This window comes from Nicotiana attenuata, unplaced genomic scaffold (assembly GCF_001879085.1).
Source record: "Nicotiana attenuata strain UT unplaced genomic scaffold, NIATTr2, whole genome shotgun sequence".
Taxonomy (NCBI): domain Eukaryota; kingdom Viridiplantae; phylum Streptophyta; class Magnoliopsida; order Solanales; family Solanaceae; genus Nicotiana; species Nicotiana attenuata.
In genome coordinates, this window is record NW_017670560.1 from 95,104 (window position 1) to 167,192 (window position 72,089).

General features: G+C 37.8%; 7 protein-coding genes and 1 long non-coding RNA gene across 9 annotated transcripts; 5 read left to right on the forward strand and 3 right to left on the reverse strand.

The window, feature by feature from the left end:
* The first annotated feature begins 10,910 nt into the window (after positions 1–10,910).
* LOC109240955 lies at positions 10,911–11,813 on the forward strand. The gene has a single exon (XM_019407647.1). The coding sequence runs from the start codon at positions 10,911–10,913 to the stop codon at positions 11,811–11,813; it is 903 nt and encodes a 300-aa protein (XP_019263192.1).
* Positions 11,814–13,808: 1,995 nt separating this feature from the next.
* LOC109240963 lies at positions 13,809–14,858 on the forward strand. The gene is made up of 2 exons (XR_002070170.1): positions 13,809–13,885; positions 14,392–14,858. It is a non-coding gene; the product is annotated as an uncharacterized LOC109240963 (long non-coding RNA).
* A 15,483-nt stretch (positions 14,859–30,341) lies between these two features.
* LOC109240956 lies at positions 30,342–31,623 on the reverse strand. Its single transcript, XM_019407648.1, has 3 exons — positions 31,076–31,623; positions 30,943–31,019; positions 30,342–30,427 (listed from the first exon to the last, which is right to left on the reverse strand). Exons 1-3 carry the CDS (start codon positions 31,621–31,623, stop codon positions 30,342–30,344), a joined length of 711 nt encoding a protein of 236 aa, XP_019263193.1.
* Positions 31,624–35,540: 3,917 nt separating this feature from the next.
* On the reverse strand, positions 35,541–36,734 carry LOC109240957 (uncharacterized mitochondrial protein AtMg00810-like). The gene has a single exon (XM_019407649.1). It carries the CDS (start codon positions 36,732–36,734, stop codon positions 35,541–35,543), a length of 1,194 nt encoding a protein of 397 aa, XP_019263194.1.
* A 5,754-nt stretch (positions 36,735–42,488) lies between these two features.
* On the forward strand, positions 42,489–45,209 carry LOC109240958. Its single transcript, XM_019407650.1, has 3 exons — positions 42,489–42,531; positions 42,821–42,959; positions 44,012–45,209. The coding sequence occupies exons 1-3, from the start codon at positions 42,489–42,491 to the stop codon at positions 45,207–45,209; spliced, it is 1,380 nt and encodes a 459-aa protein (XP_019263195.1).
* A 58-nt stretch (positions 45,210–45,267) lies between these two features.
* On the forward strand, positions 45,268–45,639 carry LOC109240959 (uncharacterized mitochondrial protein AtMg00240-like). The gene has a single exon (XM_019407651.1). It carries the CDS (start codon positions 45,268–45,270, stop codon positions 45,637–45,639), a length of 372 nt encoding a protein of 123 aa, XP_019263196.1.
* A 1,445-nt stretch (positions 45,640–47,084) lies between these two features.
* On the forward strand, positions 47,085–48,110 carry LOC109240960. Its single transcript, XM_019407652.1, has one exon. It carries the CDS (start codon positions 47,085–47,087, stop codon positions 48,108–48,110), a length of 1,026 nt encoding a protein of 341 aa, XP_019263197.1.
* Positions 48,111–54,462: 6,352 nt separating this feature from the next.
* LOC109240964 (telomere repeat-binding protein 4-like) lies at positions 54,463–60,302 on the reverse strand. Of its 2 annotated transcripts, XM_019407656.1 has the most exons (11): positions 60,236–60,298; positions 60,078–60,124; positions 58,397–58,545; positions 57,424–58,267; positions 57,121–57,315; positions 56,987–57,037; positions 56,825–56,904; positions 56,129–56,370; positions 55,657–55,980; positions 55,469–55,532; positions 54,463–55,007 (listed from the first exon to the last, which is right to left on the reverse strand). In XM_019407656.1, the coding sequence occupies exons 3-11, from the start codon at positions 58,475–58,477 to the stop codon at positions 54,822–54,824; spliced, it is 2,067 nt and encodes a 688-aa protein (XP_019263201.1). In that variant the 5' UTR covers positions 58,478–58,545; positions 60,078–60,124; positions 60,236–60,298; the 3' UTR covers positions 54,463–54,821. The 2 variants fall into 2 exon arrangements, with proteins under 2 accessions (XP_019263201.1, XP_019263200.1); XM_019407655.1 differs by having other exon boundaries at positions 60,079–60,302.
* Positions 60,303–72,089: the final 11,787 nt, after the last annotated feature.

Below are 72,089 nucleotides of genomic sequence, written 5' to 3' on the forward strand. Positions count from 1 at the left end.
CAAATCACATGAAAAAACATCAAAACATGAATCATGCCCCAATTCAAGCCTATTGAAACTATTGAATTTCCAACTTTCACAATCAATGCTGAAACCTATCAAATCAACTCCAATTGACCTCAAATTTTGCACACAGGTCATAAATGACACAACGGACCATTCCAACTTCTGAAACCAAAATCTGAGCTTGGTAACCACAAAGTCAACTCTCGGTCAAACCTCTTAACTCTCCAAACTTCAATTCTTCCAACTTTCGCCAATTCAAGCCAAAATCATCTATGGACCTTCAGATCAATATTCGGACACACTCCTAAGTCCAAAATCACCCTACGGAGCTATCGGAACCATCAAAACTCCATTCCGGAGTCAATTACACACAAGTCAACATTCGGTAAACTCTTTAACTTAGGATTCCAACCTTGGGACTAAGTGTCTCAAATTCATTCTGAAACATCCCCAGAACCAAATCAATCACCCCGGCAAGTCACATAGCAACAAATGAGCATGGAATATGCAATAAATGGGGGAATGAGGCTATAATACTCAAAATAACCAGTCGGGTCGTTACATCCTCCCCCTTTAAACAAACGTTCGTCCTCGAACGGGTCTAGAGTTATATATGAAGTCTCAAATAGGTGTGGATATCTTCTCCGCATCTCCCGCTCAGTCTCTCAAGTAGCCTCCTCGACTCGATGCCCTCTCCACTGCACCTTCACTGAAGCTATATTCTTTGACCTCAACTTCCAAATCTGCCGAACCAAAATGGCCACCGGCTCCACCTCATAAGTCAAATCTCCAGCTAACTGAACCATGCTGAAGTCCAAAACATGAGACGGATCGCTGAAATACTTTGGAGCATAGAAACATAAAACACTAGTTGAACACTCGATAGACTAGGTGGCAATGCAAGCTTCTAAGCCACCTCTCCAATCCTCTCAAGCACCTTAGAAGGCCCAATGTACCGAGGGCTCAACTTGCCCTTCTTCCCGAACCTCATAACACCCTTCATGGACGAAACTCTGAGCAGTACCTTCTCCTCCACCATGTAGGTAACATCACAAACCTTTCAATCAGCATAGCTCTTCTTTCTAGACTGCATCATGCGAAGACGATCCTGAATAAACTTTACCTTGTCCAAAGCATCCTGAACCAAGTCAGTACCCAATAGCCTAGCCTCACCCGGCTCAAACCAACCAACTGGAGACCGACACCCTATCCCATACAAAGCCTCATACGGAGCCATATGAATATTCAATTGATAGCTGCTATTGTAAGCAAACTCTACAAGCGGCAGATATTGATCCCAAGAACACCCGAAATCCATAACACAAGCGCGTAGCATATCCTCCTATATTTGAATAGTGCGCTCGAACTGTCCGTCCGTCTGAGAGTGGAATGTTGTGCTTAACTTAACCCGTATGCCTAACTCTCGCTGTACTGCTCTCCAAAATTGCGATGTGAACTGCGTGCCCCGATCTGAAATGATGGACACCGGCACATCGTGAAGGCGAACAACCTCGCGGATATAGATCTAGCCAACCGCTGCGAAGAATATGTAGTCCCAACTGGAATGAAATGTGCGGACTTGGTCAATCGGTCCAAAATCACCCAAATAGCATCAAACCTCCTCGAAGTTCGTGGGGGACCAACTACGAAGTCCATGGTGATACGATCCCATTTCCACTCTGGAATCTCAAGCCTCTAAAGCAATTCGCCTGGCCTCTGATGCTCGTACTTCACCTGGTGACAATTTAAGCACTGAGTTACAAACCCCACTGTATAGTTCTTCATCCTCCTCCTCCAATAGTGTTGCCTCAAGTCCTGATATATCTTTGCGGCATCTGGATGGATGGAATATCGCAAATTGTGGGCCTCCTTAAGAATCAACTCAAGTAGCCCATCTATATTAGGCACACAAATCTGAACCTACATCCGCAATACTCCATCATCCCCAATAGAATCCTCATTTTCATCACCTTGCTGAACCGTGTCCTTAAGGACAAGCAAATGGGGGTCACCATACTGACTCTCTGATGCGATCATATAAGGAAGAACGAGAAACTACACAAGCTAGAACCTGAATAGGATCCAAAACATCCAACCTCACAAACTAATTGGCCAAGGCCTGAACATCGGATGCAAGCGGTCTCTCCCCAACAGGAATAAATGCAAGGCTACCCATACTCACTACCTTCCTACTCAGGGCATCGGCCACCATATTGGCCTTTTCGAGATGATACAAAATGGAAGTATCACAGTCCTTTAGCAGCTCCATCCATCTTCGCTACCTCAAATTTAGAACCTTTTGCTTGAACAAGTGTTGGAGACTCCAGTGATCCGTAAATACCTCACAAGATACACCGTAGAGATAATACCTCCAAATCTTCTATGCATGGACGATGGTTGCCAACTCTAAATCATGAATAGGGTAGTTCTTCTCATGAGGCTTAGAATGGCGTGAAGAATAAGCAATCACTCTACCCTCCTGCATCAAGATACACCCAATACCAATACAAAAAGTGTCATAGTACACTGTATAAGAACCCGATGCTTAAGGCAAAACTAGAACTGGAGTTATGGTCAAGGCAGTCTTGAGCTTATGAAAGCTCTCCTCACACTCATCCGACCACCTGAATGGATCACCCTTCTTGGCCAACCTGGTCAAAGGTGCTGCAATTGACGAGAAATCCTCCACGGAGCGATGATAATATCCGGCCAAACTCAGAAAACTCTGACTCTCAGTAGATGACGACGGTCTGGTCCAACTATGAACTGCTTCTATCTTCTTTGGATCCACCTTAATACCCTCGCTGGACACCACGTTCCATAATAACGCCACCGAACTAAGCCAAAACTCACACCTGGAGAACATGGCATAAAGCTTCTTCTTCCTTAACCTCTATAGTACAATCCTAGATGTTGTGCATGCTCCTCCTGGCTACGAGAGTACACCAGGATATCATCAATAAATACTATGACAAATGAATCAAGATATGGCCAGAATACATTGTTCATTAGATGCATGAATGTTGTTGGGGTGTTGGTCAGCCCAAAAGACATCACAAGGAACTTATAGTGACTATAACGGGTCCTGAATGCCGTCTTCAAAATATTTGAGTCCCAAATCTTCAACTGGTGATACCCAGACCTTAATCAATCTTAGAGAACACTCTAGCTCCCTGAAGTTGGTCAGATAGATCATCACTGCGTGGCAAAGGATTCTTGTTCTTAATTGTAACTATAGTCGATGCGCATATGTATTGTACCATCCTTCTTCTTCACAAACAAAATCGGTGCACCCCAAGGCAATACACTGCGCCTAATGAACCCCTTTATCAAGAAACTCTTGAAGCTGCTCTTTCAATTCCTTCAACTTTGATGGTGCCACTCGATACGGAGGAATAGAAATGGGTTGAGTGTACGGCACCAAGTCAATACAAAAATCAATATCCCTGTCGGGTGGCATGCGCGATAGGTCTACAGGAAACATATCCACAAAGTCTCTCACCACCGGAATGAATCAATAGTAGGAGTATTAGCACAAACATCCCTCACAAAGGCGAAGTATGACAAATACCCCTTCCCATCCATCTATTGGGCCTCCATATATGAAATCACCCCACTAGGAACATAGTCTAGAGAACCTCTCCACTCGATCCTTGGTAACCCCAACATCGCCAACATCAGGGTCTTAGCGTGACAATCCAGAATATCATGACATGGGGACAACTAATCCATACCCAGAATCACGTCGAAATCAACCATACTAAGAAATAAGAGATCAACTCTAGTTTCCAACCCTTCAATGGTCACCATACATGACCGATACACACGGTCCACAATAATAGTATCGCCTATCCACGTAGATACATGAACAGGTGAAACTAAGGAATCACGGGGCATATCCAAATAACGAGTAAAATAAGATGATACATATGAGTAAGTAGACCAGAGTCAAATAATGTGGAGAAATCCCTGTGGCACACTGAAACAATGCATGTGACCATTGCGTCTGAAGCAATGGCCTCTGGTCTGGCAGGGATAGTATAAAATCGAGCCTAACCGCCACCTGATCGGCCTCCCCCTCTAGTAACTGAACCTCCAAAGCCTGACCCTTTGCTGAAGTCATAGTCTGACCCTTTGCTGAACTGAACCTCCAAAGCGACGGGGACACTGTCTCCATATGTGTCCAAACTCTCGGCACTCGAAGTAGCTCCCTGATGGTGGTGGGGACTAAATTGGACCCCGAGAACCAGAATAACTACTAGAAGAACTTGGCACAGACGAACCCTGGACAGATGAAGCGCGGGATGAACTCTGAGCTGGAAGGGCACTGAGAGATGACTGACCAAGACGAGCACTGTAAAAACCATAGCTAGCTAATGTACCACAATGAACCGGACGAGCCATCTGAGCGGGCCTATAAGGACGACCCCTGCTGTGGTATGACTGCCCTCCAGAAGAAGCACCGGTGAAACCACCCAAACCACAAGACCTCTTGGCCTCCCTCTCCCCACGCTCCTGACTCGAACCTGCTCTAGCCGCCGATCAATATTAACCACCTCGTCAAACCTAGCACCTTAAGCAATCTCCCGAGTCATAACAAAACATAGTCCATAGTTGAGGCCATCAATGAACCTCCTAATCATCTCTCTCTTCGTGAGAACCAACTAGATCGCATGACGAGCCAACTCTGAAAATCTCATCTCGTACTGGGTCACAAACATACCCTCTTGGCATAGCTGCTCGAATTGCCTATGTAACTCCTCCATGTGGGTCGGTGGCACAAACTTCTCCAAGAAGAGAACGGATAACTCATGCCATGTAAGTGGTACAGCACTGGCTAACCTGCTCCGCTCATAGGCCTCCCACCATCTGAAGGCTGCCCCCTACAGTTGGGAAGTAGTGAATAAGGTACTCGTCCTGCGTAGAATCCGCTGACACCTATCCAAGAAGTTCTGATCATCCTCTGACTCAGCCCCACTGAATGATGGAGGCCTAAGCCTCCTAAAACTCTCTAGCCTCTTCAGCTCCTTGTTACTCATAGGGGGACCCACCTGGGCCATAGCAACTACAACCAGCTGGGCTGGTAGTACCCCCGGTGTCTGAAGTCCATGCACCACCTGCTCTGGTGTGTGAGCGGCGAGAGTCTGTATACCTCCCCCGGCTTGAGAAGTGGTTGGTGCAACCAGAACTAATACCGCAGGAGCAAGGCTAGTGCATACAGTCAATATTTGGGCCAAAGCCTCCTAAAGGCCTGGAATCACAATGGGCACAGCTGGTGCCTGAGCTGGTCCCACCGGCTCAACCCCATCTGGAATCTACTCTTGAGCTGGAGCAACTGGTGGATCTACAGGAGCTGCTCTAGCTACGGTACGAGCTACACCTCGGCCTCTGCCACGGCCCCGCCCTCTCGTGGACCTAGCTGGTGGTACTAGTGGTTGTCTACCCGGTCCGATAGAAAGTGTCCTCACCATCTGTGAGAGAATAGAATAACAGAAGCTTAGTTTTCGGAATCAATAAATTTTCGCACGACAAGATTACAAGAAAGTGAAGTTTTCCTAATGGTTCGGCAGCCTCTCGAAGATAAGTACAGACGTCTTTGTACTGATCTGCAAGACTCTACTAAACCTATACATGGCTCGTGTGGCCTATGTAACCTAGGCTCCAATACCAACTTGTCACGGCCTAAAATCTCATATGTCGTATTTGGCCTATTGCAAATCTAGGCAAGCCGACAATTCACAAATAACCACGTATATTTAATTTAAACATACTAAAATAAGCTTAAATAATGAAAATCTCATAATTAACTAATAAGAAAATACCGCGACTTAATACAAAATCCCCCAAAATTCGGGTATCATTGAGTACATGAGCATATAAACGACAATATAGTCTGCCTACTAAAACACTATCTAGAAGGATAGAACAGTACAAATGACTGAAAAGAAAGAGAGTCAAGGTCTGTGGATGCCAAGGCAGCTACCTCGATAGTCTCCAACAGATAAAGCTCCCAAACTAGCAGTCGCCATACCCGGAAGTACATGGATCTGCACACGAAGTGCAAAGTGTAGTACGAGTACAAACGACTCAATGTACTCAATAAGTGACAAGATTAACCTTGGGATGAAGGCCCTGACGAGCTCAATAGGTACAGTCCAATTAAAGATTTCCAACAGTACAAAAAAAATATAGATGCTTTCAAGTTTAACATTTAAGTTCAACATGGATAAAATATGCCAAGTGTGAATGATATGAGAAATGATACATCATTATATCCACATGTCAATTATGCATGCCAATTGTAATGCAACATAGTGATAAAGTCATGTGCATACTCTCGGAGTATTAATTTCACTCAGCATGCTCAATCGATCAGTCCCCCCAGTCACTCAGTCCTCCCAATTACTCGACACTCGCACTCAGTACATACCTGCGCTCACTGTTGGTACGGCAGACTCCAGAGGGGAAGATCCTGCCCAAGCGCTAATATAAGCCAATCACGGCATGAATCAATAAAGCTTGCTGCGACATACAACCCGATCCCATAATATCATTCACAATCAGGCCCTCGGCCTCACTCAGTCATCAATCTCTCCAGTCTCTCGGGCTCACAAATCTTATGAAAATAAGCCCAAACAATGATAATATGATGTGAAAGTAAATAGCAACATAGACTGAAATATGATACGCAATGATAGCTGTGACTGAGTACATGATTGCAAATTAACAAGTATTTTAACAACAAAGCGACCTCTATGGGTCCCAATGGTACCAGCATATAGCCTAAACATGATTTCTCACATGAATCACAGCTCAATTCCTCTAACACATGGATAATACGTGAATAACAATAAGATTAGATGACTACATAGTTCCAAGGAATTGACCGAGTCATAATTTCTATGGTTCACACCCACATGCCCGTCACCTAGCATGTGCGTCACCTCAACACCAACCACATAACACGTAATTCAGGAATTCATACTCTCAGAACCAAGTTTAGAAGTATTACTTACCTCAACCGTACAAATCTCTACTGCAACAAGCCCTTGCCTCGCAAATCAGCCTCCAAACAACTCAAATCTAGCAACAAACAACTAAATACTATCAACACGAGCTATAGGAATCAATTCCACGTGAATAAGCTAAGTTATTTAACAAAGATCAAAAAAGTCAACTCAAAAAATCAACCCCGAGCCCACATCTCGAAATCCAACAAAATTAAAAACATTCAAACACCCATTCAACCACGAGTCCAACCATACCAAAATTACTCAAATCCGATACCAAATCGCCACTCATATCCCCAAATCTTACTCTCTAATCCCCAGCCCAAAATTCCCTGAATTCCACCTTAAAAACACTTAAACTAGGTGGAAAATTCAATAGGTATTCAATATTAATGGATAAAAACAACCAAAAGTGGCTTACCTCAAACATTGCCTCCAACTGAGCTTGCAAAGTCCAAAAAACAGAAAATCTCGAAAGCCCTTCGAAATATATTGTGCTAGTGCTTTCGCACCTGCCGTCCCGCAGGCGCGACAAATCCTCAGCTTCTGCAGTTCCCTGACGACCTCCTGCCCTCGCACCTGCGAACAAGATTCCGAACCTGCGGAGCTGTACCAGCGACCTCCTCTCCGCTTCTGCGGAGACGGCTACGACATGCCTCTTCGCACATGCGCAACCTCCACGCATCTGTAAAAGTGCAGGTGCGGACAATACCCTCGCACCTGCGACCACTAACCAACTCCTTCCAGACTGCACATGCAACCACTGGCTCGCTTATGTGGTCATGCACTTGTGACCAATCCTCCGCAGGTGCGATAGCACCAGACATCAGCAGCCCGAAAATTCTCCCAAGTCAAATTCCAATCTGATATCCATCTGAATCATCCCCGAGGCCCTCGAGACCCCATCCAAACATACCAACCCATCCTAAAACATTCGATCCGGTAACCACAAAGTCAACTCTCAGCCATACCTCTTACTCTCCAAACTTCAATTCTTCCAACTTTTGCCAATTCAAGCGAAAATCATCTACGGACCTCCAAATCAATATCTAGACACACTCCTAAGTCCAAAATCAGCCTACGGAGCTATTGGAACCATCAAAACTCCATTTCAGAGTCAATTACACATAAGTTAACATTCGGTCAACTCTTCAACTTAGGCTTCTAACCTTGGACTAAGTGTCCCAAATTCATTCCGAAACATCCCAGGAACCACACCAACCACCCCGGCAAGTCACATAACAACAAATGAGCATGAAATAAGCAATAAATGGAGAAAAAGGCTATAATACTCTAAACGGCCGGTCGGGTCATTACACCTAAACCTTTCCTAGCCTAGTTTGTAATCAGTGACCCAAGTGGGATTTTTTTTTTTTTTTGCTTTTTGCTCATGGTTCAGTGCTTACATTTCTTTTAATGCTTTGTGGAAGAATCTTTTCAATAAAATTCATTGTTTCTGCTTTAACTGTTTGTTGATATTTCTTAGATGGCTGATATTCTTAGATTAATAAGAGAAAATTGAATCCATGAGTGCATTTGAAGTAGCCTCAATATCCACGAGTAAGATCTGCTAAAATCTAGTTACCTAACTTAATTATGTAACTTCTGCTAAAATCTAGTTACCTAACTTAATTATGTAACTTTTCGATGATGCCAAATGAGAGAAAATAAGTTATGCTTTTGCTTTGGGTTGTGATATTTATAGCCTAACGAACATGGTCCTTGATGGTAACTTTGAATGGTAAGTGTTCTAATAGTGTTTTTCACTATGCCAAAGGAGGCTTTTAGTGGCAATAGTTTCGGTGGCAATATTTATTGCTGCAAAAACATTTACCAACAACTGATTAAATACCATTAGATCCAGGGTCACTATAGCCTCTGGTGGCATTTATGTTGAATGCTGGTAAAGACCCATATTATTGCTGTCAAAACTAATTACTTTTAGCAGCATTTATTTAGCGGCAATTACTATAGCCGTTAAAGCTAACTTAGAAATATAATATTTAACATATTTTTCGGCTTTTATTATTGCCGCTAAAATTCAACAATTGCCATTACAAGGAAATTATTTTCGTGGCAATTATTATGATGGCTAAACTGACCATAAATTCACCTTAATACATTCATTTAATGAAAGACTATTTTATAGAATCAAAAACAAAGATCACAAGAGCAATAACTTCTAACTAGATGAATTATCAAATTCAAAACAATGTCATTTACTTGAAACAAGAACTAACAAAGCCGACACACCAGCATATTTATCGACTTGTAAGAAATGTAGTATCCTTATGTACAAGTCAACTAAACTTCAAACTGGAAACCGAGTCTCTCATCAACAATGTGATATTCTTGATCTTCTCTTCCTTTTATTAACAGTGTGATACTCTTGTCAGCTATCATTGTGTGACCTTATAGCCAAATTTTCTAGTTTAAGTTCCTGCATTACACCATCATACAATAAAAAACTTTTTGCATATAAAATACATATTATAACATATATGAGAGAAAATCCAAGAAGATAGCGAGAATTAAAGTAATATTCGTGTAACCATTTGAGACACAATTGTACCATGAATCAAATTCTTGTAATATAATGTCTTAGAACAGTTTGTTAAATTACAACCTTAGTCAGATACTATTCCTTTTAAGTAAGATATCAAGGCATTAAACCAATAAAGACAACTAAAAATTAGACAACAGAGTCATATTTGATATTATGTCTCTCAAATTGTAAGCCAACATATGCAGAAAACAACAGAGTCATATTTGATATTATGTCTCTCAAATTGTAAGCCAACATATGCAGAAAACAAAGAGAGTCCAGTACAACAACAACAATGATCTAGTGAAATCCCACTAGTGGGGTCCGGGAGGGTGGTGCATACGCAAATATTACCCCTATCCTGAGGGGGTAGAAAGGATATTTTCAATAGACACTCGGCTCAATAAGACGAAAAGGGAGTCCAGTAGAACATGAAAAATACTTAATTAATTGGAAAAGGTCCAATAATATCCCTAAACTATGGTATATAGCTCACTTTTGTCCTCCGTTAGTAAACTGGGCCACAAAAATCCTCCCCGTTAGCACAATGGGCCACTAATGCCCTTCAACCTAACGGCCCTCCGCACAAGCCATTTTAATCTTACATGGCATCCACATAGCTGTGACATGGCAGCCACATAAGCGGGGCAGCCTAATAAACCCGCTCCGAATCCCATTTCCAAACAAAGATCAAACAAAGGCCGTAACCCCATTTCCAAACCCCATTTCCAAACAATTTCTGCTACTCTTTATAGACCGTTCTTCCATGGCGATTTGAGAGTTGAGGTGATGATAAGATCTAGCAAGGTTTAACAACACAAATTGAAGATCATCTGAAGATATTCAGGTAATTTTCCCTTCTATTTATTGGGTCTTTGTCTCGAACTTTATTTTTTTTTTTTGTAATTTTCTAGGGTTTTGTCATGTTCTGGTATTTCTGACCTGTCTTCTAGTGTATAGTATTTGCATGTGAGTCTGGTACTCTTTTTGTTTGTTATCTTTGTTGTTTCCTTATGTGGTGTCAATTTGTGCCCTAGGTATACATTGTCTTTGGCTGCAAGTGTCCTTTTCACATATTTTATCATAGTGTGGCAGGGTTGGGTTATTGAAATCGACAGTTACATGTGCATTTCTTCTTAAAGACTATTTTTTTCTTGCTTTCCACTGTTGAAATCGACAAAACATGTTATAGACCGTGTGCTTTATCTCTTAAAGTGTGTGCTTCATTCTTTCCACTATATTATATGCAGTAATTTATTGTATGTTCAATATTTTATTGTCAAAGTTGTTAAATTATTCATGTGGTCCCTCTATATTTTCTTCTGTGTCTATATTTTAGATATTTCAATATGGGGGACCACGAAGAGCCAATTTCAGGTCAATATCAGTGTGAATTAGGTACTGATTATGAATCGGATAGTGATAAAAGTTCAGAATATGGTTTAGATGCTAGTGAATATGGTTTTGAAGAATTAGAGTCACTTAGGATGCAAAAGGGTAAAGAACTTAATGATAAGCTTAGTCACTACAAAGAGCTTGATAAGTCTATGACATTTAAGGACTTGGAAGAGGCCAAAAAAGTCATGAACTTCTATGCTATTGCAAATTCCAAACCTTTGAAGCTTAGAAAAAGTGATAAAATAAGAGTAAGGTGTAGATGTGTAGTAGGCTGCCCTTTTGTATGCCTCATCTCTGAAGATAAGAAGGGTCCTGGCTTTAAGATTAAAACATTGAAGACAGAGCACAACTGTGAAGATGCATTTGAGAATCCTAGAGCCAAAATAAAAACTTTAGCTGAATATTTCAGGAGTAAGGTGCAGAATAACCCCAAGTACAAGATAAAGGATATGAAACTAGATTTGAAAAATCAATTTTCATTGAATGTACATAACTCTAAGAGGATGGCACTTCAGCAATTGCAAGGAAGCTTTTTAGATGACTATAACAGATTAGAAGCATATGCAAATGAGATTAGGGAGAGCAATACTGGTAGTGATATGGTTATCAATGTATCAAAAGATGCCATGGCTGAAGGTAAAAGAAGATTTCTTAGAATGTACATATGCTCCAATGCAATGAAGTTGGGGGGGTTTAAAGAAGGGTTGAGACCATTCATTGGACTAGATGGGACTTTCTTAAAGGGTCATTGCAAGGGGCAATTATTGGTGGCTGTTGCACAAGATTCTCAGAATCATTTCTATCCCTTGGCTTGGGCTGTAGTTGACAAGGAAAACACCTTGACATGGACATGATTTCTGGAGCTGCTGAAACACTCATTGAATCTGAAAGATGGAACCAGTATTACCTTTATGTCTGATATGCAAAAGGTACAACTTATGATTTTGCTTAACTGACTATTCCCAGTTATTTTTAAGTTATTATATAGTTAATTCTGTTTAAATTTACATGTGCAGGGTCTGTTGGAAGCAGTAAGAATTGTCCTCCCTCTCTCAAATCGTAGGTTTTGTGTGAGGCATATTGAAGCCAACTGGAGCAGAATTTCAGGAGAGATGAAGAAATACCTATGGTGGTCTGCTTGGAGCACTTATGAGGAGGATTTTAAAGATCAACTAAAGAGTCTTGGTAAATTGTCTGTTGATGCTGCCAAGGAGTTGCTTAGGTATCCACCACAGAATTGGTGTAGGTCTTACTTTGATACATTGTGCAAAAATCAAATGGTGGACAATAATTTTACAGAGTCCTTCAACTCTTGGATCTTAGAAGCAAGAGGCAAGCCTATCCTGAAGATGCTTGAGGATATTAGAATCAAGGTCATGAACAGGTTGAGAGAGAAGGAAGAAGAAACTAGAACATGGGGAGGTGAATTTAGTCCTAACTGCATGAAGTTGTATGCTGCTTATTTGAAGGTAGCCAACTTATGTACTGTTCATTTCAATGGTGAAAATGGCTATGAGGTTTCTGAGGGTGGTGATAGACATACAGTGAATCTAGTGGAGAAAAAATGCACTTGTAGATCCTGGCAGTTGACTTGCATCCCATGCCCTCATACCATCAGGGCACTAAAATACGAGAAAGATGATCCAATGACTGAAATTAGTTGGTGGCACAGCAAGGAAGCTTACCTGATGACATATAGGGCCAAGTTGATGTCTGTTAGAGGTGAAAAGTTCTGGAAAGTATTACCAGAACATGTTATGGACCCTCCTCCACTTGCCAAAACTGTTGGAAGGCCAAAAGTCAAAAGAAATAGGGAGAAAGATGAGGCTAACAAGAGACAAGGAGACTGGGCTGCATCAAGGAAGGGAACTAGAATGACATGCAGCATTTGTGGTGAACTGGACCACAATTCAAGGACACGCAAGGTACTTGCTTCTTAACTTATCTTTCTTCTTATATAATTGCAGTTATTTAATAGAAAGTTTTTCCTTTTAATAGGTTGGTGCTGAAGAAAATGTTGAGGATGTTAGTTGTTCAGCCCCTCAACGAACTCAACCAACACAAGAAGGTGAACATGAAAGTGAATTTGTGTTCATGCCTACACCAAGAGTACCAAGACACCAAACAGAACCCTTTGGTGATGGAACCAGTGAGCATGAAAGTGACCCTGCTTTAATGCCTAAGATTATTTCTGAAGATCAATCACAACTACTGATGAGGCAGCAACAATTGACCTTAGAAGGAACAAGAGTCATCTCTTTCAGAGGAGATCATATTGGTGTCAGTTATCCCACTGATCTTCCTTACTCACCTACTAAGCTCACTTGGAAAGGCAAAGAAGCTGTGACTGGAAATAGAAGGAAAAATTACCTGAATATCTTCAGATGATCTTCAATTTGTGTTGTTAAACTTTGCTCGATCTTATCATCACCTCAACTCTCAAATCTCCATGGAAGAACGGTCTACAAAGAGTACCAGAAATTGTTTGGAAATGGGGTTACAGCCTTTGTTTGATCTTTGTTTGGAAATGGGATTCGGAGCGGGTTTATTAGGTTGCCCCGCTTATGTGGCTGCCATGTCACAGCTATGTGGATGCCATGTAAGATTAAAATGGCTTGTGTGGAGGGCAGTTAGGTTGAAGGGCATTAGTGGCCCATTGTGCTAACGGGGAGGATTTTTTTGGCCCAGTTTACTAACGGAGGAAAAAAATGAGCTATATACCATAGTTTATGGATATTATTGGACCTTTTCCGCTTAATTAATACATTCTACATCTTAAAAGCCAACTATTTTGCAGAAAATAATGCCTTATATAGAGGCTATTGTTGGATCTAACCTCACATTTAATTGGATAAGTTGGTATGGAAACATGGAAAGGTGTAAAAGAAAAAATGCTCTCTCAGTTCAAATTGGAATGAAGCGATAGGTTAAAGCGCCATCACTCTGCCAATAGCATTGCTAATATATAAGGCATATGTCTGGGAATCTGTTGCTCCAGTTTGTTTCCTTGCAAAGAGAAATAGCTGAAGTTGGATTGAATTTTATAATTTCATTTTGTTCACACGTCTTTTTTCTATTTCATTAATCGACACTAAATGTCGAGTCTGTTTGCTATGGATCCCCTCCCCTCCCCTCTCTTGCCCTTTATGCAAAACAATGGCAACTTAAACATATACTATATGGTTTAATACCTAAAACAATCAGAAAGTAGAATTACCGATTTAATTTGTGTGGCTAGAGCTGCCTAAGAAAGGAAATAGGATATAAGAATACATATTTCATTATGAAGCTTAGTGTTGACCCTTAATTTTTCAGTTTCTGAGTTACTGAGCTTTGTCATACTAACAACTCATGTATTTCCTCGACATATCAAAGTAGCAGTTCTTGAACTGGTAGTGTGGCTGTTGCTTTATTAAAATAGAAATTTTGCAGGCTATGCGAGTTTTGTCAGAAATATGGTCACATTGCGGAGGAGTGTAAGAAGAGAAAAATACATCAACCTACACTTAAAGTAACAGAGAACAATGGGCAAATAGAGAAGACAACAATGAAATTAGCAGAGATGAAAATGGGAAGACTTCTCTGGAAGCACCACAGAGGGACAAAGCTAAACAGGTATGGACAACACCAAAAAACACAAGTAGACTGTAGCTAAGGAAGAATCATCAGGAAGAGGCACTTCATCATGACGTAGTCCAGTAACCAATCTGCCGCCAACTCTAGTCATATTTTACTCTCCAAACTTGAGTACCAATTTATTTTCAAGAACCTATAGAAGTCATAATGAAAATGTCTTAGAGAAATTTCTTTCGGCCAAGAGTCAAAATCAATAATTGTAAGCTACTATCTGAAGTTGTCTGAATGGCCAAATAAATACACCTTCTACTCTGATTTAAGCACCCCCTGTTGTTTGCAACATTAATTATTTTAAGATAATGTCATTTGAATAAGCGATCACATAAAGTAAAGATGATATGAATCAGCAGAAGATTTATTTGCTTCTGAACTTGTCACGACTGCCTATGGTGTTACAAGGCAAGCCTATTCCCAAAATAACTACTAATTTGATTATAAGAATTTAATAAAGCATTTCCAATAATTTAATTCCTGATAAACTAAACAAACTCTAAATATAAATAATATAAAATACGGAAACGAGTCCCAAACATCGGGGTGTCACTAAGTCGTGAGTGTCTAAAACTATGAACTAAGATATAAACTATCTAACTGTCAGAAAGAAGAAATGACAAAAGGAGTAACAAGGTCCTGCGGACGCTGGAAGCTACCTTGCAGTCTCCAATTAAAGCCGGCCTGAACTCAACGATCGCCGCGCCCTAACTCACTTGGATCTGCACATAAAGTGCAGGGTGTAGTATGAGTACAACCACCTCAGTAGTAACAGAAATAACTAAGGAACTGAGCAGTAGTGACGAGCTCAGCAAAACAATCCAATTATTTATTTTTCACAATTTTAAAAATAACAGGAATAAACAGGCAAATTCCATAACTCAGTAAATGCCACAAAGAAATTTAACAGATAAATGCAGCAACAGCAAAAGTAAATGCAACCTCACAACAATGTCACTCCATCACTCAGCACTCGCACTCAGCACTCAACACTCAACACTCAATACACTTAACACTCTGCGCTCACTGGGGTGTGTACAGACTCCGGAGGGGCTCCCAAAGCCCAAGCGCTAAGCACGGACAACTCACGTGCTACCATATCAATACCTGGATCCGCACGGTCAACTCACGTGCTACGCGGACAACTCACGCGCTATGGTATCAATACCTGGACCCGCACGGTCAACTCACGTGCTACGCGGACAACTCACGCGCTATGGTATTAATATCCTCACAACCAGGCCCTCGGCCTCACTCAGTCATGTACCTCACTAGCCTCACCATCATCAACAAATAACGGAACACAACCCACATCAAGTACCACAGCATATTAGCAAATAATAGAGACTGAGGTAAACATGTACAATAATTTCTATGACTGAGTACAAATTATGTGAGCATGAATAAAACCTAAACAGGATCTCTAACATGAAGGCAAACAAGTTCAACAACAAGTAAACACATAACCACAGATAATAGCTTTTAGGTCTGGCCTCACGGGACGGACCAAGTCTCAATCTCTCGCGGTGCACACCCACACGCCCGTCACCTAGCGTGGGTATCACCACCAAACAATCACATGATATTAATTTCTCCGGGTTTATACCCTCAAAGCCAGAGTTAAAACTGTTACTTACCTCAACAGCGTAAAATCCTACTCCGGGATGTCCTCGTCCCTCGACTCGGTCTCCAAAAGCTTCGAATCTAACCATAATCAGAATACTACTATCAACATAGTCTAAAGAATCAAATTACACAATAAAAACTACATAAACATGCCAAAAATCCGAAATCGGCCAAAACTCGGCCCCCGGGCCCACATCTCGGAATCAGTCAAAAATGGCAGAATAATAATCCTCGTTCCTCTCCCGATTCTAACCATATAAAATTTGTCAAAATCGGACTCCGTTTGGTCCCTCAAATCCTCACTTAAAACTCTCCAAAACTCAAACCCTAACTCCCTCAATTTCACTTTGAAATCATCAATCAAATCCCAAAAACGAAGATGGATTCATAAATTATAATAAAAATCGAGTAGAGAACACTTACCCCAATTCATATGGTGAAAATCGCCTCCAAAATAGGCCAAATCTGAGCTCCCCAACTCAAAATATGACCGAATGAACAAATCCTTATTTTGTACATTTTTCTACCAGTTATTCTGCCTCGTTTCTCATGCCAAACAATCCCAAAACTCGTATTTTATGCCTCCAATGGATTTCTTGTAAAATTCTAGTCAAGTTAGGCTTTTGAATCACTCAATTTGACCTTATAACGAAGGAGATATGTAGGTATTAATATTTGCAAATGGTGCAGATTTTTAAATACGCTGTCAGTGGCAATTTCGTAATTAATCTGAAAAATCTGGCAACCTAATTTTTAGTAAAATGACCATAAAATCCTCATACGATGTCCAAATTCGATGATTCTTTTTGCTACGGGTCCGTAATTACGATACGGATCTAATGCTTCAATCAAAAAAGAAATCAGAGCTTATTTGTTCAATATGATATCATTTATGCTTGAAGAAACGGCGTCGAAACATAAGAAAAACGAGCGCAACACAACTCAAACCTATTCCAAACTCATCCGAGGCCCTCGGGACCTCAACCAACAATTCCAACAAGTCATATATCACTACCTGAACTTAGTCAAACCTCCGAAATACCCAAAACCACACCAAAATACCAAATCAACCTCGAATTCAAGCCTAAGACTTTTAAACTTCCAACTTTTGCCAATTCAAGCCTAATTCTACCACTGACCTCCAAATTATATTTCGGACATTCTCCTAAGTCTAAAATCAACCAACGAAGCTAATCGAATCATAAAAATCCAAATCCAAATTCTTTTACTCATAAGTCAACTTCCGGTTGACTTTTCTAACTTAGCTTTCTAATTAAGAGACTAAATGATCATTTCACTCCAAAACCACTTCGAACCCAAACCTACCAACTCGATACAACTCAACACAGCTGAACAACACATAAAGAAATAGAAATGAGAGAACAGGGCTACAACTGTTAGAACGACTAACCGGGTCGTTACATCCTCCCCCTCTTAAACAAACGTTCGTCCTCGAACGAGTCTAAAAACATACCTGGAGTCTCAAATAGGTGAAACCTTCAGCAATACCTTCTCGTCACATTCAAATCAATCCGAACACAATCTCGCAGTCAAATCATACTCGCCACATAGCCATCAAATCACAAATCCCGCTAATAGGGACACCAACGGACATATAAGCACGTGCTCACACAATCAACACTTCAGTGGTCAATCTACAATCAAAACCCAGCCTCAAGGCCTCCAAACTGGCCCAACATCAACACACAGAAATCACATCTCGCACCTCATCTAGGGAATCACAATCCGTCGATGCACAACTGATACCGAGCGCTCATGTGCGCATACGAATGCGTGAAGGAATTGAAAGAGTTAGACTTCAAGCTGAATCAATACCGCACGATAAGAATTCAAGAAGGTGAAGTTTTCCTAAAGGTTCTGCAGCCTCTCGAAGATAAGTACAGACGTCTCCGTACCGATCCGCAAGACTCTACTAAACCCGCTCATGACTCGTGAGACCTATGTAANAGTGATTCTTTTAAGTAATCGAAAGAGCTTGTTGAATTGATGGTTAAATCAAGTTAGGAGAATATTCGAGAGACGTTTTCCTGAAAGACTAATCCATTAACACATGCTTGCATATGTTCACGGTGCTTATATTAGTTCAAGTCATAGAGTTAAGATTTGATCGAGAGAGGAGTCTTAACTACACGTTGAACTAATCATCAAGTAAATTCGCGAGAATTATTAGATCTTTAGAGTGAATTGAACTATAGTTAGATCCCAAATAGCTATCTTGCACCTATCCTGTCATCATCCTTATTTCTCCCATTGATATTTCGGTGTGCTCAACTATTGTCTTTCTTTGATCAACTGTTAATTGTTTTAGTTTCATAGTTAATTTTACTTATTAATCATCCAAACCAAAGTGTTAATCATCCTGAATAGCGTTAAGCTAGAAATTACTTGAGCATTGTTAATCCAATCCATGTGGAGATGATGATTAAACTATACTATCTTTGGCTAGTGAGCATCATTTTCGTGTTGTATTTTGTGCTCGTCATGAGACCTAAGAAATCTAGTACTCTGATACCAACTTGTCACAACCCGAAATCCCAACCTTAGGGTCGTGATGATGCCTAACATCCACTTGCTAGGCAAGGTGACTGTCACGACCCAAAATCTAACATTGGTCGTGATGTCGCCTATCGTGTTACAAGGCAAGCCTATTCCCACAATTACTACTAATCTGATTATAAGAATTTAATAAAATATTTCCAATAATTTAATTCCTGATAAACTAAACCAACTCTAAATATAAATAATATAAAATACGGAAACGAGTCCCAAATATCGGGGTGTCACTAAGTCATGAGCGTCTAAAACTATAAACTAAGATATATAAACTGTCTAACTGTCCAAAACAAGAAATGACAAGAGGAGTAACAAGGTCATGCGGACACTGGCAGCTACCTTGCAGTCTCCAATTAAGGCCGGCCTGAACTTAACGATCGCCGCGCTCTAACTCACCTGGAACTGCACATAAAGTGCAGGGTGTAGAATGAGTACAACCACCTCAGTAGTAACAGAAATAACTAAGGAACTGAGCAGTAGTGACGAGCTATGTAAAAGAGTCCAATTATTTATTTTCCACAATTTTAAAAAAAAAATAGCAGGAATAAACAAGTAAATTTCATAACTCAATAAATGCCACAAAGAAATAACAGATAAATGTAGCAACAGCAAAAGTAAATGCAACCTCACAACAATGTCACTCCTTACCTCAGCACCCGCACTCAGCACTCAACACTCAACACTCAATACACTCAATACACTTAACACTCTGCGCTCACTGGGGTGTGTACAGACTCCGGAGGGGCTCCCAAAGCCCAAGCGCTAAGCACGGACAACTCACGTGCTACCATATCAATACCTGGATCCGCACGGTCAACTCACGTGCTACGCGGACAACTCACGCGCTATGGTATCAATACCTGGACCCGCACGGTCAACTCACGTGCTACGCGGACAACTCACGCGCTATGGTATTAATATCCTCACAACCAGGCCCTCGGCCTCACTCAGTCATGTACCTCACTAGCCTCACCATCATCAACAAATAAGGGAACACAGCCCACATCAAGTACCACAGCATATTAGCAAATAATAGAGACTGAGGTAAACATGTACAATAATTTCTATGACTGAGTACAAATAATGTGAGCATGAATAAAACCTAAACAGGATCTCTAACATGAAGGCAAACAAGTTCAACAACAAGTAAACACATAACTACAGATAATAGCTTTTAGGTCTGGCCTCACGGGACGGACCAAGTCTCAATCTCTCGCGGTGCACACCCACACGCCCGTCACCTAGCGTGGGTATCACCACCAAACAATCACATGATATTAATTTCTCCGGGTTTATACCCTCAAAGCCAGAGTTAAAACTGTTACTTACCTCAACAACGTAAAATCCTACTCTGGGATGTCCTCGTCCCTCGACTCGGTCTCCAAAAGCTTCGAATCTAACCATAATCAGAATACTACTATCAACATAGTCTAAAGAATCAAATTACACAATAAAAACTACATAAACATGCCAAAAATCCGAAATCGGCCAAAACTCGGCTTCGGGGCCCACGTCTCAGAACCAGTCAAAAATGGCAGAATAATAATCCTCGTCCTCTCCCGATTATAACCATATAAAATTTGTCAAAATCGGACTCCGTTTGGTCCCTCAAATCCTCACTTAAAACTCTCCAAAACTCAAACCCTAACTCCCTCAATTTCACTTTTATATCATCAATCAAATCCCAAAAACGAAGATGTATTCATAAAATATAACCAAAACCAAGTAGAGAACACTTATCCCAATCCATATGATGAAAATTGCCTCCAAAATCGCTCAAATCCGAGCTCCCCAACTCAAAATATGACCGAATGAACAAACCCTTATTTTGTATATTTTTCTACCAGCTATTCTGCCTTGTTTCTCGTGTCAAATGATCCCGAAACTCGTATTATATGCCTCCAATGTATTCGTTGTAAAATTCTAGTCAAGTTAGGCTTTTGAATCACTCAATTTGACCTTATAACGAAAGAGATATGTAGGTATTAATATTTGCAAATGGTGCAGATTTTTAAATACGCCGTCAGTGGCAATTTCGTAATTAATCTGAAAAATCTGGCAACCTAATTCTTAGTAAAATGACCATAAAATCCTCATACGATGTACAAATTCAACGATTCTTTTATCTACGGGTCCGTAATTACGATACGGATCTAATACTTCAATCAAAAAAGAAATCGGAGCTCATTTGTTAAATATGATATCACTTTTACTTGAAGAAACGGCGTCGAAACATAAGAAAAACGAGTGCAACACAACCCAAACCTATTCAATACTCACCCGAGGCCCTCGGGACCTCAACCAATAATTCCAACAAGTCATATATCACTACTCGAACTTAGACGAACCTTCGGAACACCCAAAACAACACCAAATCAACCTCTAAACCTCCAACTTTCGCCAATTCAAGCCTAATTCTACCACGGACCTCCAAATTACATTCCGGACACACTCCTAATTCTAAAATCACCCAGCGAAGCTAATCGAATCATAAAAATCCAAACCCGAATTCATTTACTCATAAGTCAACTTCCGGTTGACTTTTCTAACTTAGCTTTCTAACTAAGAGACTAAGTGATCATTTCACTCCAAAACTACCCCGAACCCAAACCTACCAACTCGATACAACTCAACACAGTTGAACAATACATAAATAAGCATAGATGGAGGGAAATGGTGCTATAACTCTCAGAACGAAGGACCGGGTCGTTACAGAACAAGAAAGTAAAGAAGAGACAATTCCACAAGAATGTATACTCTAGAGGATAAATTCACACAAAGAAATGAAGTCATTTAAATTAGGAAAGCAACTGTCCTCTAAATGGAGTATTGGGGGTGGACCTCGAATCGGATGCTTGAGAGTAGAGGTGGCAAAATGGTTAAAAAAAAACAGTTATCCACCCATATTATCCATCAAAAAATAGGTTGGACAATGAACCATTTAAAAACGGGTCGAATATGGATAAAGAACCATATTATCCACTTAGAAAATAGTTAACCAAATGGATAACTAATGTGTTTAACTTTTGCATTTGTAAAGCCTCAAATTGGAGTTCCTCAAGTTGGAAGACTAGGAATTCTCTCACAAGTGATCATATTTAAGAAGCCATGGATAATATGGATATCCATATTATCTACCGGATAAACCTGTTTTTATCCGTCTCAAATACGGGTCGAGTCGGGTCGGGTCGGATAATTTATCTGCTTTATAAAATTACCCGTTTTGACCCGCCCGTTTGTCACGCCTCCTTGAGAGATTACCCTTCACAATTACAATCACATGTATTAGAAGAAGTGAACTTGTCCCCTAGAAGTGCTTGTCGCCTTAATTTTTATTCGAGGCCATCAACACCAACGAGCTTTAGTAAAGAAATGCAAGAGCCTTTTTTGCATTCGCCTTATGAATCGAGAAGACATTCCTCTCCATTTTGTGAAGGACTCTAAATTCAGTTGCAGAACCTCATAGTCATGACATAGGATTTGATCTTATTTATTTATTCATTCATTGTATACCGTTTTTCTTATTATCATAAATCAAGATTTATATTTATATATATATATATATATATATATATATATATATATATATATATATATATATATAGATAGATAGATAGATAGATAGATAGATAGATAGATAGAAAAAGGAAGTGTGGTCGACCAAGGGCAAAATTGACATTTTGCTTGTTCATAAAAATGCCTTCTCTCAAATATAATTCTAGAAGAATCAAAATCGCCGCTCTTTCGTTTACTCTGAAGTACTTTTTGCGAGTTCTCTTCATATTTCAGGTCAGCTTTATTCTCAATTTTTTTTTATAATTTCTTTCAGTTCTCTTCAGACTTCTTAATTTCACGGCTGAAAATTATTGCTGATGTTGCTAATGTGAAGGTTTTTTGATTGCCATCCTCGCATAACTCCAATCTTTTCTTTTATAGTTGCAAATTTATTCTTCAAAAAGAAAACAAATTTGTGCCCTTCTCTCTGTTAGCTTCGCCCTTATAGCCAGTAAGTTTGCCATTGTTTTTTCTTCTTTATTTATTTCATTATTCCCGTTATAATTTTTCTTTATTTTTAGTGGTTATTCATTAATACTATTTAGATGGGTCATTTGTACGAAACAAATTTTTTTGTGGCGGCTCAAAGTGTTGGAACATTTGTTCTAAAAAATTCTCCATCTATGTTTAATATCTTTTTTTAATATTTTTTAAGAGCATTTGCTGTTGTAATTCTATATGGCAACACTTATGTTAAACAAAATTGTTTCGGCAGTTCAGAAATTGAAGAAATTCAGTTCTTGAAGAGTGAAAATTTCTTTTTTATTTTAAATTATAAAAGTTTATGTGGATTGATTTACATAAAAGAAGAGTATTCTGGCAGCTCGGGTGGTGGGAAGATTCAGATCTTTAAGAATAAAATGTTTATCTGGCTTTTGCTCTTAGTTGTCGCGTGCATATTGGTTGCTATGTTCGACTATATATAATTTTACTATTGTCTTTAGCTGTGTTTGACTAAATATAGTAGAATCAAGGAGTTTCTTTTCTATAGTACTGGATGTTGTCAAATTCTAATTTCAAATCTAGATGAAAGAGAAAAGGAATTGTTGTTTCTGGTTTGACATTCAGAGCATAATATTGAATAAATGAATGAAGTCGCGAATAACTTATGCTTGGTTGCGCACGCTGAATGATTATTATCTTGGATAATATATGTGTATTAACCGTGGTGTATCCATAATTTTTAAGTATGTTGTTGATAAAAGTGATGCACTTTTCTCCTCCTGTTTTATTCAGACCTAAAGAAGTCTTGAATTCTAAAGTTTAATGTTAAGAGAGATATAAATATCTTGAGAATTCCTTTGCCTCGGGGGAGTTCTCCAATTTATAACTTGTGAGTTTCATCTATTTTATTATCCGTTACTTTAAAAACACTTGATTACTGATTAGCAACTTTGGTATGTATTTCTGTAATTTCAACTGATTTTAAATCAAACTTTTTATTTCTTTAATAACACACTTGTCCTTCACATTCTTCCATCTAGAATTCTCTATAGCTCAGTCCTCTAACTAGCTTTCTTTCACGATTACCTTGTTAATTGTCTACCATTACTAATGAGTTCTATCAGCAATCATCTACTATTGTATTAGATCTTTCTTGCTAACCTTTCCTTGTCCTTCATATCCTTTTTTAGGATTTGCATTTCCTTATATCTAATCACATTTCGAACAAAATTCTATATTTACAATTTGGGATTGTGTGTTACTGCTTGCTGAATATGTGTACTAATTAAAAAATACATCATGCAGAACGGAACCCTCTTGAGCTGTCGAATTGCTGAATAGGATATTGAGGTATACCACTTTAACTGTTATTTTTTTTGAAGGGTTTATATGGTTTTTATTTTCTTATTTATTTATCATCATTAATCAGTTAAAGGTCGATTCTGTACTAATTTTGAGGTATAACCCTTTTCAAATAATAAAAATTTTTAAGATGCAAACATGTGAAAGTGTAATTATCGCTAATCTAAAATTTTGATGCATAAACCTCTTTTAGATTTTTGTTTGCATTGCCAACTACTTTGCACATTGACTCCTTATCTATGCTCTTAGAGTCATGATCTTCCTTCACAATATTTTATGTTTTTCATTGTTTCTCTTTTGATTCTTCTTCCAAACCTCTTCTTGTATGAGGTTTGAAGTTTATCCCATGATCCGAAACTGAAGCTTTTTCACATTTACTTTCTCTATTTTACTATTTCAACTATTAAAATATTTTCAGGAGTAATATGCTTAATTGGTTGTCCATGTGTAATCAATGCACAGTATGAGATTTTAAGATCATAAAGGTGATAAACTGGTGATTAATTAATTTCTCAATCATCTTATAGTTTAACCGAAAACTTTGAGGAGAAAGCCCTATTCCCATCAGCTTGCACCTTTGATTTAGTAACATGCATTTGCTCTTTTCGGTTAAGGCAGCATGAAGAGACTGTGGAAGATTGTTTATCTTTTCGTCCTTTGCTTGCTTCTGTGGCTGTCATTGTGAATAGCAATAATGTATTAATATGTATCAGTTATCTTTACTATCATGATTGTTTTTTGAAAAACTTCATACATCATTTCAATGATAATTTTTATTTCACATCTCAATATATTCATTCACACCAAATAAAAATAATGGATTCAATGTTATCTATCAGGATAGTGCATGTCATATTTCAATTTTCAACTACCATTTAGCTTATCATCGGACATGATTAATACTCAAATAAGATACTAAAAATGTAGAATAAATTCTTTTATGCCTTATTATCTCTTTTTTCAAAAATAAAAATCATGATTTACCTATTGATATTTCTTTATGAAAATCCATTCAAGTTCTACTGGTTGTAATTGGATTACCAGTCATGCAAGCGAATAACATTTTGAGACATTAGGGATTACGACAAGCTGCACTTCAAGTTCATAATTTTCGGGGGGAAAACACAGAGTAGTAGTTTTTGTAGTTAAGATTGTGTTTCTTTTAGTGTAGTGAAAAGATCCGGGAAGAGATAACGCAGCAAATGATTGCACTAACACTTTGGTTTATATTAGACTGTTACTTTTTTTTAATTGACGTCCAAGTTGTAACAACATCTCTAGCGATTAGGTATTCTTGATTACATGAATTACATATGGCGAAGAAGAATACAATCAGCTCGAAAGGTCCAAATATTTAGGGAAAAAGGTAGTTTTATTGAGTGCAATAGCTAAATACGACATAAATACAGGATTCATATAACTTAGAGTAACCTCATTAACAGTTAACTTAGGGTTCATTAGTTGGTTCTTTTTGTGATTTTTGTGGCTAAAGATATCTGCTTCCCATTACAGTGATTGAGTTTAGTATAATGTCTGTAAACTTCTTTCTTCTCCATTTGAGATCATTAAATGGAGATAAAATTTAGCATATGTACTGCTATAGCTTCAACTTAGTGGGATCACTTCCGTAAGTAAAGTGCTTCTCTAGGTAACGTTATAGGCACCACTTCTCTCTTGATATCTCGATTATTGAAGTTTATCACCCTGAGAAATCTTTTCTGCCTTACGTTATGAGTACAACTTTTCTTGTTTGATAGTTCTCCTTAGCTCTCAAGTTATCATCTTCTAGAACCTTTTGAAGTTGTAAATTGTTGTCCTCTAGACATACTTTGCTATTACAAATATTTACTTATTTCCTTGACACATATAGCTCCTGCAATATTTTTAACGTGTTCAATTTGCCTTTCTTTCCTCCTTGTGCTTTTAGATTTATCATTATCTTTTTGTATATTTAGAGCTTATATTTTCTGTTGTTTGTGGATTAGTGTACCATCTTATCTTCTTTTTTCATGTTCAGGTGCTACATATGTAGGTGTAGTACAACTTATGTTTCTTCCTCCTCCTCTTTTTCCCTCCCTAAAAATACTAACATATGTATGTAGTTCTTCGATGGAGTGTTATACATGTATTTTGTGTCAGTTTTATGTATAAGAATAAGATCATATATAGTTCTAAAAGAATGTACCTTCGATATCCTATAAATTGATTGATGTAATCTATATTAGATACGAAGGTTTATGCTCTACTTGTTTATTAAATTATTTTTTTCTTTTTTGTTAACAATCAACCCATATACATCTGGAGAAATAAGGAATATATCAATGCCAGCTTGGAAGTGGTGTTGAGGTGGATCCACGAGCACATTCAGATGATATCTTAAAAATTTAGGATCGATCTAATCAATATCGTTGACCAGCTTTCCTCAAAGAGGCTCAAAAGGCTCATTGTTTCGGGACTTGCATTCATGTATTCGAAACTAAGTTTGACATAGCCGGGCAGTGTGAAAGGTCAAGCTCCTAAGATTTGGGAAAAGAATAGCAAAAAAAGTCAATATTGTTAGGTAATTGATATGTGATGCACCAACTCTTTTGATTGTGTAACTTGATAATTACATAAGGATTCACTTGTTTTGTTGCCTGTTGGTTACTTACTACTGCTTCTTTGACCATCCCAGTTGGATTCCAAATGAATGCTCCAAAGCATCATTAGAGAATGATAGTCATAGTATGACTACGGTTAGAGCATGTAATCTATCGTGTCAAATTAGCCATTCATGATCAAACAAGGAACCAAAAGCTTAAAGATAGTTTCTAGCATGATTAAGAGAGCTCACGTAGTTGTATAAATAAATAAAGCATGTCATAAATAGAAATATTATCAAATCAAGGTATAAAGTAGCTTATGATCTGGTTCAAATCAACAATGTTGGGCCCGTGCTCTACACGGGCAATTCTCATCTAGTTGAATTGTAGAAATCTGCCGAGTTCCTATACGTCGTATTTGGTAAGGAAGAAATCAGAAACAAAAAGAAGAAATATTTTCTTTCATCAAAGTTTTCTTTCAACTGAAATGGTTGTCGGGGGCAATCCTAATCCCACCTTATCCCATCAAACTTGGGAAGTTGGGATTATATTAACCCATCTGGGTAAATTAGTTTAGGAATTATAATTTCAGGATTATAATCTCGGAATAATTTAGTCCGCATACTAAATGACCCTGAGTACTGTACAAGTGGTCCATCTATAATCTGTGTCATCATTTAGTAGTCATATCTTTCAACAAACTGAGTAAGCATTCATAATATACATATATATATATATATATATATATATATATATATATATATATAGGAGTATTCAAAAACTCAGAAAATATTAATTTAATAATTCAAACATCAGCATAGCACAGCACAAACATTAGCCTACTTTTATTACTTCTTTTGTCTCCCTATAATTTCAATAAATATCGTATAAATTTGAATAAGCGATCACATAAAGTATAATAATCAGCTCAGGTACTAAATCTCAACTGCTGCAATTTATTACTGTCAATTAGAAGTAAAAGAAATAAGAATGACCAAATGCTTTAAATAAGAATCAGTGCACAGGTTCCAGTAACATAATTGCAGGGATTTTAATACAGAATTAAGTTGTTCTATAGCTGCCTGAACTCAAAAATTTCTCACCGGTTAATTCGATTCTAACATCAACTAACGAGGTCCTTCAATCCAACAAACTATTCTCTCATTAAAAATACTTGGACATAATACAGCTTTTAAAAAGCTCATCAAATGAAACACAACACATCACAAAACATAGGAACATGGCATAAGCACATTTACATAATAAGTTGTAACATAACAAAATAATCAAATCAATATTTTTCTCAAATCCGATACATAATTTTTCCTTTTTAATAATAAAATCGATATATGGAGAAGTACAAAAATTCACATGATATTCACATTCTTACCTCAAAACATTGACGCCCGAGCCCGGCTACTGCTGGTGAATAGCGAAGGAGAAAGTTTTGTATGAATTTGTGAAGGAAAATTTCTAACCCTAACGATAAGCAATTTCAGAACTTATGGAGAAGAAAGCAGAGAATCCATATTGTACGATAAAGTTCAAAATTGAGCTAAACTTATAGAACCTATGGAGATTACCGAGATTTGAAATACAAAGCAGAGAGAACAACTTCGAATTGTAGAGTAAAAACACCAAAACCAACACAAAAATCAAAAAATCACAAAAATCAAAATTAAACAACGAGCAAAGACAATATATACAGTAATAGTATAAAGTAAAAACATATATAAGATTGAGATTTGATTGATATTACACTAAACTCAACTAAAATGTTAGCTGAATCAAATAAGTACAGTTATAGGAAAATTGAGTAGTAGATAAAAGGATAACCAAGTTAAATCTAAGAGACACTCATCGATCAAAGTTATAGAGTGAGAGAGAGAGATCGTAGACTTCAGACTTGAATTGGGGGAATTTAGAGACTAAAAATAAATGGAGGGAAGCTAAAGAGGATTGGAGGTCACACAACTTGAATTGAAAAGACTAGTTTTTTTTTTGGACTAATATTTTTATCTTGCTGGGGCGGATCTACCTTAACCCAAGCGGTGTCACGTGACACCGCTTCGTCGAAAATTTTTACTAAATAAGTATGTATAATAAAATTCCTACAGAAACAATGAAGTTAAATGTAATAAAGTGACACCACTTGACAATAATAAAGCACAGTTGGTCAGGCACTTCATTCTTCTTGAATACGTCACTAGTTCGAGTCTATGTGGCTTCATCTTTGATTTAAATTCTTTGTGCCTCAATTTTGAAATAAAAAAATGTGGAGGTTTGAACCGGATCTCTTATCTTAAGCATTAAGACATCTAAACCAATAGATCAAGAGTTACATTTGTATAAGTTGTTTGGCTATTTTTTCCTGTTCATTTTCTCTATCAACATTGAAATTGATTAATAACAATTTGCATAATCAAATGAATGATGAATTTTTGTGTGATTACTTGGTATTTTATATATATAAAAAAAGTATTTAGTATTATTCAAAATAAGGTTATATTGAATATATTTTAAAAAATAAAAATTCATATTTAGTAAGATATTTGAGTTCTGTTCTATAAAAAATTCGAATTATATTTTTTTAATATGATGTTATAATGAATTATTATTTGTTTACTGTTCAAAATTGTGACACCGCTTATGATAAATCCTGCGTACGCCACTGTTATCTTGTCACTAAAATGTATTTATTTACAAGATAAAGTTTACAACAACAACAACAACCCAGCAGAATCCCACTATTGGGGTTTGGGAGAATAGAGTGTATACAGATCTTACCCCTACCTCGGCGGGTAGGTAGGTTATTTCCAGGAGACCCTCGGCTCAAAAGATGAGACAATAATATCATAAAAGAATAAAAGAATAAATCTGTACCAACAAAAGAAACCAGAAAAATAATAATCAGCATCAAAAGAGACAGCAAATAAGTGGAAGGGTAATAACCTAATACCATGCAAAACGAGAAAAATAGTGTGCACACAACATAGTCCGCTAGCAGTCCTAAACAAACACCTACCCTACAACCCTAATGATCGACCTCCAAACCTTCCTTTCAAGAGTCATGTCCTCAGAAATATAAAGTCGCGTTATGTTCTGCCTTATCACCTCGCCCCAATACTTCTTAGGCCGCCTATACCTCTTCTCATACCTGCCAAAGCCAACCGCTCACACCTCCTAACCGGGGCATCGGGCTTCTCCTCCTCACGTGCCCGAACCATCTACTTCTCGCTTCCCGCATCTTGTCGTCCATGGGTACAACGCCGACCTCTCCCAAATATTTTTATTCCTAATCTTATCCACCCTCGTGTGCCACCACATCCACCTCAACATCCTCATTTCAGCTACTTTCATCTTCTGATATGTGCACTCTTGATTGGTCAACACTCAACCCCATACAATATGACCGACCTAACCACCATTTCATCCACCCTACCCCCAATACGGTGTGTTACATCCTCGTCGATCTCCCCTTCTCCCTAGATAATTGACCCTAGGTACTTGAAACTTTCTCTCTTGGGGATGACTTATGATTCGAGCCTCACTTCCACGTCCTCTTTACCTGTCACGCCACTGAACTTACACTCCAGGTATTCTGTCTTAGTCTTACTCAACTTGAACTTTGGACTCCAGGTCCTGCCTCCATACCTCCAGTCTCTCATTAACGCCACCTCGCATCTCATCGTTCAGAACTATATCATCAGCAAACAACATACACCATGGCACCTCCCCTTCAATATGGTGTGTTAGGACGTCCATCGCCAGGGCAAATAAGAACGGGCTGAGTTCACATCCTTGGTGTAACCCCATAACCATTGAAAAAGGCTCTAAGCCACCTCCCACAGTCCTTAGCCGAGTCTTAGCTCCATCATACATATCTTTTATCGCTCTTATGTAAGTTACCGGCACACCTTTCACCTCCAGGCATCTCTAAAGAACGTCCTTATGAACCTTGTCATACGCATTCTCTAGGTCAATAAATACCATGTGCAAATCTCTCTTCATATCCATGTATTGTTCCACCAACCTCCTGATAAGGTGGATAGCTTCCGTAGTAGAAAGGGTCGGCATAAACCCGAACTGTTTTTTTGATATAGACACTGCCCTCCTAACCCCTCCCCCTCCCCCTCCCCCCCCCCCCCTTCCACCATCCTCTCCCAAACTTTCATGGTATGTCTCAATAACTTGATGCCTCTATAGTTGTTACAATTTTGGATATCATATTTGTTCTTGTACAGTGGAATCATCGTACTCCATCTCCACTCAACTAGCATCCTCATCATCCTGAAAATAACATTAAACAGCCCAGTCAACCACTCCAAGCCTACTCGACCACATACCTCCAAGATTCAATTGGAATCTCGTCTGGTCGGGTCGCTATGACCCGACTCATCTTATGCATAGCTCTCATGACCTTCTCTACCTTAATACGCCTACAGTACCTTAAGTCTTGGTGACTCTTGAACTGCCCCAATTTCCCTAGCACAAAGTTACCATCCCCCTCTTCATTCAGAAGTCTATGAAAGTACGCCTGCCATCTTTGCTTAATCGGAGCCTCTTCCATCAATACTCTATGTTCCTCGTCTTTGATGCACCTCACTTGATCTACGTCACGAACCTTCCTTTGCCTCACTTTGGCCAGTCGAAATAACTTCTTATCCCCACCTTTGCCCCCTAGTTCCTCATACAACCGACCAAACGCAACAGTCTTAGCCTCTGTGACCGCTAATTTTGCCTCCTTCTTAGATTCATTATATCTTACTCTGTTTTCTCTCCTTTGTTCCTCGTCGAGGCTCTCCACTAACTTAAGGTACGCCACTTTCTTTGCTTCAACTTTACCGATGCTCCCTAATAGAGTTTGTCGTCTCCATCCATATAACGCTAGCATCCCCAACACTTTTCCAGGCTCCCATAGCCGTCAGCCACCCCTCCAACTCCTACGCATTATCCTTAAATAAAACTTACCACATGATCCTCGGTTGACCCCGTACATACCTCTTCTTCCTCTTAATCAAGATATTGACGTCCATCACCAGAAGCCTATGTTGAATCGCGAGATTCTCACTCGGGATCACCTTATAATCTCTACACAACTCCCTATCACACCTCCTGTGGAGGAGATAATCAATCTGAGTCTTAGACACCATACTCCGAAAATTAATCAAATGCTCTTCCCTCTTTGGAAAATTAGAGTTCGCGATCACCAATTAAAAAGCTCTAGCGAAATCCAATAGTGAAGTACCTCCTCCATTCCTATCCCCAAAGCCGAAGCCACCGTACACCTCGCCATAGCCCTCAACAGCCGACCCAATATGTCCATGAAGTCTCCTCCTATAAACAACTTCTCCGTAGGTGGAGCACCCTACCCCCCCCCCCCCACCCACCACCACCACCAACTCATCCAACTCTTCCTAGAAGCGCCTTTTGACCTCCTTGTCCAAGCCCGCTTGCGACGCGTAAGCGCTAATGACATTCAGAGTGCTCCCTCCAACTACTAACTTAATCACCATCAATCTGTCATTCATCCGCTTAAACTCTACCACTGACTCTCTGAGCTCTCTATCCACCAAAATACCCATTCTGTTCCTGCCCTTCACGCTTCCGGAGTACCACAATTTATACTCATCCGTATTCCTCGCCTTCGCTCCTACACACCTGGTCTCCTGAACACAAGCTATATTGACCTTCCTCTTTTGGAGAATCTTAGCCAGCTCTATAGACTTACCCGTCAACGTCCCTATATTCCACGGTCTATTCCTCAACCTATAGGCTCCCTTGTTCCCCTTACCCCCTTTGGACCCCTTCCTACCACCTGGCCCTTGCCCTCCCCAAGGAAATGACCATACTCTGCCATTACAAATCTCAACCGCTATACCTACAATAGTCTCGAAAAAAATGCAAGCACAGACAAGCAAAGGTCCAAACACGAAAGGAACGAATAGTAACTACAGGCTTACTACTAGAATGACTAGATTAGTGCGAACTACTATGGCAACAAATCAACTAACACAGTAAAAAGATAAATAGTAGGCGGGTGGTACCAATTCCCGTAAATAGAACCTAGACTTTTGACTTCTTATACTCCTGATGTTGCGGATCCCGACGTTCAGCCCTTGATACTGCGAACTGGCCTGCTCTACTGCATTTGCGCGTACGCCTCTGTCCCGGCACCAAACAACCACAAAAATACTACATGAAAAACAAAAAACACACCACGGGACCATGAAAAATAGAAGCGCGTTATCCTCGACACCACTAGTGGCACACAGCTTTGGTGGTGGTGGCTTGATCGAAAGTCGTCGGACCGGTCTGATGCCGCCGGAGAATAGCGGCAAGGTCGAGGAACAGAGGGCAGGGAAGTATATAGAAGAAGAAAAGCACAGGAAAAGAGAACAAAACTGCGAGGGTTGGGGCTGCAGCCGGAAAAAGAAAAACAAAAAGAAAGAAAGAGGCGGCGCCGAAAAAAAAAAAGAAGGAAGGAGCGACGGTCGCCGACCGACTTCATGCTAGGGTTAAGAAGGGGGATAAGAAGAAAAAAAGGGGAAGAAAGAGACAAAGGCGGAGGGGGGGGGGATAGAGAAAGAGGAGAGAGAGGGGAGCTTCCTAGTCTGCTTGTACCGTCGGTGCCGGTGCTGGTGGGTTTGCCGGCAGAAATAGCCGTTAAGCTTTAGAGTCGATGAGAGAGAGACAAGTGAAGAGACAGAAAATAATTTAAGAAAATTACAAGCTAAAGTTTAACTACCGGTAATTAGTGACTCTAGAATATAAATTAGCAGTAATTAAGCTATTGCTGTTAATTAATTATCGCTAAGTGTTTAATTTGTTGTAGTGTTTGATGTTGAGGTAAGTTGAAACATGTTCTACGCTTCAAAAAAGTACAGAGTTAGTCATTATCAAAAAGGGAAAATTTGTTGGTCTGAGTGGTTTTTGTTTTGATGATTGACAAAGGAACACATGCATGAACCAGGTTCATGGACAGTGTACACAGGGCACGGTCAGATTCAAGCAAAAGGCACGCACGTGAAAGGAATAAGTATAAATGTTTATATATGATATTCCTTAAACGAAAATATTGCATAGTTGATAAGGAGCAGGACTCCATACTTGAAGAGAACTCTATCCTAGATAAGGTAAGAGTTAGAGATTGAAGTTAATAGAGATTGAAGTTAATAGAACTCTTCCACCAAGAAAGAGTAAAGCATCAGGTTTCTAGTTAATCCTAATCCTACGAACTCTAAATATTTTCAGTTGTGTTCTCTTTTATAGGTGACACACACACACTGAAGTTAAGCAAGAATTGAGAGCAAAATAGCAAGACATTTTGCAAGAAATTCATGTGTGTTTGAAAAGTGTGAACCTGGAGCTACATGAATCAGATATAAGAACCAGCTCCATGTGTCTGTTTTTTTGCTAGTTCGACTGTAGTAAGACTTTTGAGTTGTACCTTTCAGCTTTTTTAGAAGCAAATTGTATTAGGTACTTGAGTTGTATTATTCAAGTTAGAGTTAACTTGAAGTTATTGCAACAGTTTGTAGCTGGTTGCTACAAGAGTTAGAGGTAATCCTTAGGTTTACAAGAGTTTGTAAACATTGTTGTTTTGGCTCAGAGTTGTAGTGAAGTTTTGGAAACAATCCTACTGGGAAGTAGGTCGTGGTTTTTTTTACCTTTTGAGTCGGGTGTTTTCCACGTAAAAGTACTTGTGCTCTTTACTTTATGCATTACTTACTCCGCAATAGTAGACTAAGAAACACATAGAAGAATCAAATCTTTCTATAAACCAATGCACGTAAAAATTAAACACCACACAAATCACTCATCTTGTGTGGCATTGAAGTATAAAACATCATCAAATCATCAATATGCATTTCAAGGATGTAGATGTGGAGTTGAGTGCAGTAAATGCATTTCTTGAGACTAGTGAAAGCTCTCTATGTGCTTTGCTTTTGCTCAATCGTATGGTGTTTTCATTTTAGGGAATATTGCACTCATGAATTTCTTGGTGGAGTATGACTTAAACAGAAAGAATATATCGTTCAAGTATTGATTGCTCCAAATTGTTGCGAAATTGAGCCTATTCAATATTTTTTATATAAAAAAACGTTCACAATAGGTAAGAAAAGTTTGAAAGCCGAGGATTTGAAATTTAAAATTGAAAAGTATTGTTAAACTGAATGGGTGTTATTGCATATCTTGCAAACATCTTTGGACAGCTGAATCTGAAATTTGAGCTCATTTTGGAGAAGATTCGGTATGGTTTATATATATCGCTATGCATATCCACATATATTATATCAATGTATATCTAGTTGTGTAGAAATTCATACATGGATCAGACTATATCAATTGAGAAAGCAAGAATATAATCTGCGGAAGAAATGAAGAAAGAACTGAAGAAGAAACAGAGAAAGAAAATGAAGAAGAAGAAGAGATAGGGAGAGAGAACTGTGTATTTTATTTCTTGTGTTATGAAATGTATTACAACCATATATATAGAGCAAGATTCTCTACTAAATACTAGTTCAATTTCCAGATGTGAAGTATCTAATTTTCCCGCTAATCTAACAACTCTAACTACCTTAACTAACTGACTTTTAACTAACTTAACTAATTTCTGGAAATTTCCAGCTGGGTTGGTTTTAAACTATTTCACTGCTTTTCATTTCCTCCATTGTATTCAATACTCCCCCTCAAGCTAGGTGGTGTAAAGATATTGAGTAATCCTAGCTTGGACCTTAGATACATGTGTTGAGCTTTGTTTAACCCTTTGGTAAATATGTCAGCTGGTTGTTCAGTGGTGACTATGTATTATGTCTTCACTAGACCTTGTTGTATTTTCTCTCTTATGAAATGGCAATCTATTTCAATGTATTTTGTTCTTTCGTGGAAGACTGGATTAGCTGCAATTTGAACTGCAGCTTTGCTATCACTGTATATGGTTACAGGAAGTTGAACTTTGAATCCAATTTCTTTGAGCATTCCTAGTATCCATGTCAGTTCTGCTACTGCTGAGGCCATGCTTCTATATTCAGATTTAGCAGAACTCCTTGAAATTGTAGTTTGTTTCTTTGATTTCCATGACACAGTTAAATCTCCAATCTTTACCAAGAAACCAGTAACTGATCTCTTTGTTTGTGGACATGCTGCCCAGTCAGCATCACAGAAGGCTGTGATGTTATCTTGTGGTTTATTTGACAAGAGTACTCCTAGACCAGGCTCATTTTTGACATATTTAACTATTCTGTGTGCAGCTTCCATATGAGATCTTTTTGGTTGTTGTAAGAATTGGCTTAGATTCTGCACACTGTAAGCAATATCAGGCCTTGTGACTGTGAGATATAAGAGCTTTCCAATGAGTCTTTGATATGAGCCTATGTCAGATATGACTTCATCCTTAGTACTTGAGATAGTTGATAGATGTTCATCATATTCCTTGGTTGTGAGCTTTGAGTTACAGTCCATAGGTGTTTCTATTAGTTTTGCAGCTGATAGACCAAGCTCAGAAATTAGTTCTAATGCATATTTTCTTTGATGCATTAATATTCCTTTTTCTGACCTTGCAAATTCAATCCCTAGAAAATACTTCAGTTCACCCAAGTCCTTTATCTTGAAGGCATTTTGTAGTGCAGTTTTGGTATCTTGTATGAGTTCTAAGTTGTCACCTGTTATTAGCATATCATCAACATAAATGAGTACCACTGTAGTACCTCTGTCTGTTTTCTTACTGAACAGGGAATGATCATATTTACTCTGGACAAACTGAAACCTTAGCAAAGCTTCTGTTAATTTGGCATTCCATTGTCTTGGTGCCTGCTTTAGACCATACAGGGATTTTATGAGTCTACATACTTTATTCTCCCCCTGACTCTGAAATCCCTGTGGCAATGTCATATAAATCTCATCTGTGAGATCTCCCTGTAGGAATGCATTGTAAACATCCATTTGGTGTATGTGCCAACTTCTTGCAGCTGCTATAGATAAGACTGATCTCACTGTGACCATTTTAATTACAGGAGAAAAAGTCTCTTGATAGTCTATACCTTCTTGCTGACTATAGCCTTTTGCTACTAGTCTTGCCTTAAGTCTTTCTACTTCACCTGTTGCCTTGTATTTGACTTTGTATATCCACTTGCATCCAATTGGCTTTTATCCTTCTGGTAAGTTTACTACTTCCCAGGTATTGTTTTCCTATAGAGCTTTAACTTTTTCTTGCATAGCTTCAATCCACGCTGGATCTTGAGCTGCTTCAGTATATGATTGTGGTTCTGTAACTGATGAGAATGCTGCAAGAAAGGCAGTATATTTTGGTGAGATATTATCATAAGACACATAGTTAGAAATTGGATAGTTAGTTTTATTATGTAAACTCAGTGATATGAAATCCTTTTTCCATATTGGTGGTTTAGAAGTTCTTGTAGACTTCCTGGTAGGTTCCATTCTTTGTTTTTGCTTTGGAGCAGACTGAGTTGGCAATTGTTGAACTATTGGTGCCCTTGTGATTTCTGATATAGGTGGTATGTTTGCATTGATTTGTGTCTGTACTGTAGACTGTGTATTTGTAGTATTCTCAGATAGAGGAGTTGTTGTAGAGATCTGTAAATGTGGACTTCTGCTTGATTCTTGGCAGCTGCTAGATGGAGTCTGTTGCTCCAACACTTGTAAGGTTTGTTCATCTGTTTGAGATTCTTCTGTTGTAGTGTTATTAAATATAGGAATTTCAGTAGTATTCCATTTAAAAGGAAATACATCTTCTCTAAAACTGACATCCCTGTTGACAAAGAAACACTTGTTAGTGATATCATATAATATGTAACCTTTTTGCACTTCTGAGTATCCCATTAGAACACTTGTTCTCGTTCTGGATTGAAGCTTGTCAGTCTCAGATATATTCTTTGCATAGCAAAGACATCCCATTACTCTCAAATGGTTAACAGAAGGTTTTCTATGATACATTTTTTCATAGGGAGACATTTTTATCACAGATGATGGTAGTCTATTAGTAAGATATATTGCAGCTTGTACACAGTGTCCCCAAAATTTCAGAGGAATATTTGCTTGAAATCTAATTGCTCTTGTTATTTCTAGAATATGTCTATGTTTTCTTTCTGCTATGCCATTTTGTTGTGGTGTATAGGCACATGACCTCTGATGTATTATCCCCAATTGCTTGAAGATGTTGTTACAGGTTTCATTAAGAAATTCAGTACCATTATTAGTTCTAGCTATTTTGACTAAAGTGTTGAACTGAGTTTGAACATATTTTAGGAAGAGAGGAATAACAATGCAAGCATCAGATTTGAGTTTTAGTAAGTACACCCAAGTCATTCTAGTATGATCATCTACTATGGTTAGAAAGTATTTGTTTCCATCAAAGGTTTGTACTTTGTAAGGTCCCCATACATCTATGTGAACAAGATCAAACTTAGCACTACTTCTATTCAAACTAGTAGGAAAAGGAAGTCTACATTGTTTAGCACATGGACATACACTGCACTTATCTATAGTTTCTGTTATATCCTTGTCGTTAGCAGGCAAAATTTTATTCAAAGTAGTACTAGCTATATGACCAAATCTCATATTGCCATAGTTTTATTTCTTCTATACTAATAGCAGTAACTTCATGAGCATTTAATCCAGTTCCTCCAAGTTTTCTAGTTGATTTGTTTAATAGCAGATATAGCCCATCATCCTCTTTACCAATCTCCTTCACCTTGCCATTCGTAAAAGATCCTGAAAAAAACTCAAAAACGTTAGGATAAAAAGCAAGCNAGTTGATTTGTTTAATAGCAGATATAGCCCATCATCCTCTTTACCAATCTCCTTACACCTTGCCAATTGTAAAGATACCTGAAAAACACAAAAAGTTAGGATAAAAGGCACCTACACAATTTAACTGTTTTATAGCCTGTGATACTGACATAAGATTGTATTTAAATTGAGGCAGTAAAAAAACATTAGTTAGAGTGCTATTATCAGAAATTTTGCTTGAACCAATGTGTGTTACTTTTGATACTTCACCATTTGGTAACTGCACATTTTTCCCATTAGCATCTTTTAGTAAAGAAGATTTGTCTAACATATTTATATTAGAAACCATGTGATTTGTTGCACCTGTGTCAATGATCCAATCTTTGAGAATTTTGGATACTAACATGACTTTACTGCTGCAAATACCCGGTCCTGTACCTGCTACATTGGCTGAAGAGCCACTGTTTGAGTTTGTGCTTTGTTGATGGCTTTGATTTAACATCTGAACAATCTGATCATATTGAGATTGAGTAAAGGCACACACTCCTGTTTGAGTTATTTGTCCTGGCATTTGTGTCAGTTGTGAAGGTGTATCTGTGTAATGCATCCTGCTTGTTTTGTTATTTCCTTGATTATCTAGATGTGTCATTTGTTCACCTGCTTCTTGAGAGAATACATTGTAAGCCGCAGAACTACCAGCACCCCCTTTCCTTTTGAATCTAGAATCTTGAGGATATCCTTTTAGCTTATAGCAGTTTTCTTTGGTATGATTCCTCATTTTGCAATGATCACAGTACAAATTACCTCCATTTTTCCTGGACTTCTGAGGTTGATATCCAGTCTTGGAATACATAGCCACAGACTCAAGATTGGGCATAGTACCCAATATACCAACTGAATTTGAAGATGCTCCCACAGCTTTTTGTGCTTCATCACTTACTATCATAGCATATGCTTGATTTACTGAGGGCAGAGGAGTCATCAAAAGAATTTGACTTCTAGCCTGTAGATAGTTATCATTCAATCCCATTAAGAATTGATACAATTTCTGTCGTTGAAGATACTGAACAAATTCTCTTGATTTATCACATTTGCACCCAGGTAGTGGCACTAAGGCTTCCAATTCAACCCACAGTTCTTTGAGCTTAGTGAAGTAGGTTGCTACAGAAACAGTTCCTTGTGTTAGCTTTACAATTTCTTGATGTAATTTGAATGACCTAGATCCATCCACTTTATTGAACCTTTCTTTAAGATCTTCCCACACATCTTGAGCACCATCAGCATACACCATTCCTCCTAATAGATTGCTAGACAGAGTATTCATTATCCAAGATTGAACTATAGCATTACACCTTTCCCATTGATACCATAGTTCGTCCCTAAAACTTTCTTTCTTCCAAGAGCCATCAACAAAACCTAGTTTGTTTCTTCCTAGTAGAGCAATCCTCATGTATTTACTCCATAGTGAGTAATTTTCAGAACCAGTTCACTGTAGAGAAATGAGGGAAATGCCACTTACATCTGTTGAATGCAGATACAAGGGGTGATTATGATCCATAGAAGGCAAGATTCCTGGTGCATTTTGTGTTGAGCCTGCATCGATTTGATTGACAGGTATTCCACTCCCAGTTTCCAGATTTTCTGCACCATTGATAGCCATGTTTCAAGAATTATTTTCCAGATATTCAACTTGATACCAATTCTGCTTCTTCCCTTTTAGTTTCTGCAGATTTTGAAAGCTGCCTGAGAATTCTAAGAGTTTCAGAGTTTTGCGAGTGTGATTTGATTGTGGATGGCTCTGATACCATGTAGAAATTCATACATGGATCAAACTATATCAATTGAGAAAGCAAGAATATAATCTGCAGAAGAAATGAAGAAAGAACTGAAGAAGAAATAGAGAAAGAAAATGAAGAAGAAGAAGAGATAGGAAATTTCCAGCTGGGTTGGTTTTAAACTATTTCACTGCTTTTCATTTCTTCCATTGTATTCAATATGTATATTGATATATCTCATGTATACCATTGATATATTTCCATATCGAGGGAAAATTTATGCGTGATATACACGGATATATGTAGTATCTATCGAGATATACAACAAACAAAATCCTGCCGGCTATTTATGTAAAATCCTCCTTATAATTTTCTTGAAATCAGGTTCTGGGTTTGAATTATATAATCATTCGTTATATATAATCATACATGTAGTGTACAATCATTATTTATTATTAGTTTACGTTGTTGATGAATGGTTATTTAAATTGATTCTTCAATTATTATTTATTAAAATGTCTAATGAACTTTGTTCCAATAGGAAAGCTGGTTGAGGTGTTTCACCTCTTGTTGGAAGCATGGTGACTTCGCAATTTATAATATTCCCAAATCTAGGTAATGTTGAGATGGCTAATTATGTAAAAGTGATTATGTACTTGTAAAGTAGCTAGTTAGTTAATTTGTTAGGAGACTATTTTTGTTATTCATTTTAGTTAGGAAACTTTGTATATATTGATGCTACAGATGTAAGAAACGTCGGTTGGCCCATTCTAGATTCTTCTTTCTTCTCTCTCTCCGTCATGCAAACTCTATCTCCCTCCGATCTCCATTGTTGCTCACCTTGAGCTTGAGTGAGGTGAGGACCTGTGTTTTACATGGTATCAGAGCCTGGCCATCCCACTACAATCGTCTCTTCTGTTCTGTTATTCTCTTCAGTTCATCATCTCTTCGATTTAGCCTTAATTTGCTCGATTTCTGAGGTTAGTTCCATTTGCCCTAATTTGAGTGACTAATCAAAGGCTTCTTCTTCAAATAGTGAAATACTAGCATAAATAGCTTCAATCTCTCATGGTTGTGGATGATTTGAACGATATAGATACTACAGCAGTGAATGTAGGAACTCAAGGAAATTCCCGAATCGATACTAGCGATCCTTTGTATCTACACCCGTCGGATAATCCCGGTGCTATGCTTGTGTCAACTCCTTTCAGTGGAGTTGATTATCGATCATGGAGGCGCAGTGTATTGCGAAGACTGTCTGTCAAAAATAAACTAGGGTTCATAAATGGTGAATGCAAGCGTCCAGATCCCCACTTGCCCACATTCCGTCAGTGGGAGTGATGTGATGATATGGTGACCTACTGGATCCTCAATTCTCTCTCAAAGGACATTGCGGATAGTATTGAATACACGAATGATGTTGTGGAGTTATGGATTGAGTTGGAGGATCGATATGAGCAAATAATTGGATCTAGATTATATCAAATTCAGAAGGAAATAAATGATACATCTCAGAGGACCCTTGATATCACCAGCTACTAAATTGAAAAAGCTTTGGGAGGAATTAAGCACTTTGAGTAAAAGGTCCCAGTGCAACTGTAATTGTACTTGTGGTGCCAAGAAAAACTTCTACAAAGCTGAACAAGATAGGCGGCTAATACAGTTCCTTATGGGTTTGAATGAGACATATACTGTGATTCGAGGAAGCATTCTGATGATGAATCCATTGCCAACATTGGCTCGAGCTTTTTCTTTGCTGATACAAGATGAGAAACAGAGAGAAATCAAGCCAAACACTCAATTGTTCATTGAGTCCACATCACTGAATGCCACCAGGTCTAGGTCTAATACCTATAGGATCAATTACTCACCCAACAATGGCAATTACAGTGGTTATGGTAGGGGAAGACCCATGTGTGACTACTTCAAAAATCCCAATCACACTAAATACAAGTGTTACAAATTACACAGCTATCCTGACAGTTCTGGACACTCACGCAATCAAAATCACAATCCTAATCAAAACTTCAATCAAGGTCAAGGTTTTAATCGAAGCCAGAGTTTCAACAAAGGAAAAGGGGTGGTGGCCAATGTTTACCATGACACACCTTGCAACAAGGTAGAGGAAGCCACTGATTTGGATGAAGACCAAAACATCAGCCTATCAAAAGAGCAATATGGACAGATCATGAGCCTGTTGCAACACTTCTAAGCTGGGAATGGAGCAGAACATATGAATGCTGGCAATTCCACCAATGGAGCTGTGAACTTTGCAGGTATAGTAGTTTGCACCTCCTCTATTAATTTTGGTAAGCTGTCCTGTGAGTGTTTCAATAACAAGACTGATTCTTGGATATTAGACTCAGGAGTTTCAAATCACATGACCTTTAATAAATCTCACCAATATTGTGACACTACCTTACCCACTTCTAGTTGTCCTCCCAAATGGCTATAAAGTAAAGGTAACATAAATTGGTAGTGCAACACTTGTGCCTGATATCACCTTACATAGAGTAATGTTCATACCCTCCTTTAAATACAATCTGATTTCTATTCACTGTTTAGCCAGTTCTAACCCCAAAAGTATAGTAGCCTTTACTGATCACCTTTGCATTCTGCAGGCCCCTTCAATGAAGAGGCCTCTGGAGATTGGTAAGGCCTATGATGGTCTGTGCTTTCTTTGTCCAAAGTGTCTGAGGAACAGGTATACAAGTTCTGTAGTAGGCAATTCAGTTTCTTGCCTTAATGATAGGATTCACACTGCACACACAATTCACCCAGTCATGGTCATTCATTTGTACATAGTTCAATCTCCAAAAATAAGTGTGTATCTTTCCCCCATGTAAATAGTTTAAGTTCGAGCAATAAAAATCAGAGTTCTGTTTCTGTTTTGAATTCTTATGCATCCATTGGTTATGATATGAACATTTTGTGGCACAATAGACTAGGGCATGTACCCTTTGTTAAAATGAGAGGGAACTTCTCTATCCTTGTTTCCTTCCCATCCAAACAACCTTTCATGTGTTCCATTCGTCCAATGGCTAGACAAGGGAGACTGTCATTCCCCTAGATGACCAACTTCACAACTGAAATTTTTCAATTACTCCACATAGACATATGGGGACCTTATCATGTTACAATATATGATAATTATAAATATTTCCTTACAATGGTAGATGCTACAGTAGGTGCACCTGGACCAACCTTCTAACCTGCAAAAGCAATACCCTACAAGTTATAAAAACATTTGTTTCCATGGTTGAGAGTCAACTCAATTCAACACCAAAATCAAAACTACAGATCTAACAATGGTTCAGAATTTACTAGTAGAGAAGAAAACCTATTCTTCCCATCCAAAGGCATCATCCATCGAAGGATTTGCTCCTACACACCACAACATAATGGCATAGTAGAAAGAAAACATAAATACATCTTGGAAACTGCTAGAGCCCTTTTATTCCTATCAAAATTACCTATGAAGTACTAGGGTGAATGTGTTCTGTTTGCAACCTACATTATAAATAGACTACCTTCTTCTCATAGTCACCCTACATCCCCATTTGAACTACTCTACAAAAGAAAACCAACATACTCCCACATGAAAAGTTTTGGATGTCTGTGTTATCCCTCTGCGCCTAATGTGCATATGGACAAATTTGAACCAAGAACATCACCACACATATTCATTGGTTATCTTTATGGAGTCAAGGGGTACAAAGTCCTAAGTCTTGCTACTAAAAAGATACGTATCTCCAGGGATGTTGTCTTTATTGAAAGTGTATTTCCATTCACTCTGTCATCTGAAACTACATCTTTCCCCTTTGTCTTTGATAATCCTGTCCCTTTCATTGATTGTACTCCTAAAAATGATAAACATCTCTATGATAGTGATAATGGCACAAGTATTGCACACAATCAACCCTTAGAACATGATATTCCTTTAACATCTGTGAGACTTTCCATATCAACTGAACCTTCTACCTCCTCACCACAATCTGACACACCACCGCCTTCATACCACAGCACATTACCTGTTGGGGATCAACCAGGCCACTCCTCCATTACCCTAAGGAAGTCACAAAGACCTCTCAAAACACCACTATATTTACAATATTATCTACACTCACTTCCAAAATTGAAGTCATCATCCCCTACTGAATACTGTAATTCAACTACACCATTCTCTCTTAATGTTGCATTTTCCAAGAGTCATCATGTTTCCCCTGATACTCTGATTCCTGAAAGCCAAAGTCTTGTAAGAGACATTTGCAGTGACAGTGAACCTTCATCATATGAGGAGGCAGCTATGAATTCTGCCTGGCAAACAGCTATGAACCAAGAATTTGAAGCATCACATGCCAACCATACTTGGGACCTAGTTCCCCTGCCTGCTGGGAAGAAAATTATAGGATGTAAATGGGTGTATAAGATAAAACACAAAGCAGATGGGAGAGTAGAAAAACTTAAAGCTAGGCTTGTTGTGAAATGGTATACCCAACAAGCAGGCATTAACTATACAGAGACATTCTCCCCTGTAGTCAAGATGACTATTGTGAGGTCTCTGATAGATGTTGCTGTGAAGAAAGCGTGGCACATGTCCCAATTGGATGTGAATAATGCCTTCCTGCATGGTGACCTAAATGAAGAAGTCTACATAGAGGTTCCTCAGGGCCTGGCTTTAGATAATTCAGAGTTGGTTTGCAAGCTCAACAAGTCACTTTATGGGCTGAAAGCCAGTAAGAAATGGTATGCCAAGCTCACTGAAGCCTTATGTTCAAGGGGTTATGCACACTCTATGTATGACTACTCATTGCTTTACAAGAAAACTGAAAACTCAACTGTCTATATAGCAATGTATGTAGATGACATTATGGTGACAGGCACTGACATAATGGAGATTGAAGAATTGAAAGCTTTTCTGAATGACAACTTCAAGATAAAAGATCTAGGCTGATGGTGTGATAATATCTTAGAGGAAGTTCACTCTTGACTTGCTCAAAGAATATCAATGCATGGATTACAACAGCTTTACTTCACTCAGGGCAAAAGAAGGAGAGGTTCTGAATGATCCCACCTACTATGGGAAACTAGTAGGAAAGGTTAACTTCCTCACAAACACTAGATTGGATATAGCCTACAGTGTACAAAATCTGAGCCAATTCATGGATGACCCCAGACAACCTCACTTGAAAGCAGCTTTTCATCTACTTAGATATTTGAAGGGGGACCCAACTCTGGGAATTTTCCTGTCCAAAGATGCAGATTATGCCATTAAGGCCTACTGTGACTCCGACTGGGCAGCATGCCCAGATTCTCGAAAATCTATGAGTGGGTATCTTGTACTTTTAGGGAGCAGCCCTGTTAGCTGGAAATCAAAGAAGTAAGACACCATTTCATTGTCCTCTGCAGAAGCTAAGTATAAAGCTCTAAGCCCATTACAATGTTCTGTGATAGCCAGTCTGCCATGCACATAGCAAGAAACCTAGTGTTCTATGAAAGAACCAAACACATAGAGGTGGACTGTCACTTTGTCAGAAACAAGCTACAAGAAGGGCTGATTTCATTACAACATGTAGGAACTACAGACCAGCTTGCAGATATTCTAACTAAAGCATTAATAAGAGTCAAACATTCAGCATTTTTGCACAAGTTGACAGTGTTTGCTACACCACCAACTTGAGGGGGTGTTGAGATGGCTAATTATGTAAAAGTGACTATGTACTTGTAAAGTGGCTAGTTAGTTAATTTGGTGTAGGAGGCTATTTTTGTTATTCATTTTAGTTAGGAAACTTTGTATATATTGATGCTACAGATGTAAGAAATGTCGGTTGGCCCATTCTAAATTCTTCTTTCTTCTCTCTCTTCGTCATGCAAACTTTATCTCCCTCCGATCTCCATTGTTGTTCACCTCGAGATTGAGTGAAGTGAGGACCTGTGTTTTACAGTAATTATGACTTTGATCTCCTGCGGTAGGTTGCACCCCCGTTATTACTCAGAGAAAAAAGAAGTAGAAAATTCATTTTAATTTTAAAAGGAAAACATAAGTGTGAGGGAAAAAAAGTAACAGGGCAAGTACTTACGATTACTTAGGCTAATCAAAAAACTTTTTCCGAGAAAAACGTATAAGAATATGATCATATTCACTACGAAAGAGAGTTACAAGTGCAAGCTACGTTAGAGTTCAATAAATGAGTCCATGGAAATGCTATATACAATTTATGAAGTTACATTTTGGGGACAGTATGGGTAGATAATAATAAGTTTATCAGTTTCAGCTTTTTTATGCAAATACATACTCTTTTCGGTTCATAATAAGTGACTTTTTGGCATTTTTATTTTGGTCCAAAATAAGTGTCCTTTTACATAATCAAGAATGAATTAACTATAGTTTTTATTGACACACGTATATATTTATTTCATTTTTTGTACAAGTAATATTTTGTACAGGTGAATGTGTATGTAGTACAAGTATAAATAGTGGTAGATACTCTCTCATACAGTGTAATGTGCATCCTCTATAGTTTTACATCATTTTCCTATATACCTCTTGTAAAGACACTCATTTTACTATATTCAGAAATTAGAAAATAGAAAAGCTTCTAGAACTCTCTCATCTATGGCTGGCCTCAACCGCCATTAGAGCTCACACAAGGTGAGTTCATCTTCTTCATTTCCTAGCCATTTTGTCATGGTATCAGAGCAAGGCTCTCGATCCTAAGTCCGATCGGTCAATTTCTCTTCACTGTTCGAAGTGTATCCCTACGGAGTTCATTTGTACGAAGCTCAAAATCTCTCTCTTTTTTTTTTTTCAAATTAACCCTTGATAACTATGGCTATTGATGAAAACACATCGAATTCCACAAATCCGGCCTTGGATTCAACAAATCCACTTTACATGCATCCATCTGAGAGCACTGGTTCTGCACTTGTACCGGGATTGTTCGACGGATCTGGCTATAGCTCGTGGAGAAGAGGAGTACTGAGAGCTCTCTCAGTGAAGAACAAGGTAGGATTTATAAATGGAAAATGCGCGAAGCCAAATCCTCAGGACCTTAGGTATGATCAGTGGGAACGCTGCGATGACATGGTCACATCGTGGATCCTGAACTCTATCTCAAAGGACCTGGCGGATAGCCTACAATATGTCAATAATGCTCAGGAGCTGTGGAAAGAACTTGAGGACAGATATGATCAAACAAACGGGGCAAAATTATATCAATTGCAAAGGGAGATAAACGATTTGAGCCAAGGAATCCTAGATATCACTGGGTACTACACCAAAATGAAGAAGCTTTGGAAAGAACTAAACATGTTGAATTCACACACTCAATGCAGATGTAATTGCACATGTGGTGCTAAGGCGAGTATGCAGAAAGCTGAGGAAGACAGAAGATTGATTCAATTTCTAATGGGACTTAACGAGGTTTATACTATAGTCAGGGGAAGCATCTTAATGATGAATCCATTACCCTCTCTCGCACAAACTTTTTCAATCCTTATTAAAGAGGAGAAACAAAGAGAGGTCAAACCAAACAACCAACTTGTAATTGAGTCCACTGCTTTGAGTGCCAACAAATCAGGAGGGAATCACTTCAAGACAAGCTTTGGTCAACAGACAAATGTTGCTGACTATGGAGGTTATGTGAACCACAATCAACAGGGAAATAGAAGTGGATATAACAATTACAGAGGAGGACAATTTGGGAATAGATCACGACCTTTCTGTGATTTTGCAAGAAGCCAAGCCACATCAAGGAAAGATGCTATAAGTTGCATGGTTACCCTCAAGACTCAAGGTTCAATAAGGGAAAAAGGATTGCTGCTGACGTTGATGGAGGTCAAGGAGAAAGTGTGATTGAAGGTGAAGATGGAAATAGTGGATTTACACAAGAGCAAGACAGAACTATGCAGAGCCTCACTAAGGAGCAATACAATCAGCTGGTGAGCATCCTGGAGAACTTCCACGCTGGAAATGCAGGAAATGAAATGAAAGCAGGAGCTGTGAACTTTGCAGGTATCTCAGCTTGCTCAACTCATTTTGATCCTAGTTCTAGTTCACATGAATATTCTAAGTCTGTTGCTGACTCTTGGATACTTGACTCTGGGCATCAAACCATATGACCTATGACAAATCCATGTTAATAAATGTGAAAACCTTAGTTTACCCTTTCCTAGTTACCTTTCCCAATGGTTACAAGGTGAAGGTGACATTAATGGGGGATGTAGTGATGAGTCCTAAGTTCACTCTGAAAAGAGTTCTTTTTGTTCCCAGTTTCAAATTTAACCTAATCTCAGTACATTGTTTGACTGTCCAATTTGATTGCTTTGTCATATTCACCAAGTTTATATGCATCCTTCTGCAGGCCCCTTCACTGAAGAGGCCTCTGGCAATTGGTGAAAGTAAGGATGTCCTGTACCTTTACAAGTCAAATTCTTACAAGTCCAGTCTTTCAGACTCCTGCAAATTCAATTCCCTAGCCCTTGATAATTCTTCTAGTGCACCAAATAAAGGTGATGAAATCACTCAGTCTATCTCACCTAGTGAAATTAGAAACAATAGTAGTAGTCCACACTCTGATTCTCATACTGCATCTAGATTTCATACTTCTTCTCCTGAATGTAATAAACTTGTTGCAAATTCTCATGTGCAATGTAAAAGAAATATTAGTCCTACATGTAATGCATCTATGAATGATAAATACATGATTGATCTCTTGTGGCACAATAGATTGGGGCATGTACCTTTTTCCAAAATGAGGGGGATTGAGTCCATACCCTTCCAATTTTCATCCAAACAGTCCTTCACTTGTCCAATATGCCCAATGGCTAGACAGAACAGGCTACCTTTCCCAGAAAGAACCACAGTAACAACCAAGGTTTTTGAAATTCTACATGTAGATTTGTGGGGGCCCTATCATGTACCAACCCATGACAGAAACAAATACTTTATCACTCTAGTAGATGATTACAGCAGGTGCACTTGGACACACCTTCTCAGTTGTAAGAGCAATGCCCTGCAAGTAGTTAAAGCTTTTTCTGCCATGGTGAAAAACCAATTTAACTGTTCCATTAAGACTATTAGAACAGATAATGGTCTTGAGTTCATAAATTTTGAGACTGCCTCTTTCTTACAATCAGAGGGAATTGTACACCATAGAACATGCCCCTACACACCTCAGCATAATGGCATAGTTGAAGAAAGCACAAATACCTTTTGGAAACAGCCAGGGCTTTGTTGTATCAATCTAAACTCCCCATGCAATATTGGGGAGAGTGTATTCTCACATCAACATACCTTATCAACAGGCTTCTTTCTACCACTCTCAAAAACAAATGTCCACTAGAATTACTTTACAAAAGAAAGCCTAAGTACTCTCACCTCAAAAGTTTTGGATGCCTCTGTTTTCCTACAAACCTAAGGCCCCACAAAGATAAATTTGAATCCAGGTCCTTGCCTCATGTGTTTGTAGGATATCCCTTTGGGACAAAGGGTTACAAGGTACTCAATCTAGTCACAAAGAGAATTCATGTTTCAAGGGATGTTGTGTTTCATGAAGGAATATTTCCTTTTGCTTTGCATTCTAGTTCTAACAAAGTTTTCCCTTCATTTCCACAAGTAAATGCAGAATTAGCAAAAGATCTGTTTCCTCCTCATAGAACTGCTCCTACCCCTAATTCTCCTAGTACATCTCTCCCAAGGATGTCACCTGAATCCTCACCACCAAGGGCAATGGAACCTGATCCCTACATGACTTCAAGTTCAGAAGAACCTTTTCCCTTGTCTGATAACACCCCTAATTCAGCATTGCAAAGTCCTGATGAAATTTCAGGAAGGCCATCTAGAACACTCAAAGTCCCTGCCTACTTAAAGGATTATAACTATTCACTACCCAAGTTACAAACAAATCACTCTAATTCTCCCTCCAGTAGCAACCAAAGTACCACATCTCTTTCCTTCAATGCATTCACACCCAATACCCAATGTATATCTCTTAATACCTTATCTTCTGATAGTCAGCAACTGGTTAAGAATATTTCTCATGAGACTGAACCTAGTTCATATGAGGAGGCAGATGCTGATCCTGCCTGGCAGGCAGCAATGAATCAGGAATTTGAGGCTCTTTATGCTAACCACACTTGGAGCCTTGTGCCTCTTCCAGAAGGAAAAAGGGCAATAGGGTGTAAATGGGTATATAAGGTGAAACATAGGGCAGATGGGAGCATAGAGAGATTAAAGGCAAGGCTAGTAGTAAAAGGATACACTCAAGAGGCTGGGGTAGACTACACAGAGACCTTTTCACCTGTAGTTAAAATGACAACTGTTAGGGCTCTAATTGGAGTAGCGGTAAAGAAAGGTTGGAACATCTTTCAGTTAGATGTAAACAATGCATTCCTACATGGAGACCTCCATGAAGAGGTATACATGGAAGTACCTCCAGGCCTTGTTGTAGAAAGCTCACTTTTAGTGTGCAAATTGAATAAATCCTTGTATGGGCTGAAGCAAGCCAGTAGGCAATGGTATGAGAAGCTGACTGAAGCACTTTGCTCCAGGGGGTACACACACTCCTTGTTAGACTATTCTTTGTTTTACAGAAAACATGAAGGTTCAATGGTATTTGTGGTTGTTTATGTAGATGATGTCCTAGTGACAGGGACTGATTTGCAAGAAATAGAGGCACTAAAGGCCTGCTTACATAACACCTTCAGGATAAAGGACTTAGGAAGACTACATTACTTTCTAGGTCTAGAAATTCTGTATAAAGGAGATGGAGTGTTGATATCACAAAGGAAGTTCACAATGGACTTGCTGTCAGAATTTAACTTTATGCAGTATTCAGCTTTGACTTCTCCACTAGACTCCACAGTCAAGCTAAGTGCAGATGAGGGACCCCTGTTGCCTGATCCTTCACATTTCAGGAAGCTAATAGGTAAGCTGAATTATCTAACTAATACAAGACCTGATATATCTTACAGTGTGCAACATTTGAGTCAGTATATGCAGAATCCTAGGGAGCCCCATTTGAAGGCTGCATACCATGTGTTGAGATACCTCAAGGGTGATCCAAATTTAGGCATCTTCTTGTCTAAAAATGAAAACTATGGAGTTCGAGCCTTTTGTGACTCAGATTGGGCAGCCTGCCCTGACTCAAGGAAGTCAGTCAGTGGGTATGTTGTCTTACTGGGTGATGGACCTATCAGTTGGAAGTCGAAAAAGCAACACACTGTCTCATTGTTCTCAGCAGAAGCAGAGTACAGGGCTGTTAGACAAGTCGTAGGAGAACTAGTATGGTTATTGAGGTTACTGGCAGAGTTGACAGTTCCCCTACAACTCCCTGTGCTAGTCTTCTGTGATAGCCAAACAGCACTGCATATGGCCAAAAACCCTGTGTTCCATGAGCGGACAAAGCATATAGAAGTGGATTGCCACTTTGTAAGAGATCAAGTACATGAAGGGCTTATCACACTACATCATATCTCCACCAATGACCAGCTCGCTGACATATTCACTAAGCCTCTTACAGGGGTGAAACACTACAATTTTCTTAGCAAGTTGGCTGTGAGTTCCTCCCTTCCAACTTGAAGGGGGGTATTGACACACGTGTATATTTATCTCATTTTTTGTACAAGTAATATTTTGTATAGGTGAATGTGTATGTAGTACAAGTATAAATAGTAGTAGATACTCGTTACATCATTTTCCTATATACCTCTTGTAAAGACACTCATTTATAACATTCAGAAATTAGAAAATAGAAAAGCTTCTAGAACTCTCTCATCTATGGCTGGCCTCAACCGTCATTAGAGCTCACACAAGGTGAGTTCATCTTCTTCATTTCCTAGTCATTTTGTCATGTATAAATATTTAATTGTGAATTCAGTGACTGAACTATGAATTCAGTGCTAATTTAAAAATTCATAAACTAAATCTCGACTCCGCCTCTAAAAAAGATAATGCCAGAAGCCAAGCCATATGAGTTGCTCATATTCTGAAGCAACCTGAAGCTAGTGATCATTATATCTCATGCCGAAAGTAACGTGCTATTTTGCTTATCCTACATATTAAATGCAAAAATCTAATTTTCCGTCAGCTTTCATTTATTATTTTCCTTTTTGTTGTTGCATCACTATTGTTATTCATTCCTATTATTATTCATTTTCCATTCTTCATTTCCAGTCCAATTTCTCTGTAACTTCCTTTTCGTTTCTTATTTTATTCAGCCCTTTCAGTTTTCCTCTCTTTTAAGTTATTTGTTGTGCACCACCAAAGGATGTGATGCAATGGATGGGATTGCTCCTTCCTTAACCATTGGTCTCGTGTTCGAGCCTTGGGTATGGAAAAAGGGATTTTTACCTTCCTATACCACATATGAAACCTTATTACCCTCAATATTTAAGGTTTGAGTTAATTACATTTCAGCATACCAAATTACCATTTATATACCATAATTAATTTAGAGGTATAATTAATTGGCAGTTTTTTACTCCTTAATTAAAGATGTCCATATATCCCACGTTTCTCTCTCCCCTTAATTCCCAAGATCTGACCAGCACTGTTTTCCCCCTCCCATTTCTTTCTCTTCTCCATTCTTTCTTCTTCTCAAAAAATACAGAGATGAGACCCATTTTTTATAATCAGATTTTTAGCCAAAGAGATTCAATATGAAACCCATTGTAAATCCCATACAATAATAATGCCAAATACTGGCGGTGGCTGTGGCCAACACCAATTTGGTACATATACAACCCTGAAGATTTCATTAAGGAGTAGTCATGGGCCTTTGACAAGGATGAAGATGGAATAAGAAAGGTTGGTTTATTTGTACTTTTTTTTTGTGAAATTTTGTAGATGAAGAGAAAATTTTGTAGTCAACATATTTTTTCAACATAGATTATAGTTTAATTGTAGTATAAATGTAGTAATTTTATAGATACCCTTAAAAACAATACAACTTTATACAATACTTAAACTGATTTGTAGTTTATTTGTAGAAATTTTGTAGATAAAGAGAAAATTTTGTAGTCAATATTTTTTTTTCAACATAGATTGTAGTGTAATTGTAGTATAAATGTAGTAATTTTGTAGATACCCTTCAAAACAATACTGCTTTATACATACGTAGACTGATTTGTAGTTTATTTGTAGATTTTTTATAGAAAATTTGAAGATTAGGAGAAAATTTTGTAGTCAACATTTTTTTTCAACATAGATTGCAGTTTAATTGTAGTATAAATGTAGTAATTTGTAGATACCATTAAAACAATATTGCTTTATTACATACTTAAACTGATTTATAGTTTATTTGTAGATTTTTTTAGAAAATTTGTTGACTGGAGCTAGAGGAATGGAAAATTTGATTCTCTTTTTCTTCTTCATGGGAGACTCCCCGAAATCAGATTCCAATGTATCTTTAGGCGCAACAAATTGCTGGTGAATCTCGGTAATGGATGATGTTGGAGACATGAGTTGACTTACTGGGCGTGGATTAAAAGTTGCAGGGCGAGGACGTGAAAATGAGGAAAGAGAAGCCTGCAGAAAAAGGAGGAAACAAATCTGATGTAAATATGAAAAAATATTTAGTCCCAAATTTTTAGGCGCCTAATTTGGAAGGAATAAGCTATTCAAGTATTTATCCCAGATTTGTAGGCGCCTAATTTGGAAGGAATCAACTATTAATATTGGGTATTTAATGAATGGTATAAAGAAGCCAGCAGAAAAAGGAGGAAACAAATCTGATGTGAATATGAAAAAATATTTAGTCCCAAATTTTTAGGCGCCTAATTTGGAAGGAATAAGCTATTCAAATATTTATCCCAGATTTGTAGGTGCCTAATTTGGAAGGAATCAGCTATTAATATTGGGTATTTAATGAATGTTATAAATTTTGTAGGAAAAATAGAAAAATGACGGGTAATAATGGAATTATGCACATTTTTAGTAATAAGGTTTCATATATGGTATAGATAGGAAAAAATCTTTGGTAGGGAGTTTTACCCGCCGAATGGGGCCCTATCCGGCGCGAATCCGGATATAGTCGGACTCCAATGCAGGTACCGGACACCGGGTGGGAAACCAAAAAAAAAAAAAAGTTATTGTAGTGCAAGGTCTTTCATTTCTTCAAATTTTAGAATGTTACAAGAAAAGCAATAAATCAATCAACATGATGAGGCTTTAAATCTAACATTGCACTAACTTTTCGCTGCCTGTATGAAGTACAAAATGTAAATGAACTAATACTGGTAGAAGAAATACACAGCTAATGACAGTGAAATAATACTAAAAACAACATTAATGTACATAATACATTTGATTTTTTACGTAGTCTTATCCCATCCTAACAATTACCTGAAAGAATAGAACCAACAAAAATAAAGAGATCCCTAATGCCTGTTAGACTACTGCTTTATTCCTTGAACTTGAATCATTTACAACTGCCTGTCCCCCAGTCACAGAGGAAGATTTGGCAGTAAATCGATGTGTGTGTGAACGTTAACTAGTTATTCAAAAGCAAACTTTCTTTACAATTTATCGTCATGTTTCCTACAATAATATTTCAGCATATTTTCTCTACGCCCCAACGTTCTGCACCTGAGAATCCGCCATTTTTAGAGCTTCGGCATGTTGCTTCCCATGTTGCTGAGACCAGTATGCATGGGCAGCTAAGACCCTGTCCAGAAGCTCCTGTGGCACTGGCTCTCCCCTTCTCTGTTGTGGTGTAATGCTTGCTGTATGGACTAATGTCTTCCATTTATCCTAATGTAAACCAAGAACCCCACATTAACAGAGATGATAGGAAAAAACCATTAGCTTTGCTAATACAGATTTAATAATTAGTATAAGATCCAAATTTATCCCAAAGCTACTCATGTATTCCGCTTTCGCCTTCTCGTGCAATCAGTTAGAGCTGTCATATATTTAATAACAATAAAACAAGTTTAATAACCTAAGGAATCGTAAAAGTACGTAAATCATCTTTTCATACTGTAACATGCCTACTTCACATGTTGATATGGATATCTAAGACCTAGATTCTCAAAATTCAGATATATAACAAAGAAAATGATATTTACTTCAGAGCTAAGGATAGCATGTAGAAGTATCACAGATATAAAACATCAATGCGCAAAATTGGCTTAGCATCTGAGCGAAATGAAATAATATACTTTCTTCATCAAAAATCAGAAAAAGGTAAATGCACCGATTAGATGTCTAACCTTAACATCAACATAAGTTCGATGATCAGCATACTCAAAAGCTCTGATTTTGACATCACGCCACCTGCATAATCAGATATCAGTAAGGAATGCAGATCCTCCGAGGATAACAAACTTCGGACAGTTTCTCATGATTATGAGTAAAGGGGATAGCACTGTCACGTCACATAAAATTATAGTTTAGATACCTTCCAGTTCCAAGCTGCTCAACAGCTTCAACTAGAGCTTCTACTTCCGCAACTGAGAATGGTCTCCTTATTCTACGCTGTGAAAGTTCAGAACGACTGTTCTTCGGGCTCCCAGGAACCACAGCAAGTGCCTCAGCATTCAGATGAGGTATTATGACCACGGCTCTAGAATCAGGAATAGCTACATCACTTGTTGGATCAATAGGATTTGTAGGTGATTGCGCCAGTTCATGGTAATCTTCGTCATGCTTGTCCAACTTAGTCTTTGAAGGATCTGACGAAGCACTTGGAAGCTCTAATTCCAAGATAGGACTAGGCGGACGCCTGAATACAAAGATGCAATATTAGTCCAAGCACAATAAACAGCCATATGATAGCATTAATCTATTGAAACATTGATTTTGTTGAATTTTGATAACTGTCTAATGCTACAGCACACAAAAGCACAAAAAGTGCAAGTCCTCTATAATACCTAGTTAATTCATGATCAGCAACACATGGTGATGAAGCAGGAGGATCTTTAGAAAGCAATGATGGAGAAACTGGGTAAAAACTTGGCTCCAACGTAAAACCCAAAGTATCGAGGTTGCCATTTTGAGAGACACCAGCCTGCTGTAGAGTTCTATTGTCATCTCTGACCTTCTTCCCCTCGAGAACCACCCCCACCCGTAATCCATTTCCCAGTATAGATCTTACTGCCTCCATTACTGACCTCTGCATAATCAAAAGTAAAATTTATCTAACTCGAATCTTGGGCTGAATCCAGAATAGTACACTTTCTATCATCACCACAAAATAAAAGATTTCAACTATTAAAATAGCCATTATTAAAAGAAACCTAAGCTTTCTGCATGTTGAATATGCTAAATTAAACGTTATCAGAGGGATTATTACATAAGTATAGTTAAGATTTAATGATTACTATATTTAGTAACAAGTGAAGTGAGCTGAGAAAGGCTAATTAATACTCTCAAAGATGAATTCATCGACAATCTATTAATGCATGATTGATCATCTCATTTCCCTCCAGCGAGCTAGAATGTCAGGGGATCCTCGTGAACATACAAGAAAAAGCAATTCAAATTTATCGATATATTGGTAGAATTCCTCAGATGCACAAGGTTAAGTAATCTTGATCAATGACCCAACAAGATGTGACCCTGCATACCTTCAGCGAACCAACAGTTTCAGTTTCAGGGACCTCGATGAAAAGCTCAGGAATGTTGAAGGACTTGATGCTAAATTTTACTGAAAAAATAAATTAAACACACGTCAAAAACTACTCGGGAAATAATGCCCAATCCAAATAAAAAATGTTGAAGAGTCTTACCACAAGGATCCTTTTTTTGATGATTTTTAGCTGAAGCTGAAGCCCCTGATCCTGTAAAAGAGAGATCACTCAGTACTCAGTAGCTCTTCATAACTACGAACCTTACATGGAAAGGATGATAGTAGATTATTGACCTCTATGCGGGATAATATCTCTCTTGATTCCCTTTTCAGGTGAGTTTGATTTTCTTTCACTACTGGCCTGCTGGTCATAAGCAACATCAGAGTTATAGTGAGACATTTTCCTTCTCTTTGAAGGAATTTCAACTCGGCATCTTTCCAGTGCACATATTCTTTTCCTGTTTTGATAAAAGGACTTCACTCTATTATCTAAAACACCAAAACCATGTAGTTAGAAGATGACATAACAAGCAGATAGAAATTTAGTAAATCAAAAGCTTAAGCCCACTAAATTTTCAGAGGTATAACTCTACTTACTGAAGCATGACCGTTCGCAGTCCTTCAGCTGTGGAGCTATCTTCCAGTGTCTAGATGTCAAAATCCTTTTTATTCTTCTGTATCCAATACGTGATGTTTTCCTGAAGGCCCTTATCTTACTGCTGTGGCTATAAGACCGAAAAGAATTTTCGTCATCATCTCTAATACCTAACTTTACATTGTTCCTTTGCTTTCCAAAAGAAGGCTTAGGAACCGCCCTGTACAAGGGAAACTGTACACTGTTGTCTGAGTTAATTGTGGCATTATTATTCACATGTTCCACAATTGGACCCTTCACACTGCAAGAGTTAGCCACAGTTAAGTCATCAGTTTGCTTTCTGTCATCATCTAACTGTTTTTGAGTAACTGTCTCAATTTTCTTATTACATGCATTCCCGAGATTAGAGGATCTGCCTTCTACTTCAGAGTGGAACATTCCACCCCTATCGACCTTCTTGCAGTTTTCCAACTTTGCGCAAGACCAGTCTTTTTGTGAAAAATCAGCATTCATAATACTACAATTGTGTTTGTGGAAAATATTATTTTCTACATGATTAGGCTTATCCAAACTATGCTTGAGATTCTGCTCTAGCGCTGCAGGTTCTGGTATATAAGTGCTTTCTACACAACTCCCCTGGCTGAAGCACTCCGATTTCACAGCTTTATCTTCTTTAAGTTGCTCACATTTAACACCGACCCTGCAATCAGCAAGCTCATCTTTTCCTTCCGCCGCATTACTACAAGCAGAGCTTTCGCTCTCTTGTAAAAGTTCGCCAGCAACAGCCGCCAATAATTCAAATGCACAAATTTGATTATTGTCCAAATTATTATGCGAGTGTCTCCTCTGAAAGAAATTGTGATTACAGAGATATTTAGAGAAACATATACAAGAAACGAAAAAATTAAAATTAAAATGAAAAATAGAAGAAAACTTGTAAGAGAATGCATAAATTAACAATTTCAGCTTACTTACTCTAACTGATCTAGGAGCTTTTGGTATAACAGGAAATTGATAGCCACTGAAACCATAGTTCAGCCTCTTCTTCGACGACATACCTCAGGTAGCATGCCAATAAGTGATGATCATGTACAATGAGCCAGTGACACCAATATCACTTCAATCTACAGAAGTAAAAAAAGCAGGTTATCAATCATATCATATAGCATAAGCAAAAGGCAAATATACAGCATTCCAAAATCAGAAAATTAAGGACATCTGGCGACTACTAGCTAGGCAAAGGCACTGCAATAATATAATGATGCTACTTGACTTAATTCTGGGAGACGTTGTATGATTTCCCACCTTCAAGAGGCAGGACAATCAGGAAGAAAATATTATTATACATTAATCCCCTCAAGATGTTTGGAGTTGACAATTTGGAATACTGAAATAATAAATCATCATCCTAGAGATGATGGTGATCAGTGTTAAAGTTGTTACAAAACTAGTCCAGTTTCAAGTATCTTGGATTTACTAGTATTCACAGGTAGAAGAAGTAAACACATCAGTTAATAGCAAAATACCTAGAATTCTATATGCCTAGATCAATATCGTGTAAACCAGTGTACACAGAAAGTGAGATCTTTCCACATTCACACCAGAGGCAGATCCAGTATTTGAACTTTATGGATTCTGGATTTAGGACAGCAACCTCAAGTGCTAGTAATTGGATTCTGAATTTAATTTTTGTACATATTCAGTGTATTTCTTAACATATATATAGGGTTTGGGCCAAAACTATTGTATCCTGTTGAACCCATATCTTAAAGCCTACATCTGCTCATGTATCACACTGCACATGTTAAAATGCTCGATGCAGAAAACAGGAAACCCAATAATAATTTTGACAAAAACATTCATGAAATGGATCCAGCTCCAACCCTCGAACTTCCAATCAGCGATAATACAGAAAAGGATACTTCAATTCTTTTCCAGTTTCTCAAACTTTGATGCATAATTTTGCTCATGAATGATCTTTTATGCCCACTTACAATTTGAATAAAAGGGAATGACCCTACAAAGATCTCTTGTGTTTAATTTAAAAATCTCATCTGTTATCTTTTACCGGATCTCATATGAAAAAGGGTTATATAACTAAAATAACATTTTTAATGCAGAATTTTGCAATTTAAAGTTTAATAAGGAGCAAGTGCAGAACTAGAGGAATTCTCGAAAATCCAAGTAATAAATACTTCTCGCCAAATATTACCAAACAATTGAACCAGATCGCTTTTCCGGAAGTTAAAAATCCAACAGTAAAAAAAATTCCAACAGTAAATTCGAATACAATTCAAATTCCAATTCCAGTTCCATTATTTTATGGTATTAGCAAAGAACTCTCTAAAAACCCTTGAATTGCAAGCNCAAACAGTAAAAAAATTCCAAACAGAAATTTCGAATACAATTCAAATTCCAATTCCAGTTCCATTATTTATGGTATTAGCTAAAGAACTACTCTAAAAACCCTTGAATTAGCAAAGCAACATAATAAATAAATAAATAATTCAGCAAATCCGATCAGATCTCCGTATGATCAAACTAAATTTCACCAGAAAACAGCCAAAACTCATTACTACAACCAATTGCAAGCAATTAAATGAACAAAATTCAAATGCAGAACATATAATAAGTAGATAAGAGAAGTTAAAATTACCTGAGAAGAGATCTGTACGGATTCTACGAGAATTTTGAAATCACGAACTGAAAAATGCAAAAGGAAAAGGATGTGAATTGATTTAATTTAAATTATGATTTTGTTTTTAATGAGTTTTTGGGTGAAAGTGAAGAGTTTTGTGGATAGAAATGAAAAACCTCTGGGTTTGAAAAAACCAAACAGAAAAGAAATAATGCTAAAACCCCACCAAGATGATGATGTAAGGTAGTTTTTACGGGTATGCTTTATAGTGTGAAGAACCTCAAAAACCGTAATGTCCTGTTAAAGGGCAATATTGTCCGGTCAATAATTGAATATCTTATTACAACATATTTACTTCAATTTACACATAATTTCAATTGTATTTGAATCATATTGGAATTAAAACTATTGAAAATAGTCAGTTCCTTATTAGTGTAAATAATTGTAAGAACATTAAAATTATTGTAATTGAAACGATTGCTTATCATGCCTTGCTTTTTTTTAATTATACCAGAAACTTTGATATATCATTAGTTTCAATACGTTTATTCACATATGCCGGGCGGATGTAACATTTCGGTGACGGCTTCAATTGAACCCATAATTTTCAACGCGAAGCATAAATTAATATGTAATAATATATTAGAATTACAATAAATAGTAGATTGAACCCATAGTTTTAAAATTATGATGGATTCTATATTAAAACCCTTAAACATTAAACTCATAGAATATTAGTTCTTGGATCTGCCTCTGCACACATGTAATTATTTATCTACTAAATTAAATTTAGTACACTTAAGAATGTTTATGCTTAATAAGGTACGTCAAACGGGCTCTGGCATTACCATCAATTGATGATAATGATTTGTAATTAAGCTTAGCTTAGATACACTAATTTATTAATTCATTCGAATTAAGGAAGTTGTTAGGAGGGTTGAAAGATTACATGGCGAATATTTGCTTGTGTTTAACGTTGGTTAGAGTAAATGATTGGTTAATTAGCAGCCTACTCCCTAATACTTTATTGTTTACACTAAATTAATAGATGCATATGTATTAATCCATAGGCTTCTTTCACTTAATAATAATTAATTAATACATATTCTTATTTATTAATTTATTTAACTAAGATAAGCTAATATGATTTGGTATTAAAAAAATATCTCGTTCAAGATTTAGGCACACTTATCAATCATGAAGGATATTTAACTAAATTATCGTTTATCTCTTCCCATCCTTTCTAGAAAATACAACAATAACAACAAAAAACATAGTGTAATCCCACAAAGTAGGGTCTAAGGAGGATAGTATGGATACAGATTTTATCCTCAGAAAGATTATTTTTGATAGACCATCGGCTCAAGAAAAAATATAAAAGATGTGTGAATCATTTATTATTGGAGCAAGAGTAATGAAAATAGTGATTACTGCATCCATAAATAGTGATTAATCAGCTAATAAAGGATGATTAATGGATCTTCTCCTTGCCCATATCGTTCTGGCAATTCAACTAGTTGGAGTGTCGTTTAAGGAAAGATGTATTAACACTACATTGCGTGTTCGTATAACCAAAAAATAAAAGGTAGATACCTCAACTCTTTTTTTGGGTATGACTTGTGAGATTCATGAACACAATGCTCTCAAAAAATTGAATTAATGGGTTTATGCGGGCGAAATCGAATTAATCGAAATCCCAATATGAATAGCGAACATAGGGTGAAAAACAAAAAAAATTTGGTAAGTTTTCCTAATTTTGAAAAAGAGAAGACTAATCACCAAATAACTCGAAATGAGATATCCTCACGGATCTTTTATGTCTAGTTGGAAATCTACTCCTAGTCAAAATGTTTGCCTTATAAAAATTAACTAATATTAGTACCCGCGCGGATGCGCGGACACTAATCATGTCAAATATTTAAGTTATTTGGATTGTATGTAAATAATCTTAAAATTGATACTTTCTCAGTAAATATAGATAATCATTGGATATTAATTACATGAAAAAAAATTAACAATTTCTTCTATTTTTCTTTTTTGATACCATTCTTGCCGGTGTCATTGAATCCTAAAAATAGTCAGGAAGCAAAATAATAACTCATATTTATGGCAAAACAATCAAATGTTGAGACAATGAATGACTCTTTGGATAAGACTTAACTCTTTTACTACTAGTTGAATTCTTATTTGGTGTGTTGATATATTTTAAAAAATATTTCTTTCTTAAAATTTCAGTTTCTAAAATATTATTTTTATAATAATGTAATTGAAAATATTATTCTTAATTCAAAACTCATTTTAGTTGGCTATCTAAAAATATAAAAAATTCTTTAGCCAGTGAATTTTTTTACTCCATTTTGATATTTGATATTAACCATGTTAAATATCTGAGTTATTTGAATTATATGTGAATTAACCTTAACATTTAAACCTTCTAAATAATTATAGACAATCGTTGGATATTAATTAAGAAACACTACATGAAAAAAGACTAATATTTTCTCAATTCTCGTAGTGATAATTTTATTTTTGCACTATTCTCATAGGTGTCATTGGAACCTAAAAATAGCCACAAAGTGAAATAATAACTCATATTTATGGCAAAGCACAAAGGTTGATACGATATAAACGATTTTTTGATTACGACGTGACTCTTATACTACTACTTGAACTCTTATTTGGTATGGTTTTATCTTTCAAAAAATATTTCTATCTTGAATTTTCAATTTCTAAAACTTCATGTATATTATTATAATAATTATCTTTACAATGATGCAAGTAAAGATATTATCCTTAATTTAAAATTCACTTTAATCGGCTATCTAAAATTTAAATGATTCTTTGGCCGGATTTATTTCAGTATGACTCCACTTTAAGTTTATCGATATCTCTAGCCCCAGAATTTGAATTTTTAATACCCTATATATACAAAAATTTTGTTCTTCGAATCATTAAATGTTAAATTAGTTGATTATTATTATAAAATATTGCATATATTGTCTTAAAATTGTCAAGTAGTTTATTTTTCGACACCATACTTGGCTAACCTCAATGCAAACTACTCAAATTGCATTCCAATTCAAATTCGAATCATATCAGTTTGTTAGTAATAGTGATTTTTTTAAAATGGCTCATAATGTAAATTAAAAAATATATTCTAAGATATCCTTATCTTATAATCTATGTATTTGAGTTGAAAAAAATATATTTGAAATCGATGAGATTAACTTTCAAATTTTTTATACTCAACAAAGATGAAACATAAGAAGAAATTTGTTGTCATCTTTTATTTCTCGTTTTTAGATCTTTCTAGCATTTTTTTCAATATTTATTTTCTTTTATCTTATTTTCTATGTCATTATTTTTGTTGTTACAAAAAATTAATTTATTTCACTACTATAAAAGGATGAGTTTACTCCTCATACGACGTGGAACTCTACTCCTAGTCAAAATGTTTGCCTTATAAAAATTAATTGCAAGTTTCTCTATTACTTTCAAAAAGTACATACGACGTGCATTTAATATTGTTAAATTATTGTTAGCTTAAACTTATCTAAAGTGGAAATTTTCATATTATAAAAGACGAAAGTCATCAAAAGGTTGAATTTGAGTTTCGGTTGCAATTGGTTTCTCAAAGCAAGAATCATCCACTATTGGTAAGCTACCTATAATTGTTATTCTAACAGTGGCGGATCCAGGATTTTAAAGTCGTAGCTGCTCACTGATAAAAAATTTGAAAGAAGAGGAAAAAAGAGTTTAGTTATGAGTGCTCAATCAATATTTATCTAAATATTTTTATAATTACCTATACAAATTTACTAAATCTTGTCAAAGATAATGGGTGCTTGAGCACCCAAAATCTGCATGTAGATCCGCCCCTATATTCTAATAGTAGTATTAATAATTTAATATGAGTATTATCCATGTTAAAATACAATATCTTTACATCAATCTATATTTCTAAATATAATACATTTAATATGTAATAGTTAATAACTAAGTTTTTAATTCCAATAGTGTTGTCCAGTTATGACAACTATATGTTTATTATTATTATTATTATTATTATTATTATTATTATTATTATTATTATTATTATTATTATTATTATTATTATTATTATTAATTTAACTGTAATAATTACATAAATTAAGGGTTATAGTTTTTAACTATTATAATCAAATAATGTACAATTATTTCATTAAAAACTGATTAAAAGAATAGTCTTATCTTAGATTAGAGTTATAAAATATATAGAAAATGGTCATATTTACCCCTGTACTATAAGAAACTAAATAAGTCATATTTATTCCTGTTTAAATATTTTAAGACTAACGAGTAACCGTTGATTAAGGTGGCAGGTGGTGGAGATGGTTGGTGTATTGGTCTAAATTTGGACGGTTTGATAATTGCAAATAAACAGGGTCGAAGATAGAGTCGACTACGGCACAACGCGAGGAGTTATCTTAAGAAGGATTATTGCCGAGGTCAAGTAAATGGAGCAAGGAAGCAACGTAGGATAGTTTAGCTATGGACATAAAGAATATTCCATTGGCTATTCTTTATGTTGTACTTTTTAGGGTTTCTTAGGGATATCCCTTATAAATATGAAGAGATAAAGAATAAAAAGGGGGACCTTCACCTTTGGATAAGAGCACTTTGTAAATGGTTGACTATAAAGAATATAAAAAAAATTGTCTTGTTCACCGACTACATTGTTGAACATACGTTGGTCACTCTTCGTTTACAAGATCCAAAGATTCCTTATCCATCAATACTTTTCTTTATCGCACGTTGCTGTCAGGAAGAAGAATCACCCAAGTCTTCTAATATTTGGGTGATAAATTCCTCTTTATTACATTTGTTGCATACTTTTTTCATTACATTTGTTGACAATCATTGAACATATGCTTGGTATGTATTGCTCTTGAACACGGTCTAATCCCACCGATCCCCTTCAATTTTAGATCTAGAATTTATTATGTTTAACTAGGATTTACCCTCTATTTCCTCATTAATTAGTTTAACAAAAAGCTTAACACTTTTCGGTCAAACAATTCAGCGCCGTTTGTGGGGAGCTTCTAGTTAAAATTTTAGTTCCTTCTAGATATAAAAAAAAATGACAACAACCATCTTTTTCCCGTTTGCATGAACTAACAGTGACAGAAAAAGGAGATGAAAGACAAAAGGCAGTGGTGGGCATCATCGCCAACCTCATGAACACCATCAACGAGGATGATAGGGAAAACGAGGAGAATGTGACGTTGAGTGCTACACCCAAGCGAAGTGACTCACCCCCTCATGGGAGTATAACCGCTTCACGCAAAAAGGGAGCTTCCATATCCACAGCTGAAGAAGCACCACCCGCGTGAAAAAACTACTGGAGGAATGGTTGACAAGTACTCTAAACAATATACTCGACAAACCCATTCAAAGGGCGAACAGAAACGTCGCACAAGCGGATACCACAACAACCGCTGACGAGCAACCTGCTCCCCCAACAGGTAACACTCACACCGCTATTGATGCAGGTACGACGCACTTGCGGCCATTCTAAAGAAAATGGAAGAAATGGATAACGAGAACAAAGCGCTCCGCGACCAAATGAAGGAGCATCAAGAAAGGGTTGATAACATATCGGGCGCCCCAAAACTGCTACCAAAACGGGACGTTGGCCGACTCATCGAACAACCGTATAGCGAGGAGGCAGCCCCACATGCCATACCCAAGACCTTCAAACTGCCACCATATTTAAAGATATACGGTGGCACAACAGACCCCGAGGATCACATCATTCATTACGTCATAGCAGTAAAAGGCAACGACCTCTCAAAAGAGCAGGTATCGTCAGTGTTACTGAAGAAGTTCGGCGAGACCCTAACGGGGGAGCCTTAACCTGGTACTCACAATTACCAGCACTTTCGGTAACAACGTTCGATGAAATGACCGACAAGTTCGTCACCGGCCACGTCGGGCTAAGAAGGCGGAGGCCAGGGTGAATGACATATTCGCCATTAGACAATCGCCTGGCGAGGGACTCAGGGACTTCCTCGCTCGGTTTAATAGAGTAAGAATGAGCTTACCAAATGTATCAGAAGGGATGGCAGTGGCAGTTTTCCAAAATGGGTTGAACGGGAATGGGTCGAGAGCGACCAGAAAGTTATTAAACAGGCTCATGAAATACCCTCCCACCACCTGGGAAGAAATTCACAACGCCTACTGCGCCGAGGTGAGAGCAGACGAGGATGACTTAGTGGTCCAACCCAACGGTTAACGTCGTCCAAATAGAGTCAAGAAAAGACTGTCGTAGTGACGGTCGAAGAAACCAGTCGGGTCCACGCCTCAACCGAGACAGGCATCAACCCTATGTTAGAACAGCCATCACACCGTCTCCTCGACATACGGAAGGGCCGTCCAGGGCGCATACAGGGACTCAGAGAAACGAAAGAGGTATGCCTCCACTCTTATCTGCTCACAATTTTTGTGTTTCCCCTTCAGAAATAGTGTACGCACTAAAGAAGCTCGGCCCGAAGGTAAAGTGATGTTCTTAACGTCAATACCACACAAGAGAGGGGGGGTGATTTGTGTGGTACCCAATTTTCACTCTAGAAGAACCTGGTTCTTCTAGGTGTACTAACTACTACTGTTTCCGGAATAATAAATACATAAAATAAAGAACACAAAGATTTTTACGTGGAAAACACCTGGCTCAAAAGGTGAAAAAATCACGACCTACTACTCAGTAGGATTTTCCCAAACTTCCACTAAAATCACTGAGCCAAAACAGCATTTACAAAACTCTTTGTAAACCTAAGGATTAACTCTAACCCCGTTGTAGCACACAGCCTCAACTGTTGTGACAACTTCAAGTTAGCATATAACTTGAACACTCTTGCTTCTATGAAATCTGAAAGGTACAAGTTTAAATCACCTACTACAATTGAACTAGAAATAAAGAAAGACACAATGGAATTGGTTCTTCTATCTCGTTCAAGTAGCTTCAGGAGTGCACACTCAAATCTCACATAAATTGCTTGCAAAATCGCCTTGCTCTTTTGCTCTCAATTTAGTTTAACTTCTGCGTTTGTGCCATCACTTTCTTTTAATGGGTTAGTAATCAGAGTTTGATTGGGACTCAATTGCTGATCTTATATCGTAGTTGAGTCCTTAAAGATCTCAAACTCCAACACTATCTTTATCCGGATTGTGTTCTCTTCATATAAGGAGACTTGCTCCCCTTATCCAATATGCAACCTTTTCGATCAAATCAAGAGATATTGCTTCTTGATCAGTAGGACTTATCTCCTTCACGTGCATCTCACATGTGTAGGTTGATCATGACTGTGCTTCACATGATGGACCTGGTCCATGACTGAGTTCATTTGTCATTCTTCAAAACTTCACCTGTTCCTGGGCCAACAAATTCTCCCTTTTTGATGATGACAAACTCTGTGCTTTTTACTGATTCGAAGCCTGTAAGAACTCAGATTAACCATCAACACTAAATTTAGAAAATTCACTTATCATTAAGGACCAGGTTAATTAGGTTATAAACATCACTTATTTCAGAATATGTAAAGCACAATATCTCTTCCCCATTTTGGCATCATCGAAAAGTTGCATACACACTATGAATCCCAGATTTTAATAAATACTCATGGCCACAGGGGCAACTGCAAGTGCAATCATGGTAATATCATTAGTAATCAACAAACATATTTAAACTATCAAGGTCAGAATAATCATAGAACAAGAGAAAACATCAGTTGTCATTGATAGTGATATGTTGCCATTAACAATCCACAAAAAGAAAGAAAAATATTCAAACCATGAGCAAAAAAATAGAAAAATCCCTAATCTGGGTCACTAGGGGTCACTGGGGTACTAGACAAGTTTAGGAAACAAGGCTAGGAGTCCTAAGGCTTTTGGCTTTTTAGGTTTGGGTGTAGGAACCTCCACTGTTGTACCCCTTTCTTGATGGACCAGTTCCATCTCCTCTTCCTCTACAACCTCAGAGGATTCTGCTACCTTTCCCTTTCCCTTCTCCATTTTCTTTTTCTTACTTTCTTCTAAGGCCTTTTGTAGATTAGCTTCACTTTGTTTTACCCTGCTTCTTGTGGCTCTACCCCTAGGCACTGAAGAGGCAGTAGGTGTTGGGGATGAAGCTTTTCTTTTCTTGGAAGGCTTGGGAACATTTTGGGGCTTTTGTTGTGGGAGCTCTGCGTTTCTTTGGGTCATAGCTTGCCCCAACCTTTTTCAGTAGATCAGCCAAGGTTTCTTCAGTAGATGAAACAGGTTCATCTCTTTGCTTGCTCAGATGAAACAACNCTTGCTCAGATGAACAACCTTCAGCCGCTTTCCCAGAACCTACCTTCCCCCTGACTTCATCGCCACTCTCTTCTAATCTCTCCTGTGTAACCCCACATATAGCAAGAACTGCTCCCTTCCTATTTCCCCTCTCTTCACCACATGCACCCTCTCTCTCTTTTTTCTTTTTCAAAATTCTTTTTGCCTCCACTCCTACGTCTCTCAGGAACTTCAACATCCCTAATAGGACCAACCAGAACAAACCTAGTTTCTAAGTTTCCACTCACAGATGAACTTACCTCAGCGGGGGATTCTTGAGTCTTCTCAGAGTTAGAAGACCCATGTCCTTCCCCCTCAATAGCTGATTGATATGATTCTGATTCAGAGTTGGAGTCGGAATTTGGAGTTTTGCTTTGCTTCATTTGGCTTGCTTTTAACCTTTCATTTAAAACTTTCCTCAAAGCCCCAGATGCTACAGTTTTTCGAGCGAGCATTTTCTGCTTTTGTAGCCTAGGTTTTGGACATACACTGGGGGGAGTAGATGAGGATGAATTTGAGGGAGATGGTGGTGGAGGAGTGCCAGGATGATCTTGTGGGTTAGACATGATTGTTCGTTTCTTGAAAGAATTTGGGAATTTTGGAGAAGAGGGCAATTTGAATTGAAGAAGAATTTTTGACGGTTTTAGAATAATGAAGAAGGCTGGAGATGTGGTGTGTATTTAAAGAGAATTAGACATTAATTAAGTAACGGCAGCTTTTTCAGGGGTCAAATAGAAGTCTAATCAAACTGAGAGTCCAGAAATTTTAATGATCAATTTGGCTTCCCTTGATATTAGGCAAAAATTACGGTTTAGAATTCTAGAGGGACGGAACTGGTTCAATGCCAACGGATAGAATTTTCAAGGAATTTGACAAGTATTGGACTTCTGCTCATGATTGAACCGTTAATCTTTCTAGTTGTGCAAAGTATAGAAAACATACCCGAGCTCTCATATGAGCCTATACTGATGAACCAGGTTCTTCATTTAGAATTCTCTTGAACATGCTTCATATACCATAATAGAGAAAATTTTGTAAGAGATCAGTGAGTCATATAAACACATGTCACAGGAGTATACTTGTTAAAGTATGAAGCTGAGTAAAAATTAATCATCCCTAATTCCAACCTGTTCCTCTCAAAGTTTCTCTACTTAGTGCTTTAGTAAAGATGTCAGCAATTTGTTTATCAGTAGCACAGAATTTTATGGAGATCAATCCTTTCTCATAGTTATCTCTTAAGAAGTGGTGCCTAACATCTATGTGCTTAGTCCTCTTATGATGAACAGGATTCTTTGTCATACTTATAGCACTAGTGTTATCACAGAATATAGGAATGCAACCAACTTCAATGCCAAAATCTACCAACTGCTGTTTGATCCATAGCAATTGAGCACAACAAGAAGCAGCAACAACATATTCAGCTTCAGCAGTGACAAGGCCACTGAATTTTGCTTTTTGGTAGCCCATGACACAAGAAATGAACCAAGGAAGTGTGCCATACCTGAGGTGCTCTTCCTATCCACTAGAAAACCTGCATAATTAGCATCAGCATATCCTACTAGATTGAAATTGCTACCTTTGGGATACCAAAGATACAGATCAGTGGTGCCTTTCAAATATCTTAGTATCCTCTTGACAGCAGTCAGGTGAGACTCTTTAGGATTAGCCTGAAAGCGAGCATAAAGCCCTACACTGAAAACAATGTCAGGTCTGCTAGCAGTAAGATACAAGAGTGAACCAATCATACCCCTATACAGCTTTTGATCAACTGATGAACCAGGTTCATCAATATCTAATTTAGTGGCAGTTGCAATGGGTGTGTCTATTTCTTTAGATTCTTCCATTTTAAACTTTTTGATTCGCTCCTTTGCATACTTCTGCTGATGGATCATGGTTCCATTTGGACTTTGTTTGATCTGTAAGCCTAAGAAGAAGTTAAGCTCACCCATCATGCTCATTTCAAACTCACTCCCCATTAGTTTTGCAAAGTCCTTAGTTTATCAGTGACGGCCCCAAAGATTATGTCATCAACATATATTTGTACCACAAGGAGATCCTTACCATTTTCCCTTAAGAATACGGTACTGTCAATTTTACCTCTTTTGTAGCCATGTTCAAGCAGGAATTTGGACAGTCGTTCATACCATGCTCTTGGGGCCTGCTTGAGTCCATAGAGAGCCTTGTCTAGCTTGTACACATGCTCAGGACATTCCTTGCTCTGAAACCCTGGAGGTTGTTTCACAAACACTTCTTCTTTCAGGTAGCCATTCAGAAAGGCATTTTGACATCCATCTGATGAAGAGTGAATTCCATGTGTGCTGCAAAGGCTATGAGAAGTCTGATTGCCTCTAGTCTTGCTACTGGAGCAAAAGTATCATCATAATCTATGCCCTCCTCTTGGCTGTAACCTTGGACCACCAGTCTTGCCTTGTTTCTTGTAACAGTTCCATCTTCATCAAGTTTGTTTCCAAAGAGCCATTTTGTACCAATAACTGATCTATCCTTGGGCCTTGGAACTAGATGCCAAACTTGACTTCTCTCAAACTGATTGAGTTCATCTTGCATTGCATTGACCCTATCTGCATCCTGCAAAGCTTCAACAACACTTTTAGGTTCAATAAGAGATAAAAAGGCATCAAAGGCACACAGATTCTTCAGTTGTGATCTAGTTTTTACTCCAGAGGCTGGATCAGTGATAATGTTCTCAATGGGATGAGAACTTTTATACTTGTGAGGTTTCACAACCAAATGGTTTCTACTAGATGCTTCTCCCATGATCTGTTGTTGAGGAACAGGGTCATGAACAGGTTCTTTTAGGGGATTTATTTCAATTCCTCTTTGACAAGTTCCCCCTGTTAGGTTTCCCTGGATGGAAGACCTGACCTGTTCCTGTTCCTTCTTTTGGTGCCACTTTGACTTGTGCTGAGGCTTCAGTCAAATCCTTTACCAATCCAATGCTTCATCTTCATGTTCATGTCTCTCAGAAAGAATGTTAGTTTCATCAAATACTACATGTACACTTTTTTCTACACACAAAGTTCTTTTATTGAACACTTTATATGCTTTTCTATGTGAAGAATATCCCAAGAATACTCCCTCATCACTTTTGGGATCAAACTTACCTAGGGAGTCCTTTCCATTATTGTGCACAAAGAACTTGCATCCAAATGCCCTAAGATGGGATATATTTGGTTTTCTCCCTTTAAGTAACTCATAGGGAGTCTTCTCTTCAAGAGGTCTAATCATGCATCTATTGATTATGTAACATGCAATGTTTACAGCCTCTGCCCAGAAGCTATGGGGCAGCTTACTAGAAAGAAGCATAGTCCTAGCCATGTCTTCAAGAGTCCTGTTCTTTCTTTCAACTACTCCATTTTGTTGAGGAGTCTTAGGGGCAGAGAAATTATGATCTATACCATTTTCATCACAGAATTCAACAAACTTAGCATTTTCAAATTCAGTTCCATGATCAGACCTAATGGATGCAAGTTGATTTCCTAATTGTTTCTGAATGTTTCTAACAAAGACAGTAAACATGTCAAATGCTTCATCTTTAGAGGTTAGAAACAGAACCCAGGTAAATCTTGAATAATCATCAACAAGTACTGTTGGCCCAAGTTCAGGTAAAGTTTTGAAGAATGACAAATGAACTCAGTCATGGACCAGGTCCATCATGTGAGGCAC

Excerpts from the sequence above, each read along its gene's own strand:
- LOC109240959 (XM_019407651.1), top strand. The coding sequence starts at position 45,268 with ATGGATTACAACAGCTTTACTTCACTCAGGGCAAAAGAAGGAGAGGTT.
- LOC109240960 (XM_019407652.1), top strand. The coding sequence starts at position 47,085 with ATGGCTATTGATGAAAACACATCGAATTCCACAAATCCGGCCTTGGAT.
- LOC109240964 (XM_019407655.1), bottom strand. The coding sequence starts at position 58,477 with ATGTCGTCGAAGAAGAGGCTGAACTATGGTTTCAGTGGCTATCAATTT. Across the intron at positions 57,316-57,423 it reads CTGCGAACGGTCATGCTTCA|ATAATAGAGTGAAGTCCTTT; the intron begins GTAAGTAGAGTT and ends TTGGTGTTTTAG. Across the intron at positions 55,533-55,656 it reads GAGCAGCTTGGAACTGGAAG|GTGGCGTGATGTCAAAATCA; the intron begins GTATCTAAACTA and ends CTGATTATGCAG.
- LOC109240957 (XM_019407649.1), bottom strand. The coding sequence starts at position 36,734 with ATGGTCACAGTGAGATCAGTCTTATCTATAGCAGCTGCAAGAAGTTGG.
- LOC109240955 (XM_019407647.1), top strand. The coding sequence starts at position 10,911 with ATGGGGGACCACGAAGAGCCAATTTCAGGTCAATATCAGTGTGAATTA.
- LOC109240958 (XM_019407650.1), top strand. The coding sequence starts at position 42,489 with ATGAATGCTGGCAATTCCACCAATGGAGCTGTGAACTTTGCAG. Across the intron at positions 42,532-42,820 it reads TGGAGCTGTGAACTTTGCAG|CCAGTTCTAACCCCAAAAGT; the intron begins GTATAGTAGTTT and ends TTCACTGTTTAG. Across the intron at positions 42,960-44,011 it reads CCAAAGTGTCTGAGGAACAG|GGATGTTGTCTTTATTGAAA; the intron begins GTATACAAGTTC and ends ACGTATCTCCAG.
- LOC109240956 (XM_019407648.1), bottom strand. The coding sequence starts at position 31,623 with ATGCTAGCGTTATATGGATGGAGACGACAAACTCTATTAGGGAGCATC. Across the intron at positions 31,020-31,075 it reads ATTCCAATTGAATCTTGGAG|GATGATGAGGATGCTAGTTG; the intron begins GTATGTGGTCGA and ends TGTTATTTTCAG. Across the intron at positions 30,428-30,942 it reads CAAATATGATATCCAAAATT|TTCTGAACGATGAGATGCGA; the intron begins GTAACAACTATA and ends CTGATGATATAG.